The sequence below is a fragment of the Glycine soja genome, chromosome 13, assembly GCF_004193775.1.
Source record: "Glycine soja cultivar W05 chromosome 13, ASM419377v2, whole genome shotgun sequence".
NCBI lineage: Eukaryota > Viridiplantae > Streptophyta > Magnoliopsida > Fabales > Fabaceae > Glycine > Glycine soja.
Window position 1 is genome coordinate 2,002,032 of NC_041014.1, and position 72,089 is coordinate 2,074,120.

Below are 72,089 nucleotides of genomic sequence, written 5' to 3' on the forward strand. Positions count from 1 at the left end.
CCCGATGTTAACAAAATGATGTTAAGGTTAACATCGGTTAGAAAACCGATGTTAACATAACAAACGTTAACATCGGTTTTCTAAAAACCCGATGTTAATAAACATATGTTAACATCGGTTATTTAAAAACCGATGTTACTAATAAATGTTAACATCGGTTCTCCAATAACCGATGTTAATGAACTTCGTTAACATCGGTTTTTCACAAAATCGATGTTAACGTATACACGGTATTTACAATTATGCCACCGCGCATATGTTAACATCAGTTTTTTTAACAACCGATGTTAACACACCGATGTTGAATCCGCTTTTTGTAGTAGTGAAAAATTACTTAAAAAAAATTATCATACAAATTATTTTACTGGAAACTATGAAATAAAATATAAAATTAATTTAATTATAAAATTAATAAAAACTATACATTCAAACTGCTATAAAAAAATTACTTACATAAAATTATAACACAAATTATTAATTTCGAAACTAGATTCAAATATTTAAGCCTCAAATATGAAACCTTATGTATATAAATCCCTAAACACTCACAGTTTTGAAAAAAAAATATCACACAAATTATAGCAAATTCCATAACCTTATGCGGACAAATCTGAGCAAACAGCAACATACTTAAAAAAAAATAACACAAATTATTAATTTCGAAACTACGTACAAACCTGATTCAAATATTTTAGACTGAAGAAGGAAATATGAAACCTTATGCAGAATTCCTAAACACTCACAATTTTAAAAACTGGAATCTGAGTACACAAGCAACATTGAGATGAATTTCCCGTATATAAAGCCCTTAAATCGCCATTAGTAGTGGCTAATCCTTCTGCCCTAACTCGCTGATGGGAGTTGCAACTTGCCCTTAACTCGCCAATGGTAGTTGCAACTCCCCTTTCTCTGAAAAAGCAACCCTATCACAGCTGAAAAACGTGCCTACGCCTGAAAAAAGCAAACCTGCACTGCAAAGCAAGGTTGCACCTCCTGCAAAGTAAAACCGCCAGTCAAACCAGCGGTTTTCAAAACCATGACCAGACTTGCCAACAGAGGTGGCGAGTTCCACCTGACATCAACTCGCCAACACGAATGGTGGTTTCCCTGCCACGTGGGCGTTGCGCAGCGAACTCGCCATTGGCAATGGCGATTTGCTAAGAGCCCCATGCAGAACACGTAAAAAACAGCCCCCTTACGTAAATTCTTTCAAAACTACTCCATTTGGGGAAATAGTTTCTAAAAGTGTCCCATCTGAGGAAATTTGCCGTATTATTTGATGAATTGCACAATGAAAATTCTCCCTTTTACCTCCCAAAATAGATTAGGAGACTGAGTTAGAAAAAAGATGTTTCATGTGTGATAACGTAGGTTGTTCCAAAAATACAAATGTCCTGGTTGTGTTAAAAACGTAAGCTGGTAAAAAAAATGTTAATTTTGATAATATGTTGCATTGTTGGTAATTTTATTCTATTTGATGTTAACTCAATTTCTTTTTTTAGTTGAATTGAAGTTGTGGGTTAAATAAAAAAATATATAGAATTAAAATAAGAAAATGAAAAACAATAATTAAAATAGAAGGTTGAGAAAAGATATGCTTCGAAACATTAATTGAAAAATAGTCGTTGGAGAAAGGAGGGAAGAGGGAGGCGCGGAATGCGTTGTCGAAACAAAGATATAAGAAGAATGAAGGAATCGGCTTTGGCTGTGAAAGAAAGAGAAAGAGAGATTAAGGGTTTTGAAAGGAAAGAGAAAGAAATTAAGAATGTTAGGATTTGACGATGGTGATTCTGATTCCGACAACGAGCAGGCACTGTTTGGGAAGTACCCGGAGCTACAGATGTTTAAGTGGGAGAACAGTCTCATTCACCTTCCTTCCAATTTATCATCTTTGTTATTGCCGCAGACACCACTGTTTCACTGTGAGCGTGAAGAAACCCTCAGGGTTCACCCTCCTCCCTTTCTTCCGTTGCAAGAAACCCTCGATCATCTGTCAGCGAACACTGCCCCTACTCAGGACATCACCCATCTTCAACAGGCACGCCCAGCGAACCCACCCCCCACTTCATCACCATCTCCCAATCTCTGCAAGAGATGGACCAATGAAGAACACAGGTACTATATTCTATTTCATTGTTTTTCTTATTAGATGCTATTTGCTAATGTTTCATTCAAATATTTATTTTTGTCACTTTTTCCTTTTCATAACAGGCTGTTTCTTGAAGGGCTTGCCTACTTTGGCAAGGGTGATTGGAAGAACATCTCAAAACATGCTGTTAAGACAAGAACCAAGACTCAAGTTACTACTCATGCCCAAAAATATTTTCTTCACATAAAGGAAAAGGGAAAGGGAAAAAGAAAGAGCCTCTTTGACATGGCCTTGTAATTGTATTGAGTTTTTAATGTTAAGCTTCATAGATACAATTTATAATGTAAAGTTCCGAGTTACAATTCTCATGCTTCTGTTAATATTTGCTATTTAGTAAAAGTTTCACTTGCCATTTACATTCAATTTGACAGATTTCTTTTCCATCTAGTTACTCAGTTATCAATAAAACTTCTCGATTGCCATTTAACGATTCATTAAACTTTTAAACCGTTTAATATAAACCAATAATGTGCCTGCATTTGATGTGCAATTAGAAATTCAGCACATGGCCATTGGTGGTGATAATAGGGATTGACTAGGTCAATTCAGATCTTAGTTTCTCTGTTAAACTGGAATTGGATTTTTCACTATTCCCATTATATTACACGTTGTTCACACACACCAACTTTCCATTTTGTTTGCTGATAAGTGTCGTTCTGTTTAATAGCAGATTGCCCATTTCAATTGGAATGTGGTCTCTTGATTAGATTAGTTGTTTTCTCTCGTATATTATGAACTTTGCGTTAGTATCTATTTTTAAATGTCTGGTCAAAGGACAAACATTTGATTATGTGAGCCTGTCGTTTACCATCCTTATTTTGATGATTTTCTTGTAGTAAATATATCTATTTTTCACTTAAGTAGGCTAGCTTGGTCATCAGATTCTCAATGCACTTATATCTATTTTTCACTTAAGTAAGCTAGCTTGGTCATCACTTAACTGACAAAAGAAGTTAAGTGATGCAAAGTTTGTGCCGCTTATGTTTAATATCAAATGAGTGTATGGTTTAGTGCTCCTATTCACGTAACAAAGTGTGTTATTACTATTCGGTAGATTTATTTGCAGTGGTAACTTAGAATGCAGTTTGATAGTGTTTTCAAAGAAATACTGGATAATGGTTATCTATCTATTCTTCTCCACTTAGTGTGGTATATTCAATCTTTTTCTTTTTAATTTTTTAATCAAAAGAAGTTAAGTGATATAAAGTTTGTGCGGTTAATGTAAATATCAAAGTGTGGTAGAAAGGCTTGTGGTGGTGATGCAGTTTTCAAACATAAGACTATTTTAAGCTACCTTGCTTATTATATAGTCTTCTGATTCAAACCTTTTTTAGTGCTTCAAAATGTTTTTCGTATCATGTGTTAACATCGACTTTTAACAAGTATACAGTCTATATTATTGTGCAGAAAGCGTAACATGTATCGCCCCTGCTTTCTAATCCTCCTATTAGTGAAGCAATTGAGTCTCGTGATAGGTGAGTATATATAAGCATGTATACATTCATTTTGGACATTGTACTATTGATCTTTTTTGTATCCATGTGCTTTTGGTGAAATTGATGTATTATAGTTTAGCACATGATGGTCTTAAAGATTTGTTATTGCCTGGATTACTGTTGTGTTTTTTCTTTTAAGAGCATTAGTTTGTGGTGTTTTTTTTAATATATTTTTTATCCTTAATATATGTTTGTTTTTCACATCTTGTCTCTAATAAATTTTTCTTTTGAATCAGATCCTTAATATTTGAACACTTTTATCCGAGTTTTCTACCATTAGTCAAAATCCATTATTTTTTTACATGGTCATTAATCGGCCACACAAGCATGTCATATGTATTTGTTGTCTGAATGAGATTACACGTAAGATTTTTTTTTAATTTTTAAAAAATAATTATGACGTCATTCCTCTTGGTGTACTCTTGTCTAAGTGAAATTACACATAAGATTTTTTTACATCTTTAAAAAATAATACTTTCTCCTCGAGATTGACAGTTTCCTCGACCAAAAAGTTATCGTCATCACATGAGTTAGTGTGAACTCCGCTGTCCTCACAGCCTCACCAGACCCTTCGTGGCTCTACTCCTCAAAGGTCACAACATCGGACACCTCCCACCATCATGGCCATCAACAATATTCAAAATCAATAAATCCTGTATGTCTCAAATTGATGTTCAATTCCAATGAATTCACTAAATTGCAACAAGCATTTGAAAAAATTGGATAAATAATTTGTCAATGGGAATAAAATTCAGAAACTATCAGGAAAACTATTCAATTGGAAAGGGACATGTCGATGCTGCTGTCGTAACAAAATTCACAGTTGTCTCGAATGCCACATAGTCACAGGGAAACCCATGCACGTGACATTACTCTTCCAAATTTCGTTTTCATTTTCTTCTTGTTGTTGCATTATCAGGTGACTCTGGTGAGGATGGTTTGTTCACTGGAAGCAAAGTGCACGGCGTCTTGAAACTCACGTGCCTTTAATTTTTTTTTGTTTTTATTTTACTGAGGTGTCATTCTCTGAGTGGTTGTGTGCAAATGTGACATATTAGTCTTGTGTGTATACAAGTTAATGACCATGAGCACCGAGTACACGTGGAATCACACGTTGCATGTCAGATGCCAAAAAATAGTATATATAGGACCAAAAACATATTTAAGTCTTCTTTTTTTATTGTCGGTTGTGCTTTAGCTCTGCATAAGAGCAGTAACATTCCAGTAATCTGTGTGCTTGCAATTATAAAATTCCAGTCGTATATTTTCCTGCCTTTCCATATTTTCTCAGTTTGCTTTTGATTTGTTTTTCCATACAACTACATATGAGGTAAAAGTTTCTTTGACTCTTTGCAGGACTCATGGCCATGCAGTAGAATCAATGTTACTATCTCCATCAGTAGCTTTCAACAGTAGAAATTTCAAGCTGGTCGCCCCTTTCTCGGGTTAATTGTCTCACGACAGGTTGTGTTTTTAAAAATAAGTACTAATACTTTCACGTGATTACATTACACCTTATGTGCGAATTTCAGAATTGTCCATGACACTATACTTGATAAATCTCAGAAACGGGAAGTTCAATCCAATACTAAATGCTACACCTACTTGGAACATAAAATATACTAAATGTCACAGCTACTTGTAACATGGGCGACTCCATTCAATCTTCAATTTTGTTTATGATCTCCACTAAATTTATTTTCTTTTCAGCTTTCCAGAGAGTTCAGGTTGTACTCTTACTCCAGAATCATAGAAGATGATATCATGTCTGGCCCTGCAAATTAGTTAAATGAGATATAAAGCAAGGAAAAAGTGGATCAGACGGGGGAAGGTCACTGTTTTGGTAGTGATTATGATTAGTGAAAAAACGTGTGCATCTTCATCTGTCAACTAGATTTTCGCCTAACTCAAATTTGACATATTTCTTTTATATCTAGTTACTGAGTTATCAAAAAAAATTCTTGATTGCTTTGAAGAGAATCTCATTCATGACCTCCCAATTTGATGTTTGCATATTTCATTAGAAAAATTTGTTCAATGCAGGGATTGGTGGAGTTGTAATTGAATAATCCATTATCTTATTCAGAAGTTTTATCCTCCTTGCTTTTCCCTTTTACCTATAACATTGAATGTGGAGGTTTTGCTCAGAATGGATGACGCGGTGGCGCTGACAGCTAGAGGAGACGATGGTGGTTTGTGCAACGACAATTAGCTTGCATTGTTTATGCGTGATGGAAGCTTACCCAAGAGGGAGTATGAGGAAGGCATTGTGAAAATCTTTCTTTTTTTTCTCTTTAATTTTTAATATATAGGATTGCAAATCCAGTCACATTTGCAATTGCAGCAGAATGTGTTCATATCTCAGAATGCCCTGTCCTTGTTATATCTGGTGCTAAGGACGTGTGGCATCAAGTTAAGCATCTGCTTTCAAATTTCATACAGTATTTTGGTGAAAGATTTTTGTTAAATGTTATATTTTCCTTCATTTGCAAGTTTTTCTATTTTTTGGTGTGGTCACATTATTGCCTCTTCCATCTTGCTTGAGTAATTATTTTGAATTGCATATCACTGATAACAATCTGATGTGTGCTACCTTGATTTCACATGATGGTGTTACAAAGAAACTTGATAGTAGTTTATTTTCGGTGAACATGCAAATGGGATTTTAAATATGATGTGAAAAAAGGTTAGATTTCATCATTCAAATTAGTTTTTATTAGAGATTTAATTTTGTAATTTCATATTTATTTTTGTCATTTTTTTTCCTTTTCATAACAGGCATATTCTTGAAGGGATAGCATAATTTGGGAAGGGAGATTGGAAGAACATTTCAACACATGCTGTTAAGACAAGAACCAAGACTCAAGCTGCTAGTCACACCCAAAAATATTTTCTTCGTCTGCAAGCCTCAAATAGAAAGGAAAATGGAAAAAGCAAGAGCATCTATGACATGACCTTGTAATTGTATTGAGTTTCTAATGTTAAGCTTCATAGATAGAAATTATTATGTAAAGTTCCAAGTTACAATTCTGTTAATATTTGGTATTAAGTAAAAGCTTCACTTGCGATTTACATTCAATTTGACAGATTTCTTTTCCATCTAGTTATTGAGTTAGCAATAAAATTTCTTGATTGCTTTGAAGGGAATCTCATTCACGACCTCCAATTTTCAAAGAACAAGTCTCTATTCATTTCAGATCAATTTGTACACAAAAGGCCAAGGGTTTGAGTATAGAGACTATGGATTGCTGACAACACTTGATCTTTCATGTAACAACTTGTCAAGGGAAATTCCTCCACAAGTTTTCCGTCTTGTTCAATTGCAGACCTTGAACTTGTCCAGAAATCATTTCACAGGAAAGATATCAAGGGAGATTGGGAGAATGAAGAACTTGGGAGTCTCTTGATCTATCCAGCATCAAACTCAATGGAGAAATTCCTGTTTCCATTTCCTCTCTGTCTTTCTTGAAATTCTTGAACTGTCATACAATGATTTCATGGGACAAATCCCAATTGGGACTCAGCTTCAGGGCTTCAGTGCTTCTAGCTTTGCTGGGAATCCTAGGCTTTGTGGAGCTCCTTTACAAATTAACTGCACAGGACAAAGTGGTAATGTTCATGTGTCAAAGCAACATGGTGGAAGCAATGATGATGTCTTTGAAACTGAGTCACTCTACCTTGGGATGGTTGTTGGATTTGCTGCGGGATTATGGTGGCCTCGTGGTTCTCTATTCCTCAACAAGACATGGAGGCACGCGTATGGGTTCCTTAATTATGTTGCAGACGAAGTTCATGTGTTAGTGCCATTCAAGTTCAACAGCTTTATTGGCATGCAACCAAGTTCCTTATGAGGTAAGTAAAAAATTGATATCTACTTTAAGATCATTACTTAATCAAGATATTTATACTTCATTGTCTCTTCTGAAATTTTAAGTATGATATTTCAAATACAAGAAAATTCAGTATGTCTTTCTCATATTTAGTGTAGTATAAATTAGAGTAGAAAAGTTGCAAGCATGCCTAATTTGACATTGTTTTACACGCATAGAAAACAACAACATTTGTCTTATTCGTATTTAGTATTAAAAGTATGACGACCACAACAGGTTTGCAATAGCTGACTTAAAAGTTGACATGAGATGGGAGAAGCTACAAAAAGGTAGAACATTGGCATCCTTGCTTTTTCTAACTCTAAATTTCCAATTCTATTGTTGAACTCAAATGTTACATTTTCTGAACCCTTTAACCTTTGTGGGGCTCAAATAAAGGAATTGGATTAGAGATAGTTAAACAGTTAGCTTCAGCTGGAATCAAGATGGTGCTCACAACAAGAAATGAAGAGAGGGGTCTCCAAGCACGGGAAACACTCAAAGCCTCAGGTCTTTCTCACCTTGTACTGTTTCATCAGGTGGATGTGGCTGATTCAACAAGTGTAGTAGCTTCTCTAGTAGATTTTATCAAATCTAAATTTTGGAAACTTGATATTCACAACTTTGATTCTCCTTTCCTTGTTTTTTTTTTTTTTTTTTTTTTGGTTTTAAATGAAAGTCCGTCAGAGCAATCCTATAAGTCTGCATGTTTGAGCTTCACTTAAAAAAATGAGAGGCACTCTCCTTAACATGATGAAGTGCAGATATGCATGCAATTGATTTTCTGTTTGTATGATTCTGACTCTCAGTTTTTACTCATCTCTTAGTTCCCTTTAATTTGCATGTTGGTATGATCTTCATTTTACTGTTAGTATTAGTTGTTAGAATGTTAGTTTTAATTGGATAAAAATGATCGCATTGAGTTATTTTTAAAAAAATAAAGGACTTAATTGAACTTTTCAAAAAGGGAGGGATCTAATTCAACATAGATATCATGAAATTTAAATTTATTATAATTGAAATTTAAACTTTAACTTTTTTAAATAACTTAAATATTTAGTTTTAACTGAATTTGTCTCATTTAAACAATGCCATATAAATTTAATTTTAATATTATATATTTAGTTAAATAAATAAATTTATTAAATATTTGATGATCCCATTAGAATAACTTATTAATAATTTATTAATTTTATATTGTAAGTAACACTGTAACACTGACCAAATAACACAAGATTTGTTTGTAATTGCAAAAAAAAAATGATATGATATATTATTTTATGAGAAATGCTACTTCTATTTCCTTTTTTCTACAATATATTGTATAAATGAAGATATAAATGAAATAAATATGGAATAAAGTATATATTATAATTGAGAAATAGAGGAAAATTAATAATAAGTAGGGTAAATGATTATTTTTATCTTTAAATGTGTAAATTAATGATAATTTAGTCCCTAGAAAAACAAAAATGTTGGATTAGTTCATGGATATGCAAAAAGTATGGCAATTACATTCCTCCACTATGTTTCATGGGTTATTTTGTTATTAAGTTATATTTTTTAAGGACCAATTTAACATTAAGTTATATTTTTTATGAACCAATCATTAATTAGTTACATGATAGGATGCAATAGTCGCCTTTTTCACACATTCAAACATAAATCATTTTTTTTTGTTTTACAAAATTAAATTGTAACTTGTTTACACATTCATGTATCAAATCAGCCATTTACCAAAAAAAAAATATCATACGAACAAGAATGTAATTTTTTTATTGAAATGGTCCATTGTAATTGAGGGGAAAAATTATGATACTAAGAAGAAAAGACAAAAAAAAATCAATATAAACAATACTCAATCAAAACATTTCTTAAACATTTTTTTAAAATTATATTTTTAATTTAAAATGATAATAAATATAACACGGTTAAAAGGTGTCATTATTGATAAATCAAAACCATTTTCATAATTGGAAATATAGGTCACATTAGGAGTTTTTTTTTTTTTAAAAAAAAGGACTTGATTCAACTTTGCAAAACAAGAGCTGTGTATCACAAGTAGAAAATAAGCTTTTTATATCGGTTATTAAGGACTTTTAACATCGATTATTAATCAATGTTGAAACTACCAACGTTAAAGTATCAACGTTAATTTAAAAATCAATGTTGCTTTAGCAAAAAACAACATTATTTTTATAAAAATCAATGTTTTTTGCTAAAACAATATCAGTTTTTCAAAAAGTCGATGTTGTTGTTTACTGACAACATCGATTTTTCTTAAGACCGATATTGTTTTATGGTTTATTTTTAAATATCCTTTTTTTTATTAATTACCAACCTGTAATTAATTCATATCGCAACTTATCATTCAAAGTTGTAAAAAAACACATAAAATTAGTCATGCACCAAAAGTTATAAACAAAGTATATCAATATATCATGCACCAAGAGTAGTTGTAAACATTTATAAACAAAATATATCATAAATATGTTCAACATGTTCCAATATTTCTCTCAAAATAACTTATAAACAAAAATTTACAAATTGATATTATTAGAGTAGTAATGTATTTAATTACAAACAAAGATAAAATAAAATAAAGTCAGAAGTTGCATCTAAGAACTCAAATATAATTTGAGTTACAGGAAACAAATTCTATGATTATGCAAAATTCTTTTATCCATTTCCAATTTTTGCAGTCTTTCTATGATAATTATAAACTATCCTATACTTCGTAGTCCCTTCCAAGTTCATATGGGTGAATCTGTAGCTTTCATAAATGAGTGCATGGTACTCGGCACATCCTGAAATTAACATGAAATTTATATTAGATATGTATGTGATTTTAAAATTTTGACATAAGAGGAGTGCTTAATTACTCACCAAATTGTTGCAAGTCACTTTATACTTAGTCAAGAGGACTTTAAACGTGACTAAGAGTTAGGAACTTGGTGGTACAAAAGTTTCATTCATGGTAAATTTTTGGTTCATATGTGCTTTTGAAGATCATGAGGAGGAAAGCACCCTGTCCATAGTAGGTCAAGGTCACTTGATGATTTTCAATGAGTCCATAAAACTCTTTAAGTTTTGTGCATCTAACAAGTAGAGTTGGACTCATCAGATCTTGATTATATGTGACAAAGTGCATGTTGCCACTAAAGTGTAGCAGATGCCAAGTAGGCTCTAGTTCATCCTTTCATCTGATAGCAAATGACCTACTAACTTCACCCTAAGGCTACATTTAACAAGCAAAGTAATATAAGCAAAAGTGTTATATCGAGTCATGTTTATTTTAAAAGTCTTGAAATAATTTCTAACCTAATCAATAACATGAACAATGTTGAACATTTCCTCTGCTTTTTTGTTAATCTTCATCATTGTGTTAGTCATTTCCTTCCAGTTCTATTGATGTTCATCCATCGTTTATAAAATTCATTTACAATATAAACATAACAATAATGTGCATGATACATCTGACATAACAATATGATACCAATAAATTTGCACAACCAAGAATTCTCACACCAGTACAAAGTTTGTGGCAGAATGATATTTCTATTTTGAAAACCAACAATGATATTACTATTTGGGGGGGGGGGGGGGGGCTAAGGATGTTGCAGAATTCTCACACAAGCACAAAGTCCCATTAACAAGCACACACACACAGAAACAAGCATTACCATCACCATCAAAACCAAGAACAAGCCCTAGCTTCTCGCTTACCATCACCATCAAAACCAAACACAAAAACAAGCATTTATAGAATACTAACCTATCATGAGTGAGTGAATGCGAGAACGCACATACACACAGAAACAAGCATTACCAACACCATCAAAACCAAGAACGAGCCCTAGCTTCTCACTTACTATCACCATCAAAACCAAACACAAAAACAAGCATTTAAAGAAGACTAACCATTTGTGAGTGAGTGAGAGTGCGAGAGTGAGAGAACGAGAATGACACCACAAGAGTGATTGTCGTGATTGCGATACCGAGAATGAGAATGATGAGAAGGAGAATGCGACCACACCGCCACAAAGAGTAGGTGAGAGTGAGAATGAGAAGGATAACGTGAGAGTGAGAAAGAGAGCGAGCAAGAAAGAGAGATATGAGTGAGAGTGAGAGATGGCTCAGAATGAGTATGAGAAGAGGAAGAGACCGATGATTTAATTTAACTAACACAACATCAGTTTTCCATGAGTTGATTAACGTCGGTTTTTAGAAAAACCGATGTTGACGTGAGTTCGTTAATATCGGTTTTGTATAAACCAACATTAACACGAGTTCGTTGAAAAACCGATGTTAACAAACTCATGTTAACATCGATTCTTTCAAAAACCAATGTTAACCAACTCGCATTATTTATGAATATGCCAATGTGTTTTTGTTAACATAGGTTTTCTAAAACACCAAGGTTAAGGTAAAAATGTTATATCCATTCTTTCTAGTAGTGGTAATTTAACATTTTAAATAAAAGGACCAAATTAATAACTTAAACATTTAGTTATAATTGAATTCGTCACATTTAAACAATAAAGTGTAATATAAATTTTTTATATTTAGTAAAATAAATAACTTAATTAAATATTTGATAATCCACATTAGAACAATTTATTAATAATTTAACTTATTTATATTGTAAGTAATAGGCACGAAATAACATAATATTTGTTTATTATTTATAAGAAATGTTACTTCTATTTCATTTTTTACAATATATTATATAAAAGAATATAAATGGAAAATAGTATGGAATAAAATATGTAATATAATGGAGAAACAAAGGAAGAATTTCAAAAATAATAAATTAGGGTAAAGAATTATTTTTATCCCTCAATATGTTAATTGATGACCATTTAGTTTTTAAGAGAAGAAAAATTTTGATATAATCTTTGAATGTGTAAAAAGTATGATAATTACATCTTGCATTATGTTTTATGAGATTATTTTATCATTGAGATGTAATGTTCAATGATCAATTTGACATTAAATTATTTTTCAAAAATTAATTTGTCATTAAATTGTATGTTAGAACAAAGGAGAATGTGGATGAAAGTTTGAAAAAAAAAGAAAGAAAAAAAAAGGCTTCAAGTCCCACATCACTTAGGATAAACACTTGAATAGTGTTTCACTCCCTATATATAGAGAGTTCTTTTCTTCATTTTTTCTTGTCCCAGTTGAGAAGCATTTCCTCAACTTTTCTTTCTCCCTCCCATATTTCAACCGATGCATTTCTGGCAAACTTCTCCCTCTTTCTTTCTGTCGCTCTAAAATTTCGGTTGGCTATAAGACTAACTTTTTAAGTCATAATTTCGGTTGGCTATAAGAGTGACTTTTTAAGTCATATTTTTTGGTTGACTATAAGAGTGACTTTTTAAGTCATATTTTCGGTTGGCTATAATAGTGACTTTTCAAGTCATATTTTGGGGTGGCTTTAGAGTGACTTTTCAAGTCATACAAGAGGGTGTAATTCTAGAAAGGTTCCCTCAGTGCAGTGGGAATCTTATACAGTAATCTGGGCTGTTTTATCCTGGGGACTTCGTGGTTGATAGTTTGCTTGCACAATTTTTGACAGTGCCACGAAACGTCTAAAGGAAAGTGACATTGTCCGCGACTCAGCCAGTAATTTTTTCGGTTTGCCATAAACTATTGTAACAACAATTTTAAGACGTTTTCGGTTCAGCTATGGCTACCGTAGATATTACTGGCTTGAACAGCAATGACCTCAACAATCCTTTTAGGTTTGAAGGGTATCATTTCAAACGTTGGCAACAAAAGATGATGTTTTCTTTAACTATGAGAAAAGTTGTCTATGTTTTGAACATTGATATTCCGGTGGTACCTGAGGATGTTGAGAAGGAAGTGAAAGATAAAATGACTATGGAATTAGCTCTCTGGAATGAAAATGATTACCTATGCAAGAATTTCATTCTGAATGGGTTAGCTGATGATCTCTATGATTATTATAGCCCATATAAGTCTGCCAAATTAGTTTGGTTGGCTCTGGAAAAGAAGTATGATACTGAGGAAGCTGGGACTAAAAAGTATGTTGTTAGCCGCTACCTCAAGTATCAAATGACTGATGATAAATCAGTAGAGTCTCAATCCCATGAGATACAGAAAATTGCTCATGATATCATATCAGAGGGTATGGCATTGGATGAGCAATTTCAAGTTGCTGTCATCATAGACAAGCTGCCTCCTAGCTGGAAGGATTTCAAAAACCTTCTCAGACACAAGACCAAAGAATTCTCTTTGGAGTCTCTGATCACACGTCTGCGCATTGAGGAAGAGGCACACAGACAAGATTAGAAAGATGAAGTGTTGGTTGTGTCTCACAACAACTCTAAAAGGAAGAACACAGGTGCAGTTCTGAAGCCTATAGGCAAAAACTTTAAGAATCAGAACCGCAATGTGAGCAATACCTCCAACTGCAACAAGAACCCCCCAAGGGTCTAACATGCTAGACAACATCCACCTGCCAAGAATAATCCCGGTGAGCCATTCCTCTGCTACAATTGTGGCAAACCGGGACATATGGCACGTAAATGCAGAAATCCTTTAATGACAAGTGCTCCCCAGGCTAACATGACTCAAGAGCCATACATAGCTGTGATAACTGAGATCAATATGATTGGAGAATCAGATGGATGGTGGGTAGACACTGTCGCCTCCCGCCATGTCTGCCATGATCGTGCTATGTTTAAAACATACACGAATGTTGAAAATAAGAAAGTGTTGCTGGTAGACATGGCAATGGGGCGGGGCGGGAACGGGGATTGTTTCCCCAATCCCCGACCCCGACTCCCCGACCTGTCCCCATACCCGTACCCGATACCCGACGGGTTTAAAAATTTCATCCCATCCCCGTACCCGTCGGGTATCGAGTATCCCCGACCCCGACCCGTACCCGATTCCAATTAAAAAAATTAAAAATATTAAAAATTTGATTTTAAAAAAAATAAATTGATTGTTAAACATTTATTTTCAACTACTTATATATCATTAAATTTATTATAACATATGTTACTTCAAAATTCGTTAAGAAATGAATATTAAATTATGTAAAAATTCTAAAATAAAATTAACTACTAATAAATAAAATAAAGACTAACACATTTGTCTAGCATGATTCCATAATTTTTTAAGGTAAATAAAATACGTCAAATATAAAACAACATAATTCAAATGTTCATTAGTTCAAATTACACCAAATTAGAAATAAATAGAAAATGAAAACAATGTCCATCATCAAAATAACCACCAACTTCACCAAAGATGTCATCAACATTTCTTCTTCAGCGTTCAACCTGATATTTATAAAATCAAACATCATATTTTAGATGTTTCAAATCTTAAAATCACACATCACATTAGTAAATAAGTATAGTTATTACTTTACCGATCAACAATAATGTCTACTAATCTTGCAAACATTGAGTAATGTTACTGACCAAAGATCCACCTATATTTTAAAAAATTTGAAAAATTAGATATGTATAATGATATTAAAAAAAAATAGAACAACTAAAAGTGAATATACCTTCATCATCGGATTCAATCTCATCAGTAAAAGTTAATTCTTCAATTGATCTAGAACCTATAAATAATAATTATAAAATAATAAATAACAAGTTATAAGTTTTAAAAATATAAGCAATTCATAAAGTATCACATAAGCATTCAGAATTTTACCTGCATTCTCTGAATTCCATAACCAACTTTTAGAACACATCAAAGCTTCTAAAGTAGTATAATGAAGTCGGCTACGATGAGGAGTTAATATCTGGCCTCCAATACTAAATGTTGATTCAGAAGCTACAGTGGAGATCGGAATAGCTAACACATCCCTTGCAATTGCTTGTAGTGTTGGATACTTTAACTCATTCAATTTCCACCACATTAAGATATCAAAATCTGAACTTGGTAAAACTTCCTCCTCTAAGTAATGATCTAACTCCGTTTTCATAGTTGAGGTTCTTGCCCTTTTCTTTCTTTCAATGTATCTATCATAATCACACAATTTACTCTTTCCATCACTAACCACATCTTGTGATTCAAAAGAACTAGTAGAATCTTGATGCTTTTTGGCTTGATATTCTGAAACCAAATCATAACACAAGTTTCGGATCCTATTAACTTGTGAAAAAAAATCAATGGGATAAATGGATTCAAAGTAAAACTAAAGCAACTCCATTTTGTATCTTGGATCTAAAACAGTAGCAACTCCCATGATCACATGAATAACACTCCAATAAGAATCAAATTTTTGTAATATCTTTTCTGCCATATTTTGAATCACTTCATTAGGGGAATTGACCCATTCAGATAAAGCCATCTTGATCTCACAAATTTGAGGAAAATAAATGTTGGCAGTTGGATATTTTGTACCAGAAATCATTTCTGTAATATCATTAAATATGGCCAACCTCTTACACACTTCCTTTGCAAATTCCTATTGTGAATCACTTGGAAAACAAGAGTATTGAGTTTCACGCTGCTTTAATCGGGAAAACACATCCTTATATGATATTGCAACATCAAGCATCTTGTAAGTTGAATTCCATCTAGTTGGACAATCTAAACTCAACTTTTTGGTGCAGGGGATTCACAATTGTTTAGCAGTATCTTGAAATTTTTCCAACCTTTTAGGTGTTGCAATCCAATATGCTACACTATCTCGAATTTTTTCCACTCCATCCTTCACAACTCCTAAACCATCTTTTACTATCAAATTTAAGATATGTGCACAACAACGCATGTGAAGAAACGCTCATTCCTTAATTAAAGTGCCTAATTGCAACTTATTCTTAATTTTTTCAATCGTGCAATCATTTGTACTACAATTATCTAAAGTGATAGTGGACAGTTTTGTATCAATGTTCCAATCCAGCAAACACTCAACTAGTGCATTGAAAAGTCTTTCACTTGTGTGAGGTGAAGGAACATAAATGAACCTAGTATACTAGCACAAAAATAGCTTAATCACACTATCACAGAAAAAGATCTAACACAATATATCAACACAAAAATATCTAACACAAAAAAATTATAAAAAATATCCAACACAATATATTGGGAAGCTATAAAATTAAGGATGTTGCTAGTACCTCAAAATGCGACTTTGCAAAGTCCATGAGCTATCAATGTAATGAGTTGTGACAGCCATATACCCTTTCTTTTGGTTGCTTGCAGTCCACATATCTGATGTAATTGCCACCCTTCCTTCATTTGTATCCAACAGCTTCATAACAATTGATTTTTCAAAGTCATAAACATTAAATATCTCTTTCTTTATAGTGTTTCGTGAAGGACATTGAAATTGTGGTTGGAGTGTAGCTAAAAATCTTCTAAACCCAACATGATTCACTATTGAAAGTGGATATTCATGCATGATAATAGCACATGCAAGATCCTTCCTTGCATTTTCTTCATTATAACCTCCAGCAGTCAATTCTTGTCTACCTTGTGTAACCTTAGGAATAAGAAATGTTTGTCCCTTCCCTTTGTCATGTAACCTTTTCTGAATGCATTTCTCCATATGGGCATGCAAATGCTTTGTTCCATTCTTTGATGCTCCCCCGAGAAGCTTTTTGCAGTATTTACATTGGGCCTTGTCTTGCCCATCAACAGTTTTAATCTTATCAAAATGGTTCCACACAATACTTTTGAGCCTCCGTCCTCCAGTTTTTGTTGATGATACACCATGGTCATCCACCTCCATGCTAGGTGGTTGTTGCATAGGTTCATTATTAGGACCTTCAGCTGTACCGGTAGAACTTTCTACTAGAGTTGGTTGGTGTGAAGATAGCGGAGTAGGATGGTCTAAAGATTGTGAAGTTGGTTGGTGTGAACTAGGTTCTTCAATTTGCATATTTTCAGCCATGGACTTCAACAACAAGCTATTATTTTAAAAACCAAAGCAATTAATACAATACAGATTAAAAAACATGAATAAAATAGTAATCCATGGCAACTAGTGTAGAGAATAATACTTCAAAACCCTATATAGCAGTAAAAATGTGACAAGAAATAAATTTGATTGAGTTGTCATGTATGCTATCATGTATTTCTGTTGATCTGAATGAGCTACTATTAGTAATTATTACAATGGTTAATGGACTGGACTATTACATGCTGTAATTAGATTAAACTAGAAATACCAGATAAAAAAGGGAAAAAATAAATAAACATTAAATAGTAAATAAAAAGGTAGTTTGTCCTGCAGTTTGTTTTGAAGAACTAGAATAAAAACAAATTCTATGATGGGTAAAGTAATCCAAAAAGGTAGTCTGTCCTGCAGTTTGTTTCTTCAAGCAACTCAAGTCCCTCTGTTTTTAAAGTTAATGAATCTGGTCCCTCTCATCAATATTCTCATACCTAAAACCCTCAAAATCATATTTTCTATTCAAATAGTTGGGGATATATGATGAAATTGAAACATGAAATACTTTTAAAAACTCATGTTAGAAATTTAGTGAAAACTTGATAAAATTTGAAGGAAGTTGTGAGATTGGGGTTTGAAGAGGGAAATTTCTAACTTTTATTCTAAGTTAAGTTTGATATTTTGGTTGGTAAAATTTAAGTGAGACCAGGTTTAAGACGATGTAATTGGTTCAATTTTGATGGTTTTGAGTAGAAAAAGAAAATTAGAGTTTCATGTAGAAAGAAAATGCCAAAGAGGTGACGGTTGTTAAGGAGACAATTTCATACTAACGACTTGAGACATTAATTGGTAACTAGAACAGGCTGAATAGAGCAGCAAAAACAAAGCAAGCAACTTAAGGATAACTCGTGTAATCAGAATTAAATAAAACTCTAAATTGACAAACAATGCACAACTGCCCATTACCAACCTACATAACAAATAAGATGCATTTGTTTTCCCTTCCTTGTCACACCCACCAACCCATCAATCACAAATTTGCATGATTTAATACTGTCAAGAAAATGGTACAAAAATCTTAGCTTATTGGACAACTTAGATTTGGATTAACCAGGAATTCTGAAGTTCATAACTTGACAAGGTAGTCTTTCCAGGTGAAACTAAAAAAAGTAATAAGCACACTTTCATTATTTCTAGTGGAAGAAAGAACACTACAGTGAGAGATACCCTGACATAGCAACCACCTCAATCAATCTTTCAGTCCATTTAAAACTGAGGAACATATTGATAATATATTTCATCAAACTCTCTTTAAAATGTATGAAAGATGTTTAACTTTATTACAAATTGAGGGCATGTAGATCACAGATTCAAAGGTGCGGAAAATGAAAAGAACTATTAACATGAGGGAGAGAGAGAGAAAGAAGGTAATATTTTTCACAAACATCACCTTTCATATAAAACAAAAATAGACTGAAAAAGCATACAACGAGATAAATATATACCAGACCATAAAAAGCATAAAAGCAAACATTTTAAGAAGAAGAAGCTTTAGATGGAAAACCTGTGGTGATGCGGTTGGGCAACTACACAAAGCACATCGTCGTGTTCAACTCTTAGGGGAAATCCTCCTATATCCAAGAGACCACTAATGAAAATCCACATTCAATCCAAAGCAAGGAACATAAAATAAAACCAATGAAGAGGAAGAGGAAGCCATAACAACGCAAGAGCATAACAGCATAAGATCATCGATTTCCTTCCGACTTGTTCGCGTGAAATGTAAAGAAAACCATTAAAAGAAGAAGAGGAAGGAAGCCATACCTGATTACCTGAAGGAAGAAGAAGAGAAAGATTCAAGGTCTGAAGTTAGGGTTAGGGTTGGGGGTAGGAGGTAGGATGTTGTTTGGTGATATAATGCAGCTAATTAGCTTTTCTCTCTGAAATCTGAATGTGGCTTTAGCTTTTTTAATGTGCGGACCCTATTTATTTATTTTTATTTATGATATTTTCAGGGTCGGGGTCGGGGTCGGGGTCAGGGTTAGGGTGGATACAGGAATCCCATACCCGTACCCGTACCCGACTTTTGGTTATCGGGGAAAACCCAAACCTGAACCCATACCCGGTCAACTCGGGTATTACCCGTCAAAGTCGGGACGGGTTCGGGCGGGTACCCACGGGTACGGATTTTCTTGCCATTTCTAGTTGCTGGGTGATTCCCACACCACTACTGTTGCTGGAACTGGAGATGTTGAACTGAAATTTACCTCTGGAAAGACTTTGATTCTCAAAGATGTGATGCATACTCCAGAGATGAGAAAGAATCTGGTTTCTGGTTTTCTTTTAAACAAGGCTGGGTTTACTCAGACCATAGGTGCAAATTTATTTACTTTGACCAAGAATGGGGTATTTGTAGGGAAAGGGTACGCCACTGATGGCATGTCCAAATTGAATCTTGATATTAATAAAGTTTCTCTTTCTGCTTACATGCTGTGTGATTTTAATATCTAGCATTCTAGACTTTGTCATATAAATAGTCGTTGCATATCTAACATGAGTAACTTAGGTTTTATTCCAAAGCTATCTTCAAATCACTTTGAAAAATATGTTTTTTGCAGTCAATCTAAAATAACTAAGAAATCACATAAATCAGTAGTTAAAGAATCTGAGCCATTGGATTTAATACATTCTGATATATGTGAATTTGATGGAACATTGACCAGAGATGGAAAATGATATTTTATCACTTTTATTGATGACTGCTCTGATTATACATATGTAAATCTTATGAAAAATAAAAGTGAAGTGCTTGACATGTTTAAGTTATTTGTAACAGAAATTGAAAATCAATTCAATAAGAAAATTAAGAAACTTCGAAGTGATAGAGGCACAGAGTATGATTCCAGTTTGTTTAATGAGTTTTATAATTTGCATGGAATCATACATGAGACGACTGCTCCATATTCACCTGAAATGAACGGTAAAGCTGAAAGAAAGAACAGAACTTTTACAAAATTAGTTGTAGCTACTATGTTGAGTTCTAGTGCAACATCTTTTTGGTGGGGCGAAATTTTATTAACTGTTTGTTATATGCTAAATAGAATCCCCAAACCAAAAAGCAAGACATCTCTCTATGAGATATTAAAGAAAAGACAACCAAATTTGTCTTATTTAAGAACTTGGGGATGTCTGGCCTATGTAAGGATCCCAGACCCTAAGAGGGTTAAACTTGCAAGTAGAGCCTATGAATGAGTGTTCATTGGTTATGCTATTAATAGCCAAGCGTATAGGCTTTATGACCTAAACGCAAAAGTGATCATAGAGTCAAATGATGCTGATTTTTATGAAAATAAATTTCCTTTTAAATTAAGGAATAATGGGGGTACTTCATCCAATTATCTCCCTGCTATTAGTAGTGAAAATCTTGCACAACCAGAACCAGATATAGAGCCTCAAAGAGGTAAGAGAGCAATAATTGCTAAAGATTATGGGCCCGATTATATGGCCTATACATTAGAGGAGGATCCATCAAATCTCCAAGAAGCTTTGTCTTCTTTGGATGCTGACTTGTGGCAAGAAGCCATTAATGATGAGATGGATTCTTTAGAATCTAACAAGACCTGGCATTTAGTATACTTGCCTCCTGGTTGCAAACCAATTGGTTGTAAATGGATCTTGAAAAAGAAACTAAAACCTGGTGGTACTGTGGATAAATACAAGGCTCGCCTTGTAGCCAAGGGTTTTAGGCAAAGAGAGAATGTGGATTTCTTCGACACCTTTTCACCAGTTACTAGAATAACATCTATTCGGGTGCTAATATCTCTTGTTGCTATTCACAGTCTAGTGGTACACCAGATGGATGTTAAAACTGCTTTTTTAAATGGTGAATTGGAAAAGGAAATCTATATTGAGCAACCTGAAGGGTTTGTGATTCATGGACAAGAAGATAAAGTCTGCAAGTTAGATAAATCTTTGTATGGTCTAAAACAAGCACTTAAGCAGTGGCATGAAAAGTTTGATGACTTAATAGTCTCGAATGGGTTTAAGGTGAATGAAAGTGACAAATGCATATACTATAAATCTGTAAATAATATTTGCACTATAATATGTGTATATGTCGATGACCTTCTCATATTTGGTTCAAATATTCATGTAGTGAACGATGTGAAATCATTGTTGTGTAACAACTTTGATATAAAAGACCTCGAAGAAGCAAGTGTAATCCTTGGTATTAAGATTACTAGGTCAAAAAAGGGAATTTCTCTGGATCAATCTCACTACATTGAGAAGATCTTAAAGAAATATGATTACTTTGACTGTAAACCTGCTAGTACACCATATGATCCAAGTGTAAAGCTGTTTAAGAACACTGGTGAAGGTATACGACAAACTGAGTACGCAAGGATCATTGGCAGCCTTAGGTATGCCACTGATTATACTAGACCCGACATAGCCTATGTTGTGGGATTATTATGCAGGTTTACCAGTGACCTAGTATGGAGCGCTGGCACGCTATTGAAAGGGTAATGAGGTACCTTAAAAGAACCATAAACCTTGGATTACATTATAAAAGGTTTTCCGCTGTACTTGAAGGATACAACGATGCAGATTGGAACACTCTTTCAGATGATTCCAAAGCAACCAACGGCTATATATTTAGCATAGCTGGTGGGGCTATTTCTTGGAAGTCAAAGAAATAGACTATCTTAGCTCAGTCCACTATGGAGTCTGAGATGATAGCACTAGCAACTACTAGTGAGGAAGCAAGTTGGCTAAGAAGCTTACTTGCAGAGATTCCTTTATGGGAAAGACCGATACCAACTGTGTTGATCCATTGCGATAGTACCGCGACTATTGCAAAAATTGAGAACTGTTATTACAATGGTAAGAAACGACAGATACGTCGTAAGCACAGCACTGTTAGAGAATTACTCTCAATAGGAGCTGTTAGAGTGGATCACGTACGCACTGATGATAATTTAGCAGATTCTTTGACGAAAGGATTAGCTAGAGAGAAAGTCCATAACACTTCTAAAAGAATGGGACTATTGCCCTTACTGCGATGATCATTCATGATGGTAACCCGACCTAAATGATTGGAGATCCCAAGAACTAGGTTCAATGGGTAATAACAAGTTATGAAGTGATATGAGATGAACATGTTGTTATAAGTGAAAGCAGCATGATTCCTGAAGTAACAAGAGGATGAGTTATGAAAAAGAAATTGTAATTCTTAATGAGATCTATACTCTATGTTGAATGGAGTACCTAGGCTACAGGAGTACTCTTGATAGACTCACCTATGTGAATGTTGAAGTGGGGCCCGCTTCATATGAAATTTTGGGCAAAAATTTCTAGAGCGTTCACTATACCGGGATAGACGTGCATGGCCTTTAACGCACGGGCTTTATAGAATACACCTATGAAAAGTTTGTGTGTGGTTTGATGTCAGAGATAGAGTTCAAGACTTCGAGTCACTCTAGTAAAATCTGAATCTTACTCACTATGCAAAGGTTCAAGTTGTATGACACCTTTGTTTATGCACAATTTTATGAAATCGTCAAAAATCTTCTTTTCAAATTTCAAGTGGGGGATTGTTAGAACAAAGGAGAATGTGGATAAAAGTTTGAAAAAAAAGAAAGAAAAAAAGGCTTAAAGTCCCACATCGCTTAGGATAAACACTTGAATAATGTTTCACTCCCTATATATAGAGAGTTCCTTTCTTCATTTTCCTTGTCCCAGTTGAGAAGCATTTCCTCAACTTTTCTTTCTTCCTCCCATATTTCAGCCGATGCATTTCCGGCAAACTTCTCCCTCTTTCTTTCTGTCGCTCTAAAATTTCGATTGGCTATAAGAGTGACTTTTTAAGTCATAATTTCGGTTGGCTATAAGAGTGACTTTTTAAGTCATATTTTTCAGTTGGCTATAATAGTGACTTTTCAAGTCATATTTTGGGGTGGCTTTAGAGTGACTTTTCAAGTCATACAAGAGGGTGTAATTCTAGAAAGGTTCCCTCAGTGCAGTGGGAATCTTATACAGTGATCTGGGCTGTTTTATCCTAGGGACTTCGTGGTTGATAGTCTGCTTGCACAATTTTTGGCAGTGCCACGAAACGTCTTAAAGAAAGTGACATTGTCCGCGACTCAGCCAGTAATTTTTTCGGTTTGCCATAAACTATTGTAACAACATTGTATGACATGTTATTATTGTGTAACATTCCATTTTTCATAAATAAACTAAAAAGGTTTTTTTTAGTTAAAAAATATAATTTTAAAAAAATGTTGAGATTTTTTATATAATAAAATAAATGAGGAGAAATAATATTATTAATTAACCGTTGGATCGTCGTGATATTTCAGCACTAGGTTTGCAACTCAATTCTGAGAATTCTCACTGTTGGAAATTAAGAAAACATGTCTGAGCTGGGAGCTGAGAGAAATACCATTTGCATCGTAGCTTTTTCTTTTCCCGTAGAAACCCAAAACTGTCTCAGTAAAACTATGATCTTGGATTCGTTAACCGTTAGATTGTCATGAAGTTTTGATATGTTGTTTGCAATTCATTTCCACACATCTTCACCGTTAGGATTTGTAAAATAATTTCTAGAGAGGGAGAAATACTCATCGCACAGTAGAAAGAAGGCTTTAATCCCTTCTCTTCTCTCTAACGTTTGGGAACCCTATTAGAGCGGTCAGAGGAAAAACTTGAGGAATCTCAGGAAACTACTAGAGATTCCGCTACTGCTGTCACAATACACACGTGAGCCCGCTTAGAGGTAAGGGATGAATTTATTGCAATTGGGGTTAGAATGAAAATGTGTAGGGGTTTTTAAAGGATCAAATTGGAGTTTATTTTGGGATGTTTATTGTATTAAAATTCTTCTTGTATGATTATCTGAAATTGTTTGAGGGGTTTTACTCCCCGTGGATTGAGAAGTACTTTTGTATAATTTGTTTGTGTTTTGAATAAGATTAGCATAATAAATAGTTATATTGAGATTATGAAAATGTGATTGAAATTGTATATAAGTGATAAATTGAATATATGATGAATTGTAGAATAATATATTACTTTGAGATTATGATATTGCTTTGGAGATTGCGTATAAATGCAAAGTTGAATGTGTTAAATTGTGATATACACGTAAATATAAGATGGTTGATTGTGATATAATGAGATGTGAAGTTGTGAACATGAGTTTTAGTTGTGAATAAGTGTGTGGTTAACACTTGATGTGACATTACTTGTGTTGTGAGCTGTGAATTATACAATAACCCGACCAGTATTTATCTTGAGAAAAATGTTGATGTGCAGTGTTAAAGAAAAAGTGTAGGTTTCCTAATTAGGAACCAGTGTTAAACTGTAGCACAATGTGGTAAACGTGATAAGAGTGAGGTCATGGGTATTGTATAATTCATAAGCAGTGCCTGCTTATAATATTATTGTTGAAATCGAGTATAAGTACAAAGTTGAACATGTGTTAATTTGTGAGATACATGTAAACTTGTGATGGTGGATTGTGACATTATGAGATGTTAAATTGTGGACATGATATTTGGTTGTGAATAAGTGTGTGTGTTTAATACTTGATGTGACAATAATTGTGTTGTGAGCTATGAATTATACAATAACCCGACCAGTGTTTATATTGAGAAAAGTGTTTATGCGTAGTGTTAAAGAGAAAGTGCATGTTCCTAGTTAGGAACCAATGTTAAATTGTAGCGCAATGTGTTAAACGTGTTTGAAACACGAGTGTGAGATCATGGGTATTGTATAATTCATAAGCAGTGTCTGCTTGTAAAAATTGTTTTAGGGGTTGAACTTGAATTAGGAAGGTGAGACCCTAACAGATTCTTCGGAGTTTAGGCCTTGGGGGTAAATATACTCGGTTTGAGTGCGCCTTTAAGCCTATGTTGATCCCGTATGGTTGGAGCGTTCTCGCAAAACGAAGTGACCCTGACTTGTCACCTTATGATTTTACTTAGTGAGAGTGACTTGACATACTCATTGTGTGGTGTGTCTTGTTATATACTCCTAAGCGCCCTAGGGTGATTTTTCACTGACATGGTATCACATTGGATGTAGGTTTGAGTATTAGTATAATTGTTGCATAACGCTTGCCAACTGTTTATTATGAAATTGATGAGTGTTATTGCGTCTTGATTCAAGTGTGTGATTCATGTGTAATGTGATTAGTGATTGAAAAATGAATTTTAAAGATGAAGTGATGAAATAGTGAAGTGACGTGGATTGTATTAAGTTGATTTATGTTATAAATATTTTCATAATTAATTTCGATTATGTTTTGTTTATTTGTTGTGATATTTTTTTTGTGATAACTCACTCCATGTATGTTATTTGTGTTTGGATTATGTGATGATCTCTAACCTTGTGTTCATGGGAGCAGATGACTTTAAAGAGCCTCGTGTGAGAGGATGTTGGGACACAGTGCTCTGATAGGATGTGCCATTGGGGGTGAGTTTTTATTTTAATTGCATGATGTTATTTTATTTTAACTTACTGATTTAATTTGTAAACTTTGACGGACTTGTTTTGAGTCGAATATGTTTTTAATAAATCTTATTTAGTAATAGTGAAGTGAATCTGAATATTTTACTCAGTGTCACATATTGCACTTTTTATATATGAGGATTAAATCAAATTTTTTTTTTTCAAGGATTAAGTTGTAACATGTGTTTTGAGGAATCAAATTCGTTATTTACCAAAAAAAAGATATCATATACGAATACTGTAATTTTTTTAAATTCAACTAATCCATTGTAATTGAAGAACAAAATTACGATATTAAGAAGAAAATAGGAGAATAGAAAATAAATATTCAACAGAAACAATATTCAACCAAAATCTGATTGATTTTCATTTGACTAAATTATTAATTTCACTTTTCTATTCAGCCAAAAAAGAAGGAAAAAAGATGCGGGAAAATAGAGTGATTTTTATTTGGCTAAATTATTAATCTGCTCTTCCTTTCTCTCATTTTCACCCATTCCTCCTTCGTTCCTACCTTTCACAGATTTGCGGTAGCTGGTAAGTTACATGCCCTTTCATTATTTCTATTCTTTTGTTCTTTACCTTTCCCACTTTACTTCAAAAGCTTTCTATAATGTATCTCTCTCTAAATTGTGTGGCGTCTCATTTTATTTATGTAGAATTAGAATCATTCATGTGCCTCATGCTCTTTCATTGTTTGTAATTCTTTTCGTTTTGCTTCTTTTTGTTTCTTTTCTTACAAATTCTTTTGTTACCTACAACTTGATTATGAGATGAACTTCAGAACTTTGTTTAATTATGCCTTCAGTTAGAACTTTCACAAATGCATTTTCTTTATTAAATTTCTGAGACCACTGCTTCTTGCCTTCTTGTACTGATTTACAGTTCTATTTATCATAGCTTGTTTTTTCTTCTATCAAGCCCAACAATAGGTTTATAGCTTACATGATTAACCTCTATGGCATAAAGCATTGATTTCTGATATGTGTAATGTGTGTCCCATGGTGTAACCTACTCTCCTCAACCACTCTTTCATGGAGTTTCATGGTGTGGCTCATTGTGATATTGAGCACTATGTGTAGAGTATCGACTGTCTCAACCCCCAACTAAAGATCACAATTGATTGCTTTGATTTGGGAGGTCTGTGGTATATCACAATTGGGAGAGGCCCATCCAATCCGTTGTTTCTCGTTGTCATAAATCACCATCTTGTCTTGTAAAGAAATGTCTATTAAATGTTAAGAGTAAAAGAAAATGCATTACAATCAAGTCATCACTCATCAAATTAAATAAAAGAAAGGAAAATCATATTTTATACTTTTATTAGTAACGGACACTACTCACCTCCAATTATGTTAGTATTTCCTAGTCCTATTTCAGTGCCATCTAGGATCAATGAACTGAAGCTTTAGAATTTAGTACTAAGGAGAGCAATAGAAAAATAAGTATCTTCTTGGGCTAAAAAAAATTTATACAAGTATTCTAACTTTTACTCTGTGAATGGAGATGACTGAGGTATTTTCGGTGAGATGATTGTGGCACATGCTCCTCCGATACTCCAGCTGGGTTCTGCAGAGAGAATGCAACAAATGAAGCAATTAATGCTATAGCATATTGCACAGCATAATTATTAAAGAATGTTGATGTCATTCTTTTGCTTTGCTGCTCCTATTCTTTTCGCTCTGCTTTGCTTTGTAATTTGGAGGATGGAGGTTTTATAGTTGTATTAGGGGTTATGGACAAGAGACTTAGACACTTAAACTACAACAGTCTCACATTGCTTTCCCTAAAAAATATGGTGTACGGGCTGCCAACAATTGAGAAGAAAAAATGGAGTATGTGAAGGATGTATGCTTGGAAAACACCACCACCAACCATTTCCAAAGAAAGGAGCAAGGCAAGTCAAAGAAGTGCTGGAATTGGTGCACACAGACCTATGTGGTCCCATGAGTACCTTGTCTCATGCTCAAAATAGGTACTTTATTTTATTCATTGATGACTTGACTCGCATGACATGGGTCTATTTTGTGAGACAAAAATCTGAAGTATTTGTTATATTTAAGAAATTTAAAGTTTTAGTTGAGAAACAAAGTGGCAGGCTTATAAAAGCCTTGAGAAGTGACAAGGGGAAAGGAGTACACCTCCAAAGAATTTGATAAATTTTGTGAAAGTGTCGAGAGGCAGCTGACTGTTGGCTATACACCTCAACAAAACGGTATATCCGAAAGGAAATATCAAACCGTGATGTAGATGACTAAGTCCATGGTTTTTGAGAAAGGAATACCAAAAGAATTCTAGCTCAAGGTTGTTAATACAGTCGTGTACCTGCTGAATAGATGCCCAACAAATGTGGTATGAAATATGACACCATTTGAAGCATGAAGTGGAAGAAAGCCTTCAATGAACTACCTAAATTTTTTTGGGTGTGCTTGCTATGCTCAAGTTCCCAAAGAAAAGAGGACAAAGCTTGAAGAAGCAAGTGAGAGATGCATCTTTATTGGCTATAGTTTCATGTCAAAGGGCTATAGACTTTACAACTCGAAGACCAAGAAAGTGATCATTAGTCGAGATGTTGTTTTTGATGAAAAGGCCTTTTGGAATTGGCGAAATGATAAGGTTGAGGAGAAAACAGTTCCAACAGTAAATTAAAGCAAAGTTCAGCCTCATCAGAAAATAGGCAACAAATTCCAAGCACACCATCATCACCAGGCTCTAGTTCTTCATCTCCAAGCTCAACTCCAATAAAAATGAGGAGTTTGAGTGATATTTATACCAAGTGCAATTATTGTTTTGTGGAACCAACAAATTTTGAAGAAGCAATTAAGGAAGATGCTTGGCGAAAGACAATGCAAGAGGAAATAGATGATGCACTTAAAAAGTACAGGACATGGGAGCTGGTTAAGAAGCCAAAATACAAAGAAGCTATTAGAGTGAAATGGGTCTACAAGGTGAAGCATAATCCAAATAGTTCAATCCAAAAAAACAAAGCAAGACTTGTTGCAAAGGGCTATTCACAACAACCCGTTGTTGATTATGAAAAAACATTTGCACCCATGGATGTTTGGCTGCATTCCAATCGATACACCATTGGTTGCGAATGAAAAGTTAAAGAAAGAAGATGGTGGAAGAAAGGTAGATGCTAGCAACTATAGAAGCTTGATTGGTAATTTATTTTACCTCACAAGTACAAGACCCGATATCATGGATGATCTAAGCCACATTCATCTAGGTGCAACAAAAAGGGTGCTAAGATACATTCAAGACACTTTGAACTATGGAATCAAATGACAAGAAGGTGGAAACAAATGTAATTGAATTTGTTGACAGTGATTGGGCAAGCTGTATGGATGCAATGAAAAGTACTTCCGGATATGTTTTATCACTGGGTTCAAGATCATTTTCATGGTGCTCAAAGAAACAACAAACTGTTGTCCAATCTTCTGTAGAAGCCGAATATATTTCAGCTGGCTTAGCTACCCAACAAGCAATATGATTGAAGAGAATAGTTGAAGACTTTGGTGAAAAGCAAGGGGCAGTGACTATTTATTGTGATAACAAATATGTTATTGTTATCGCTAAAAATTAAGTCTTTCATAGAAGAACAAAACACATCGCCATCAAACATCACTTTATTCGAGAAGCAATTAAAGAAGAGAAGGTGCAGCTGAAGATATGCTAGTCGAATGATCAAGTTGCCGACATTTTCACAAAGGCTCTACCTAGAGAAAAATTCCTAAAATTGAGAGAAGCACTTGGAGTTCAAGAACAACACATTAAGGGGGACAATGTTGAATAATGTGCCGTAGTATTAATATTAGTCTTAGAAATTATGTTCATGTACCTAGAGAATTATTACATGTATCTAGAAAATGTATGCGTAGGTTATGAGAGTTCATGCACTAGTAAATTAATGCTTTCTAGGAAGTTTCATTGCTCACTATAAATATGTGGACTCACTAGTTGCATTTTCAAGTTAAGCCAAAATTAAAATAAAATCAGAGAATTATTCAACCCCAAATAATCTTTCTCTTATTTTATTTTCTTTGAGTTTTCACCTCTAGAATACCACCAACAGTTTGGACTCTTCAAGTACGGCTTTGCAGATACAATTCAAACTTTTAGTAGTTAAGACTTAAACCAATTGTCTTTTAGATGATGTTTCTCCAAAAGATTATGCCTTCTAAATTCACTCCTCAGTTTCCAGAAAACCATATATTTGATGCATATTTCTATTCTTTGACTCTGAAGGTTATGCAGGGTATTGAAAATGGATAAAAATTAGACTACTTTATCGTGAGCTTTAATTTAAATACAATTTAAGTGTAAAATTGATGAGTGTTGCATGAATATAAATAGAACTGTAAATCTGTACAAGAAGGCAAGAAGCAGTGGTCTCAGAAATCTAATAAAGAAAAAGCATTTGTGAAAGTTCTAACTGAAGGCATAATTAAACAAAGTTCTGAAGTTCATTTCATAATCAAGTTGTAGGTAACACATCAATTTGAAAGAAAAGAAACGAAAAGATGCAAACCGAAAAGAAATAGAAACAATGAAAGAGAATGAGGCACATGAATGATTTTAACTCTACTTAAATAAAATGAAACTGAAAATTTTGCTTCAACATCATATAGAACGCTAATTAGAGCTATTATTAACAATCATGAGTTCAGATTAGTGGAGATCCATTTCTTGTAACCAGGCTTATTTCCTACTGCCATAAATAACATTTGCTTTCATCTTTAAGTATATTATTGTGATTATTTCTTAACTAGTTGTAATAGAAAAGCAAAAAAATACATATCTGTACATCAATACCTATTATAAATTATAGTGCCTTCATGGAGATAGATTGAAGATGTTACTATTTTTGTTTAAACTCAAGGTTACATTACATATCATATGGAATGGCTATTTATCAACTATTCAGAACAGATGAATCTGGATTTAGCTGGTTATTAAAGTCAATTATAGCAAGAACTCACTCCCTTCACTCTTCTCAGTCAGAGTTTATGCAAAGAAAAAAGAAAAAAAGTATTGGCGCAAGAAGTAATAGCCTACCTCTAACTGCCCCAGAGTGGATGATACATTCACAATTCATGGTGAATCAGATAGTTGGAGGAGGGTCATAATGGATTATATAGTTATTTTAGCGCCAAAGTAATTTATTTGCAAGCATTCTTCAGCTAACTCATATGTCTGAGTCACTTCCTTTGTTCCATCATCTTCTGGGATAGCCTGAAAAATAATGACAACTCAATATTCATCACATAAGTTTTCAAATCCCTAATAATATCCACTGCCTCAAAATAAAACCTTCCAGATTTCTCACGTACTATAACATTGCAAAATATAAGAGCCAATTCCAAAAATATTTCTTCAGTTATAAGATAAGCATGATAAATTAGGTTGACATATAAACATTGTTAAAATGCTTTCACCATCCAGAATTTGAGTTAGGCTTAAGTCAATGGCAAAAGTTGTTGACAGGGTGAGGATGCACACGTATTTCACTATTCATAACCACTATCAAATAGACATGGCAATGGGTCCGAACCCGTAGGACCCGCCTCGGATCTGTCCCAATTTTGATGGGGAAAACCGAGTTGATCGGGTTTAGGGTCGGGTTCGGGTTTTCTCCGAGAGCCAAAGTCGAATTCGGAGTCGGGGATGAGATTATTAATATCTGACTCGAACCCGTCCTACTAATAATTAATTTACAAAAATATCATTACATATATATATAACACACTAAGACATGAAACTATTGGATTGAATTTTATGCTAGTGTTGGATTGAATTTTATGTTGTCATATATAATCTAAAAATATGTTATGGTTGCTATTTAAAATTATATTTTTCATTCTATGAAAAAATATATTTTTTTATAGAATTTTATAAGCATGTCGGGGGCGGGGCGGGACGGGAAAAACCTGACCCGTCAGGGGCAGGGATTGGATAAATCTACACCGTGTTAGGTTTCGGGGGTGGGGTAAGCAAAACTCAACCCCAACGCTTACTACCAAAAATGTGACCCCCATCTGATATATTTTTTCCTTCCTTTATGTCTCGTTTAACTAATTTGCAGGGCCAGACATGATATCATCTTCTATAGTTCAGGAGTGAGAGTACAACCTGAACTCTCTGGAAATCTGAAAGGAAAATAAATTTAGTGGAGATCATAAACAAAATGGAAGATTGAATGGAGTCACCTATGTTACAAGTAGCTGTGGCATTTAGCATATTTTATTGATCATGTGATTAGTATAACTATGTTCCAAGTAGGTATACCATTCGGTATTGGATTGAACTTCTTAAGAAAAGTCGCAAGTATAGTTCAGTTGGATGATTGAACTTCCTATTTCTGAGATTCATAAAGTATAGTGATGTAAAACCTTTCATTAAAAAAAACCATACTAAAAGAATATAAAACCTTAAAATTATAATAATTTAAAAATATCTCTTCTATAATATATAAAGATAAATAAATAAGTTTTTACATAAGTAAAAATATTATCTTCAAAATATGGGCATTTAAACTAAATGAACACTAAAAATATAACAAAAATGACTGCATCCGGTGTTGTCCAAAATACTAACCAAGCTAAAATAAATATAACTAAGAAAACTATATTTTCAAGTCTCCTTAAACTCAGAAACTTCTTCCTTGTGCTATGAAAACTTATAATGAGACGAAAATTTCAGTGAATAAAATAACTAACAGGAATTCGCAAGGAATTCGCAATAGTATTGTTCTCATTCGGTGGAGTAATCCAAAAAATCAACCATGATATCCACAATGAATTTAATATAAGTTTATATATGTATATATTTGCACACCAATAAAAATCATGTTAAACAATCACAATTTATGAAATTTTGAATAAATAAAATATTTAAATAAACGGAAACACTTCAATGCATCCAAATAACTACAACAGATATAATTTAGTAATTCTCATAATCACAAGACTCAATTCTGTTGCTCCCGGAACCAGTGTAGAATTCAAATTCTTCAAAGAGTCAATGAACTTATATTTCATACATTGACGTCTTATTATATTCCTCATCATAAATAAAGTTATTCAAAATCTCCTTCTCATCTCAAAAGGAGGTATCTATAATAATTTCATCCTCATCTCATGGAGATATCCATCATATAATCTCATAATAAAATGTATATCATCATCACTTTCGATTCACAAAATTACAAGAATACCATTCTAAAAAAACTACCAACAAACTCCCTAATTTCATGCATTTAATAATAATTCTCAAAATCACACAACAAGAATAATAGAATCAACTAATAATATGAAATCACATATAGGCATATAATATTTGCAATGGCTAGAACATAGCACACATACGTACAAATTGATTCTCATCCTAAAGGTTAAATTATATATTCATTAATTCAATGATAAAACCCTTTAGATAATGTGTGTATGTGTGTATATCAAGAAAACATATTTTAAAGAATTCATACCATAGAGGTTTAGAAAAAAGTATTTTACTCGCCTCTTAAAGCAATAAATTTGTGTTCTTTATTATTTTTTTTTCCTCCTCTACCAATTCTGTTGAAAGAATTTTTTTGTTTTTTTCTTGGTTCTTGAGTAACCCACTAATACCAAGGGAGATGGTTTATGTGTGTGATTCTAAGAGAAAGAATTATTTATCAAAAATGATATGTAATTTAAAATTTGTTTAACCGATATTTCTTTATCTATTATTTCTATTATTTTTAATTATAATTATCTTTAACCAATCCAATATATTATTATAGTAATATTTTTAAAAAAATAAAAATAACAATTTAATATTTTTAAATAATTTAATCTATTTTACTAAAAAAATATTTAAATATTCTTATTTAAATAATTATTGAATTATTTGTGAGAGATTAGATGTAGAATTTGTAATGTAATCAAGTATTAGTATTTATTTCACGAAACTCGATTGTTTCACTAATAGGAGGATTAAAAAGCAGGGCCGTTACATGCTACGCTTTCTGCACAATAATATAGACTGCATCATTGTTAAAGGACTAGAAAAGCTTTAAATTAGAAGAATATCTATTTCTATTCTATTAGTATTTTTATTAGTATTAAATTTATTTTATAATAAGAAGGGTATCTTTAAATATTTTTATTATGGAAAACTGCATTCTAAGTTGCCACTGCAAATAAATCTACCGAATAGTAATAACACACTTTGTTACGTGAATAGGAGCACTAAACCATACACTCATTTGATATTAAACATAAGCGGCACAAACTTTGCATCACTTAACTTCTTTTGTCAGTTAAGTGATGACCAAGCTAGCTTACTTAAGTGAAAAATAGATATATTTACTACACGGAAATCATAAAAATAAGGATGGTAAATGACAGACTCACATAATCAAAAGTTTGTCCTTTGACCAGACATTTAAAAACAGAAACTAACGTAAAGTTCATAATATACGAGAGAAAACAACTATTCTAATCAAGAGACCACATTCCAATTGAACAATCTGCTATTAAACAGAACGACACTTACCAGCAAACAAAATGGAAAGTTAGTGTGTGTGAACATCGTGCAATATGATGGGAATAGTGAAAAATCCAATTCCAGTTTAACAGAGAAACAAAGATCTGAATTGACATAGTCAATCCCTATTATCACCACCAATGGCCATGTGCTGAATTTCTAATTGCACATCAAATGCAGGCACATTATTGGTTTATATTAAACGGTTTAAAAGTTTAATGAATCGTTAAATGGCAATCGAGAAGTTTTATTGATAACTGAGTAACTAGATGGAAAAGAAATCTGTCAAATTGAATGTAAATGGCAAGTGAAACTTTTACTAAATAGCAAATATTAACAGAAGCATGAGAATTGTAACTCGGAACTTTACATTATAAATTGTATCTATGAAGCTTAACATTAAAAACTCAATACAATTACAAGGCCATGTCAAAGAGGCTCTTTCTTTTTCCCTTTCCCTTTTCCTTTATGTGAAGAAAATATTTTTGGGCATGAGTAGTAACTTGAGTCTTGGTTCTTGTCTTAACAGCATGTTTTGAGATGTTCTTCCAATCACCCTTGCCAAAGTAGGCAAGCCCTTCAAGAAACAGCCTGTTATGAAAAGGAAAAAGTGACAAAAATAAATATTTGAATGAAACATTAGCAAATAGCATCTAATAAGAAAAACAATGAAATAGAATATAGTACCTGTGTTCTTCATTGGTCCATCTCTTGCAGAGATTGGGAGATGGTGATGAAGTGGGGGGTGGGTTCGCTGGGCGTGCCTGTTGAAGATGGGTGATGTCCTGAGTAGGGGCAGTGTTCGCTGACAGATGATCGAGGGTTTCTTGCAACGGAAGAAAGGGAGGAGGGTGAACCCTGAGGGTTTCTTCACGCTCACAGTGAAACAGTGGTGTCTGCGGCAATAACAAAGATGATAAATTGGAAGGAAGGTGAATGAGACTGTTCTCCCACTTAAACATCTGTAGCTCCGGGTACTTCCCAAACAGTGCCTGCTCGTTGTCGGAATCAGAATCACCATCGTCAAATCCTAACATTCTTAATTTCTTTCTCTTTCCTTTCAAAACCCTTAATCTCTCTTTCTCTTTCTTTCACAGCCAAAGCCGATTCCTTCATTCTTCTTATATCTTTGTTTCGACAACGCATTCCGCGCCTCCCTCTTCCCTCCTTTCTCCAACGACTATTTTTCAATTAATGTTTCGAAGCATATCTTTTCTCAACCTTCTATTTTAATTATTGTTTTTCATTTTCTTATTTTAATTCTATATATTTTTTTATTTAACCCACAACTTCAATTCAACTAAAAAAAGAAATTGAGTTAACATCAAATAGAATAAAATTACCAACAATGCAACATATTATCAAAATTAACATTTTTTTTACCAGCTTACGTTTTTAACACAACCAGGACATTTGTATTTTTGGAACAACCTACGTTATCACACATGAAACATCTTTTTTCTAACTCAGTCTCCTAATCTATTTTGGGAGGTAAAAGGGATATCTTCATTGTGCAATTCATCAAATAATACTGTGTACATCTTTGGAACACATTCTATCATATAAACTGTATGTATGCAGTATAATCATGGTATGAACACATGCACAGATGATACACGAATAACAAACTCAAAAACAGGTAGTGAGAGTCGATTTTTTCTCTATGCATTATCTTTCATGACCTTGGTATTTTTCGAATGATGTCAACACAATTAATATATATATATATATATATATATATATATATATATATATATATATATATATATATATATATATTAAGGTAAAAAATATTTATTATAATTAAATAAAAAATAAAAATATAAAAACTTATTTTAATAATCATGAATAATAAATTATACATTTTAATGAAATATAATTTATACAAAAGTATATTAGTAAAATATTAAAGGACTATATTTTTTTTTTTTGCACCGGAATTTTGAGAAATAAAAACTTTACATAAAATCATATTAATATATAATTTTACTTAAAATAAAACATATATATTGTGATAGTACTACTTCAACTTTCATCCATTTGATATGGTTCAATGCGAATTTTAAATTGTTAAAAAAATATTTGGTCAGTTAATTATATTAATAAAAAAATGAATATATATATATATATATATATATATATATATATATATATATATATATATATAATTCTTATGTTTTAGGAAAAAAATTGTTCACAAGTGTTTCTTTCCCAAAAGAACAATTAGATCATTTACCTAATAAAATAACACAAAAAGTACACCATAATTTTTTGGTATGAATTTTGAAAATACCTTTTTAATAAAAAAAATAGTCTTTAATTTTATAAAAAAATCATTTACCATCCTCCCTACTTTGTATTTGTAAAAGTTAATAAAATTTCATTTATTTTAGTCTTTAGTTTTATTTTTAATTAAATTAAAAAGTACACTAAATTAAAAGTGAACAACACTTACCATAAGCAATATTGTTTGGCGGCAAGCAAGGTTTCTGTTTCAGTTTCAGAGGGAGAAATGGGTCGTTGCCGAGCTGCGTCGCGCCCCGGTGACGATGACCCCAAGTACAGGTTTGTTTCCGATTGCCAAAAGTGCTTTTCTTTCAATTTCCGCGTTTGGACTGTTCTGCTGTGACATTAATTGATTAAGCTTCGGGACAAATGAAATTAAATTAATTATGGGTTTAGAGTCTTTAGAATGATGTTCGAGTTTTTCACTCACTTGACTTCATTGGACTTAGTTAGGAGGTGCCATGTCTTTTTTCTTTTGTTTCAATTTTTGCGTTTGGACTTTGCTACTGAGAAATTAATTAAGATTGGGGGTCAAGGGAAATTAAGTTAATTAAGGATTTACAATGCTATACTCTTGCTGCGTTTTTTTTTCTTATATTATTGGAGACAATGGCATGGTTTGTTTTGTATATAAGATTAGTACTTATTGGTGGTTTGATATGGTCACATGAACCATTTTGTTTGATTGGAATGTTGTTGCTTTCAGATTCTTAGGGTTTGCTTGGATGATGGATTCGGAGATTGAAGTAGAGGAGGGGTTGGTTTTGGTTTTCATTTATGAATTGAGAGAATTATATGATGATGTTTATAAAAGTGAATAAGGAATGATTGGGAGGTTATGAGTTAGTCTCTATAACCAGAGTATGAAAAATGATTTCCTATGTGTAGAGAGATAATAAATAGGATATTCCTAGAATTAACTACGGATCCTAAAATTACAGCAACGGAATAAAAAAAGAGTAGTTGATTGTAATCCTTTCAATTAATGAGAGATGCTATGATTCTCCTAAAATTCAGGGGTTGATTAAATGCGTGGTAGAATAACCGAGGAATGTGTGTTTATGGGACCTAGGAGCCCCAACAGTGTTGGAACTTGAGGGGGTCCCTATTAATGTCACTATGGATAAGATGGAAAGATTTTGGTGCATGAAGGATGTGGTGGATAATTTTTTCTGTGATTGTATTAGCAAGGATACATTGTTCTCAACTAAAACAAGAAATATCTTTATTGATTAATAAATTTGGATACAAGTATTTCAGGTAACCAAAACTAAGATGACCAAGAGACTTGTGCCATATAAGGACATTGGAACTTTTAATTGTAGATAGGAGACATTTTTGTAAGGAAGTCTCATCTTGGTAAATCGCCTATTTCGATAGGCTCGCCTATTCTGACAAGCATTTATGAAGGGGCGGTGTTAGGAAGTCTCACATCGCCTGCTTCAATTTTCGGGGTACAACTTATATATTTATTATACAACCTCACTTGATGTCAATTGGTTTTAAGCTAAATTCTAACAATTTTGAGGAGGACCAAGTCTTGAGGGGGAATTAGAAAAGACCAGTGTGTTCCTTAGTGCAGCCAATCCATCATCCCAAAAGTCAAATCTTAAAATATGTACCAAGTGTGGTGAATAATGATTGAGAATTAAGGTCTTTTGTTAATTTATTGGCTGTCATGAGATTATACTTCAAGTCAGGTACACAAAGGATACAATTCTTATTTAAACCTGAAAAATTCAAGTTACTAGTAACAACTGTTAGATTTCATCTTAAAACCAATTGATATCAACTAAAGTTTCCCAATAGATATCTAAGCTTCATGTAACACTTCGACGAATCACATTGGAATGAGAGGGATATAGAGGCAATACTAACAAGATGCATCTACTTTTTGGTAGCCTATCACTCAAGAACTCCACAGTTAAACGTGCTTGACTTGGAATGGTTATAGAATGGGTGGCCTTGTGAGAAGTTTCCTAAAAAGCATGCGAGTGAGAATAAAGCACGTGAAAAAGTTTTGCGGGAAAAGTCAATGATGCTGAGAGCAGTCAAGCAGTATCAGAGCTAATTGTCAAGGTCTCGGAAAGGGCTACTTACAGAGGCTTCTGGCCCGTGGAGGGTTCTGACCAATAAGGATTTTGAGTGAAGTGTCACTGTGTAAAGTGTTGTAGTGTGAGAGTTGCCGAGAAGTTGACAATCAAGGGCATTATACTGCACCCCGAGAATTGAAGTAGGTGATGTGATACTTTCTAACACTAGCTACCAATGACAATTTACTGACAGTTTCAACAATCTTATGTCTTTCCAATTCTGTGGGTATGCCAAGAAATCAGCATATTTCCTGGTTAGATACTCTAGTCCTACACGGAGAAAAGCTTTTCCACAATAAACGCTGCTCACAAAGGTAATGAACACTTTCCTTTCTTGTCTTTTCTAAGCATAAAAGTACTGGAGAGTGGATCCTTGATTCTGCTGGCACAGACCATTTGTTAGGGGACAAGATGAGAGAGTATACTTCTAATTTAATACTCAATAGAGAAAAGGTGTTGAACAACAGCTTAATAGTCTGCTGCGTTGCAACTCAAACTCTCACGTCTCACCAAAGCTCTGTGATCAGTATGCCTTGAAGCTCTCATAATAAACTCATGTTCCTGAGTTTAGGGGGGGATACTAGAGATGAGATGTACCGTTGTACCAGAATATTAGAGATATACCATTGTGGCAAAGTATTATAGATATACTGTTGTACTTGTTTTCTGTTAATGTAACGCTGGTTGTACTTGTGCCTGTGTAGCCCAAACCCACTGGTTTAGATTGCCCAGTCAGGTTCAGATTAGTTCAACTGAATTGCAATTTCTACTGTTTTCTAACAGTATAAATACTGTATCTCATTAGTGTAATAGTTTTTTCTGGATATAGAAACATTTTTTTCTTGCAAAACTCTTTCTCAGATTTTGTCTCTCTTTCTCTCATTTTCTCTATGAATCTTAACAGGGAGATATGCGATGGGAGTGGAAGGACTTGGTTTATAAGTTTTAAAGTGTACAAAATATAAGTTATGAAAAGGACTTGGGTGTCCAGGGATTAGGGTTTGAGTGTGGAGTGACTACTTACAATCTTCATTGATCATAATGAATTTTCTCTTTGTTTTGTATGTGACTAAGGCCTCTACTTCACTATAATATGAAAGATGTTAAATTTTGGGCTTACATTTAGGTATTTAGTTGTGAAGAATATTCCATCAATGTATTTAAAGGCTCTTCTATAATTTCCATTTGTTAATATTTAAGCAAGAAAACATTTTGTGGGAAAATTTATTGGCAAGCATATATTTAATGAAGATATTTAGGAGAATCTACAATGGTAGTTGATGTTGAGGAAATATGCATTTTTGGAATGCTTTCTGTGCATATGCTGTGAGGCATTCACGGGCACAGGATCAACATTTTGGATGCAAGGGATTCTTAAAATGCTTTTGTCAATAAGGTGGTTGTTTTCAGATTTGAAGATGGAAATAAGGAAAAAACTCAAAAGTTCTACAGTTATCAGTTTTTTTTCCTCATATAAAAGAAATATGTATACTTTTCTTGTCCTAGAATGATTTTATTTTGTCGTAGACTGTTGTTTGTGGGCACGTCCTTGGATGCACTGAAATTCTTCTTGAATGCTTCCTGCTAGCTGCTACATATTTTTGTTTAATTACTCTTATGATGTAATGTTGTTTCTTTCATTGCTTTCTGTTTTAGATCAAAGAGAAAAAGGGCTGCTCTGAATGTAGAAAATTCAGAAACTTTACCTACTGGTGATTTTTTATCAACACATACTTCACTTCCATCCAAAAGGTTCATTAACATTTCCTATAACACCATTTTCTAAATGTGGTAGGCCAAGGAGTAACTAATAGCAAGGTATCTCCTTATCACTGCAATTATTGTAACAAAGATATTTCGGGGAAGATTCGCATCAAGTGTGCTGTTTGTCAAGATTTTGACCTCTGCATAGAGTGCTTCTCTGTCGGTGCTGAGGTAACACCTCACAAAAGCAATCATCCTTATCGGATTATGGTAAACCTTCTATGCATTATACCTTTTTATATTTATTGTATTACTTTCACAAATTTGCATCTTCATTTTTTCCAAAGATACAGTTGATTAATATATCATGAATGATTGACAAAAGCTTCTTCCTTCCTTCTTGTGCTTATTTTTTTTCCTCTAAGAATGAAGAACAAGCTAGCATTAAAATGCTAGAGAATGTACTAAGAAAGTTGGTTGTTATCAATTCCTTAATGGCAATACTTTGTTGCTTGATAAACTAGGTTGTTAATAATTTGTTGAATAATTACTTAATTAGTGCTTGCTTTAATTATCTGTAAATTTTGTGCTTTATTGCTTAATGATTACAGCAATTTCTTTCCTTCGAAATATTTTCCTAAATGGGTCAGAATTGGCTGTCGCTGACTTCTTGTCTGTGCACTATTCAGCTATTCTAATATATTGCTTTTCTCATGAAGGATGCTTTTCTTAACTTTGTTCTTAGAATGCATATGATCTTTCTTTCCTTTTTCTTCCATGCCCTTCCTAGAAGATAAAAGCTGAATGAGTTCTCAACTTTCTTGATATGCATGCTATCATCATATGTGTAACATTCTGAGATAAAAATAACAAAATTTTGTTATGAATGACGTTTCCAGCATATGTGCATACATGTTCATTATTAATATATTAATATGTTAATTGAAGTTTTAAAGTATTTTTTTTTTCTTGTACAGGATAATCTGTCTTTTCCACTTATATGTCCAGATTGGAATGCGGATGAAGAGATGTTACTTCTAGAGGTATGAGATTTGAGTACATGGAACACCTCTATTCTGTGTTTTTCTTTTGCATTATATGTTAAATTATGTATACTTTTCTTCCTTATTACTTGTTAACAAAATTCGTGTTTCTAAATGAATTTTTGTTATAGGGTATTGAAATGTATGGATTTGGGAATTGGAATGAAGTTGCAGAATATATTGGAACAAAAAGCAAATCTCAATGTATTGACCACTATAATGCTGTATATATGAATTCACCATGTTTTCCTCTCCCTGTAAGACTATTTAAGAACGATGTCATTAATATTATACATGCAACTATCATTTGAATGCACAGTGTAATTGTTCATGTGCACACCCAGGATTTGTCTCATGTTATGGGAAAGAGCAAAGAGGAACTCTTTGCCATGATGAAGGGGCATGAAGCCAAGAAAGGTTTGATTCTCAATGTCAACCAAAATCACAACTTTTGTAGATTTTGCATGTGAGACTTGATTAGTTTGTTCCATTCCATGAATTTGCATGCATAGTATGTAACCAACTGGTTGAATTGATAAGATTCAGGAAGTATTAGAGATAATTAGAATTACAAAGTACAATCAGTTACGTGATTTTAGTTGGAAAGGGAGGTGGGACTTAGCTTAAATAGTAGGAGGATGAGAAACCTTTTTGTGAAGGGGAAACCTTCAGAAGAGAATTCTCATTTTCTTTGTTGTAATGCCAACTTCATTGCCCATCACACGTGTTTGGTCATTTTTAAACCTAAAGTTCTTCTGCATTTTTAAACCCATTACATGTTATTCTTGCAGAATTTTCTCTAACTACAGAGCTTACTCTGAAAGAAGAACCTCCCTTTGTTGATGGAATAAAGTACGGTTACCCACTAACTGTGATTATTTGAATTGATCATTTATGACTATGCTAATTCTTTGCGTAACATCTCAGCTATGAAGAATCAAAGAAGGAAGAAATCAATGATCAAACCATGTCTAGGTTAACCTCAGGTACAATCATATAGAATGAGAAAAGTCTGCTTTTATCATTTTGTACCAAAATTTTTGTTGGGTATAATTTATATGCATGATATGGGTTCAGCATGTGGCAAAGCTTACTCAAGTACAGTTAAGAAGGCTTCCAGCGTGATCCAAAATAATGATGGAGTTAAGGTGGAAGGTATGTTTTCTGAAGAATGATGTGAAAGATACTGCCTCTTCTTCATTTTGTTTTTTGAGTTAACATTTCTTTTGGTATGTTAATTGCTCTTGACATAATGTAAACATTGGCTAGTTTAGACATTTTGAATGACTAAACCCCTAGTTTGGACTTCATGTTCAGAACATGAATTGTCTTAAAAGATTGTTATTGCATAATTTGTCTGTTGGGTGGTAATTTTTTAGATAAAAGTAATCAAGAGATTTTTTTTTCTAGGATAAATTAGACATTATTTGATGACTGAACATTTTCATTCCTGAACCAATTTGATATCACCAATCTTTCGACAATTAGGAAAATATTTCGCATTCCTAATTGGGTGTTTGACATAATTTCTCATCAAATTCAAACCTCACTAGACTATATGGGATAACAACATCTTATACACATATCAATGCTTTGGGCTTGAAAGTTTAAGTTGTAAGCTGAAGAAGCATTAACACTTCCATTCACACAATAACCCTTTGGCCTAGAGGCTCAGTGATGTAGCTCTGGAATTTATTTGAAATTAGGGTTGTACAGTGTCACAACCTACCTCACGGTAGGACGGTGAAAGCAAAATAGATAAGTCGAAGCGTTCGTCTCCAAGGGAGAAAACGAGCGGAGTCGCTACCAACGTTTATTCAAGGAAAACGTTAGAAAAACCTAAAAAAGGTCTGCGAATTTTTGAAAATAAGGGTTCGAGAGTTGTTTGCGCATGAGAAATGTATTAGCACCCCACGCGCCCGTCACAAGGGACGACAACCTTTAATTGAGTGTGCGCAACGTGACTTCAGAATTATTTACTTTTCCCTTTTTATATTTTTTTAATTTTTTTTGGGGTCGACAAGGGGGCCACCCTTGCTCCTACGTATCCTCAGGTGCGATGAGGAATTCAGACCTACGTAGTTCTTTAAGTCTGAATGTTTGTGTGCTAAATTGATTTTTATGTTTTTGAAAGATTCATTTTAATTGCGAACAAAAAGTCGTTTAAGGCATTGGACCTTAAAACGATGTTTTAAATTTTGAAAAGCGGAGAGAACATAGATCCCTAAGGGTACATAGATCACATTCAATCCCTAAGAATAAAAACTAATCGACGGTCGCATGAAGAACACAGAACAAGAAAACGATGTAGGGAATGATTGCGGTCGCGATTCAGTAGCGCCTCGGCTTCGTTTCCTCTTCTTTCTTCTTCTTCTTTCTTAGTTCTCTCAATTCCCTCCACTTCTGAACCTTGGAACCCTTAAAAACATCCCTAGGATGCCTATTTATAGGCAAAGGGTCACTTTGGGACAGTTGCAGCTCTCCCAAGCGAGCTGAAACTTAACCCTGAAGTAGTGAGCTCGCCCAGGCGAGCATGTTTCTTCACCATGAAGCTATTTGGTGTCCCAGGCAAGCTAGGGTCCAGGAAAACCAGGTAAAAGACTCTTTTGCCCCCTTTTTTTTTTTGGTATTTTTCGCATTCTTGATTAAAACACTGAATGGTCATCTGTTTCGCACTGTAACTGGCGTTCAACACCGTAAGTCGACTAGTAAGGATCAAAAGATCAACGAACGATAGTCCCCGAACGAAATTAGGGTATGACATACAGAAAGGGAAATATGGAGATGGGGATTAGGTAGGTAGATGTTTGAAATAAGGGTTTGTCTAGGAAGAGTTCACCTTGAGCAGAAATCTGATGTTAGAACAGAAAAGGATGAATGCTGCAATAGATTACACTCTCTTGGATGTTCGAGAGTCCTGTGGCTTATCTAACTCCTCTAATTAACCACTTTGTCTATCTGTTATATAGTTTAGACTTAGAGGGGTGGGATGGAAAAGCTAGAGAGAATTGACACTCAGCCCCACACACACACACAGCAACATTGAATAATGCAGTTTGTATTGCTAGTAAAGTGGGAACTTGTTCATGTGCGACACATAAAATGCATGATAAATTTAATGTGTTAACATGTTGAAAATTGTTTGTGTGCCAGCTAACAGTAATCCACGTACATCTTTACATGCATAATTCAGGTGCTCACGTCATATGATATTTAAATGCTCTCTATGGTTTCAAAAAAATAGTTTGTGTTGTCAGCTGCTTACTCAGATGGAAAGTTATACAATATAAATTTAATGTGTTAACATGTTGAAAATTGCATTTTATTTAGTAGAGTCTCATGCAGATCGGAGCATTGGAGAGAAGAAACTTAAATTATCAGGGGAAGATAGGCCTTCTATGACAAATTTGAGTGGATACAGTTTTAAGCGAGAGGAATTTGATGTTGAATACGACAACGATGCAGAGCAAGTGTTGGCTGATATGGAATTTAAGGACACTGATACTGAAGCTGAATATGAAATGAAACTGCAGGTGCTCCATATCTACTCAAAAAGGTATGAGTACCGTATTTTTTTTGTTAAAGAAAGAAAAATGTAGAGAAAGGAAACTGATATTATTGAATCTGAAAGTTAGTTACAAGGGAGTATTTATAGATTTCTAACCCTTCAAACTAAGTACAAAACAGAATTAACAAATAGGAGGGAAAATCTGTTAATAGACTAACAGCCTGATATTAGTGAGGTGCTGTTAGCATTTTGCTAACAGCCCTTGCAAACTGTTTTCACAGTTATTCTAACATATACTCTAATAGTCCAGGTCGCAAACTGTTTTCACAGTTATTCTAACATATACTCTAATAGTCCAGGTCGCTGGCTTCTACCAAAACCGGCCAGGTCACATCGGGTTAATCTGGGCTGATTATGTAACCAATATGATGACTAACCCAGACCGGACGAGGCACCGGGTCCCAGTCGAACCGGCTGGTCTGGTTCGGTTTTTATAACACTGGGTATATGATTAAAATCCAGTAATTACATTCCCAAAAATACTATGACTAGGAATGCTATTCCTTGGTAAATTAAAAAGCATGTTTGGTTAGTATTTCATATTTTTGGGAATTATTTTCAAAGTTTGAATAACGGGAGAGAAATTTGTAGAAAGAAGTGGAAATTAATGGTTGGGTTACATGGAAATTTTCATTCTCATACCATGGAAAAAGCAACATAGCTGCTCATAATGGGAGTTGGGAATAAAATCAAGCAAAATATAAAAATGTAACTTCTTTGGGAATTAAAAAATGCTAGAAATATATATAGATCAAGAGAGAGAAAGAGAGAGGAGGGATCAACTTATACAATTCTTACTCCACTGAAAACATAAAACTGATTTTGATTCATTAATTTCTAACTATAGACAGTTAGTTACAATTGACTATCAGTGTCTTTGGGAAGATGTCTGCTGTCTATTCTCTAGATTTAATGTGTAGCAGATAGAAGTCCTTGCTGAATCCTTTCTTGCTACTCACTCAAGCAGATTCCAAGTCATCTCTAAATCTTTTATCTCTTTTTCTCTAAATTTGTGTCTAACCTGATCAATATTTCTCTCCTTTTTCTGACTTGTATTCAGCCATCAATAAAGCTATTTCCTTTTTCTTTCTATCTTCCATACATTTTCCCTGTTCTTATTTGCAGATTCAAAACTAAATGAACCATGAAATTTTTAGTGTGGCAGTTGTTGGCATGTGTATATGTATTGTTCCCTCCGTCCCAAAATAAGTGTCACATTTGAAAAAAAGAAATTGTCCCAAAATTAGTGTCATGTTAACTTTTCAATGTAATATTAATTACTTTTTGTTCACCAATACCCTTGAGAAGTGTGACTTTAGTTTTTCAATGTAATATTAATAATAAGGTTAGTTTTGTAAAATCAATATTTGCTTTCATCTATTATCTTTTCTTGGTCTATGTAAAACTACTTAGGACGACACTTATTTTGAGACAGAGGGAGTATATTATTGGAGAGGAAACATTCTGTTTTTGTATGCTTAAATTTTAAATTATATTTTCAAACATGTTAAAATTCTAACTTTAAATGATAAAGTGAAACTGTGTGGAGTTCTATTGGCTCTGGGGTTGAAAATGGAATTTTCCCCCATATTCAGTCCCAGTTCTATGTATCGGATATAGAAGAAAATGAATAATAAAACTGAAAATTGCCCTCAATCTCTGGTTCTGCCCTCAATATGACTTTTCTATTCTGCACTGGCATTGTTAAAGTCAATTTCTCAAAATTGGCCTCAATCTCCCCCAATGTTGTTAATGGCGGATGGCGGTTCATGGCGGAAAGCCAAAAATTCGCTATAAAAATATGACGGATGGCATAGCGGAAAATGACGGATGTCATGACGGACAAAAAATAAAATACATATATATAAACTCATTGAAATTGAAAAAAATAATGGATTGCATTCAAATAAACTAAAAGTTTCATGAGTTCATACAATAATCAATTACCAACACCAAATAAACTCATTAAAGAGTTCAAAATAAGAAAATGATAAAAACATAATGTAAAGTGCAAAGTGAAGGTTGAGGCTCTAATCATCTTCTCCAATCCCAACATAATCATCTTCGTTGTTATCATATGGTAATGGAGCATCTCCCTCTTCCCCATCAGACTCCTCAAAATTGACCATGATTTCTTCTTCAGATTCAAGATCAATATTCTCCTCAATCTAGATCCTCATCATTTTCTTGGACTGTTTTTTGCTTTCTTGATGAAGATCCAACAACCATTGCCTGTTTTTTAGAAGTTTGGGCAGCAGTAACACTTGTTGTTTTTTGTTTTTTACGCCTAGTATACATCCTACACTCTCCAACCCCCGAAGCCTGATACACAGTTGCCCAATTTAGAGCATCATCATCTTCAAATACCAAATCATTTCCAGCATCATTATCACCATCTTGATCCATCTCTCCCACGAGCCATTCATTGCACACATCAATATCATTAAGAGAAATTGGATTAATTTCATCTCTTGCATTATATCTTTGCTTCAATTGTTGGTTGTTATTGCACACATCAATATCTTTTCTTGGAAGCTGCAACGTTACCCGACTTCCCAATCAGGTGTTGTTTGGATCTGGTTATTCCTCCCTTTGTGATTTTTTCACAGAAATTACAAACAATGGTGTTTCTATCTCCTTCCACCGGTGAATGACAATATTTTCAGCCTGGGTCTGTCTTATTTTTCCTCGCTGCACTTGTAGTAGCAGCATCGAATGATGGTTCAACCATTTAAAAGAGGACTGAACAGAAAAAAAAAATTGTGGTGTCAAATAAAATAAAAAATAAAAATGGGACTGTCAAAAGTAAAAAGAGGGTGTCAAATAGAAAAAGGGAAAAAAAAGCTGCAGACAAAGAAAAGGGGTGTCAAACAGCAAAAGCAAAACTAAAAAAAAAAAATAAAGCTTGCGCCCACCACTGAGTTGGATCGCGATGTTCACTGCCTTCGTGTGGGTCGTTGCTGTTGTTCGTGCCGGTGCTTGTCGCCGCCGTTCGTGCCATTCTCGTCGCCGCCGTGGGGTCGTCGCTGCTGGCTGTGTTCTGTGTGCAGCGGGTCGCACCTGGGTGTGGGGCATCGCGGCTGGTTGCGGGGGTCGCGGCTGGGTTCCGGGGTTGCGCTTTTAGTTGGAGCTTGGAGGAGGGCTGCGTTTTGATTCAACCTTGCTTGGGAGGGGAGGGCTGTGCTTTTGATTAAGTTACCGGGTAGGGTTGGGTCGGGTCAGCCCAACTCCTACAGTGGGAAAAAAAAACAAAAAAAAGATGCTATTTCCGCCATGCCGCCATATCCGCCATGACCGCCATGGCTATGGCGGCCGCCATTCGAAAGCCTCCATGCCACCACTATTCGATGGCATTTTTCCAAAAATCCACCACACTTTTCCGCCATTGCGCCGTCATGGCCGCCATTTGACAACACTGATCTCCCCCAATCCAGCCAACCATTCCATCCCTAACACCAAATCCACGCCACCCAATACAAACAAGTAACAATTATGTGTGAACTGAAAATCCTGCAATTCAATAGGCAAGGATCCACACACTCCTTGACACCTAACCCTATGTCCATCTCCTACTTCTACAGAATATGGGTTTGTAGGGGTTACCTCTAACCTTAGCTCCTTAACTAACTTCACCGATATGAGTTATGAGTGGCTCCATTGTCAATTAGCACAATCATCCTTTTATTCCTAATTTTTCCCCACAACTTAAGAGATTTCCGGGTGGTAAAGCCTTCAATAGGCAAGGATAGTTGATGAAACTCCCCCATCTCTTCTTCCCTATTCTCCCATTGCTGGCTCTTAGGATCTCCTTCCTCCTCTTCTTCCATAATCATCAATCTAAACTGTTTATTTTTGCACACATGTGTAGGATTATACTTCTCGCATGTGAAACACTCTCCCTTCCTCATTTCTCATTTACCTCCGTAGGAGACAAATTGTGGAATGTTCTTCTACCTTTCCAGCCACTTGTCCCTGTTTTTACAGCATTATGAAGGTCAGTCACCTTATTGTTTGCTGGCTGCCAACTTACCCATTTCTATCACGGACGAACATTTTTCTGAAAATTACTCCCTTTACCATTACTCATGGGTAAGTTTCCTAAAATTCTGTTCTTATCCTCCACTCTCCTAGCCTTAACCATGGCTTCCATCAAGTTCTTTGGTTCATGAAGCCTTACCTCGGTGCTAATCTCTTCCTTTAATCCCTTGAAGAACACTTCCACCAGAAATGGCTCCTCCAATCCCTTCACCATTCCAACGCACTTCTTAAATTGGCCTATGAATCCCTGCACTTTCTCTTCTTGTTCTAATACCAGCAATGCTTGAAAAGGATTTCCCAAGCTCGAAGCTTGAAACCTTTGGGTGACAGTAATCTTGAACCCATCCCAAGAATGGTTTGGATTCCAAGATTCCCACCATTGGAACCAACCAGAGTTTCCCCATTCATCGCGACCATAACAGCCTCCAATTTGTTCTTTTCCCTTATGGCACGCACCGGAAATATCGTTCGATCTTTGTCAACCAGCCCATAGAATCCTCACCATCGAATATGGACATTTCCAAATTCCTGCATTGATTGCTGTCATGTGCCGCAGTACCCTCATCTCCTCTGCTCGCGTCGATTGCGTGCATGTTCGTCATAGGAGATTTTTTCTCCTATACTGCCGCCAACCTTTGTATCATCCCTTCGATTGAACTCAACTGCCATTCCACTGCTTCGCGATTCTCTTCTATCACTTTCTCCATGGCTTTCATGCACGTCTCCATTCTTGCATATGCCCTTGTCACTATTAACGATTCTATGCTCCAAGATCGGAACTCTGATACCAGTTGATAGAACTGGACCAAAACAGAATAAAAAATCATGTATATTCCAATCGAATGCTATTGGCACAATGGTTACACACACTAATGAATTCGAGGTCTCATCACCCTCCTACTATTCTCGTTTTCTCTTTCTCTCTAACCTCTAACTAACCTCTCCCAATTCTATTCATAGCTTCTTAACTAACTAACAATTGGTTATAACCATGGTTATCAAACTCTCGAGTTAATTCGTAAACTTTTACGAATTTACGAGTCTACTTACTCTCTTTGAGTTAACTCTTGAGTAAATTCTTTTTTTAATAAATTCTATAAACTCTAAGTAAACTCGGTAAACTCTCGAGTTTACCACCGAGTCAATAAGTTAAAAAAATTAGACGAAAATGTAAGTCATTTTGGGTTATTTTTTGTCTGTTTAGTGTTCAACATACCTTCATTTAGTGTGTTATTCTCAAATACAAAAATTATCACCTTTAATAACATCAAACTCTTGTTCTCTAATAACATCAAATCCACGATGAGAATGATCTACCACTACTATAACATCTACAAGTTATCTAGTAGTGATGCGTTACTAGACTTGGTTATTTAAGTATTGTAAAATTTATTATTCACTATTTTGCTATATTATATTGTTGAAATGTTTAATTAGTATGTTATTTATAGATATTCTGTTATTATTTTTATATGAAGTGGACTCTTACGAGTCTACGAGTTGAGTCCACGAGTCAAGTCTATGGAACTCTCACGAGTCTACGTAAACTCTCGAGTTTGATAACCTTGGTTATAACTAATAGTTTGTTATCCTAGATGCCTAACAAACTGACAGCTCTCTAACTCTTCCAAGTGCATTTTCTAACATACACCTTTCCCCATCTATTTCCCAATCTATCAATAATTCACGGAATCGAGCTTTTCTGTGATGGAGTGATTGAAGTTTGTGTGCACTGAATTCTGATAAGGCGGCATGAGAACTCCGTTCGGCAGAGGATCGCCACCTCCATCAACTGTGGAAGCAGGCATAGTCATTTCTTCGTAGAACGATGAGAAGCTGGTGGTGGAGGAAAAAACGATCTAGGATCAAATAAGAGGAGGAGAAGGAATCGATTGAAGATAAAAAAAAAAAACTATGGTGCGGATCGCAACCTAGCTCTGTTATACCATAATAGAGTTTGATAAACTCTGATTTCTCATTGATCAAGAAAAAGAAAGACAAGTTACAAAAGGATAGTGTCATCTCTATATATAGAGAGACTAATTGTTAACTAACCCAATCTGTTACTAACTAACTATAGTTAGAACTGTAACTGACTGACAGCTCACTAACAGCTTAACTGTAACTAACTGGCAGCTCACTAACAACAGATAACAGAATACACAAAGTAAAAATACTAGGCAGAGTAAGTATATTATAATAAGGTCAATCCCTCCCCATCCCACCATGTTGACATCTTTTGCTGTAGCATGTCTGACTTTGTCAAAAAACTGTTATCCTTGGAAATACGGGTGTGCATAATTTGAATTTTATGAAAATCCCAACTAAAACCAAACAAAAGCAGGTTTTAAAAAACCAAACCACATTTTAATATTGGAGAGCTGGTTATTTTTGGTGAATCAATTACAAACTAGTTTTAAAACTGGCTTGGATTTTAAAGCAATTTGGTTCCAAAACCAGTTTTTGAATCCAAAACCAGAAACTGGTTTTGCACCAGTTTTGATCCTTTAAGCTGCTTTAAGTCCAAACTGGTTTTGAAGTCATTTTTAAAAAATAAAACTGGTTTACTATGTTAAAAATTAGCATAGTAATTAAAATTTGAATGCAATGCAAATGAATGATTACAAGTTTCACATTTAATGCAAGATCACCATGTTTTACCCTCATAAGATAAATAGTCATGACCAAGCAAAACACCGGGGCTAGAAGGCTCTTTGCTATCCGAAGGTATGAGGGAGAATGTACACAGTCTTACCCTTGCACAAGCATAGAGGCTGTTTTCGGATTCGAACCCACTAACCAAGGCGCAACTTTACCTCTATGTCCCCAAAATCCGTCCATGCACCAAACCACAAAATGTTTTTATTTCTTCTTTTTTCCCCTTCATTTGCATCCTTCAAGTTGTTTCAATTTCCTCCTTTACCACTATTAGAGTAGTAGAGTAGAATTACTCTTTTCTTTTATTTCAATCTAGCATAGTTAGCCTTTATAGTTAACTCAACTAACCTTGGGTTAGTTGACAGTTGTAATAACAGCTGGGTACAGCTGTCCTAGCTCTTGCATATATACTAGAGTTGTAACCATTTTTCAGTTGGGTAGAATATTATCAACTTCCTCATTTTCTGTTCAGAAGTTTTTCTTTCTTTCGTTTATAGAAAGCTTTTATGGTATCTCAGAGCTTTGTTCAATCTTAAGGATTAACAATGGCTTCCGCAATCAACAATTCTGATCCTCCTCCTCCACCACCAACTTCAACTCCGGTGGTTGATCCTTCTATTCCGGTGAATGCGACGGGGAATGTGATGGAGATTCCTGTTTCTGCAACACCGGTTCAAACAGCATTTCCAACAACAACATCGATTCATACAAATGGAATGCTGACACTGATTCCACAGCCGATTCCGACAGCTACTCCAACTAATGCGACCGGTGCAACACCATTGTTGCAATCCTGTAAGTGTATAAGAATAACTAACCTTAGTTTTTCTACTGTAGTTAGTTATCTGTTAGCCTAATGTCAGCAGTATAAATACTGCTCTTGTAAGAGATTTCAGTGGCTTTGTATTTTCTTCTTCAATAATACAAGTCCCGATTCTCTCTCTCTCTTTATATCTTCTCTACAAATCCTCTACTTCCTTCTCGCATTCGGTGACTGTGAAGTTGACAAATTCTAACTACTTGCTGTGGTGCCAGCAAGTAGAACTAGTGCTGAAAGTACATCGTCTTCATCATTTCCTTGCCAATCTGACAATTCCTCTGAGATTCCAAACCCTTGCTGTTCATGATCTTGGAATTTCTTCTCCAGAGTACCTTGCTTGGGAATCACAGGATCAACTCTTGTTATCTTCAATCTACAATTTATGTGGAGGTACTTCTGAGGTTGATTGGCTGTCAAACTGCATGGCATCTTTGGGATAGGATACTACTCTAATAACCACAAATTTCTCTTCTGCAACCCACCCATGTTCTTCTCCGCATGCCCCAATTCATGCTCTTCCAACAGCAGCTCCAATGTAACATTGCATGAATTCTAAGCACAACCACTTGTTCTGGAGTCATTTTTTGATTTGGAGGTTTGTGGTGTGAAAGTGGAAACATGTGTCTCAATGGTGGTGGAAGGAGGGCAAAGAGGCAACATTGATGATGGCACTGCCAAGTTCGTGGCTTGGCCCAGAACAGCCAGTAGCTCAGAAACTGGTTTTTTCTTCATCCAAACCTTTTAAATGGAGAAGTCCACTAAAAGATAGTTTGTAAAATAAAAAAAATTGGGATTCGAAAATCAGTTTCAATAATTTGGCTTTTTCTAAATAGTTTAGATTGGTTATTGGTATTTAATTAAACTGATTTTTCTGAACACCCCTACATAAATGTATGAAACTTCTGGGCAGGTTAGATGAACGGAAGCGCAGAAAGAATTTTATACTTGAAAGAGATTTACTTTATCCTGATCCTTTTGAGAAATCTCTCTTACCTGAAGAGCTTCAAATATGTCAGCGTTACAAGGTCTTCATGCGGTTTCACTCAAAAAAAGAGCATCAAGATTTGCTAAAAAATATTATTGAAGAACACAGGCTTGTCAAAAGAATACAAGATTTACAGGTATTACATTCTTCTACACACCCTGATGATGTCAACATGCGTTATCTAAAGACATTGTAGTTATTTTTTATAGATTATAAAGGGTAGGGGTATACTCCTAAAATGCATTTTGAATAAAAGCAAGTTATATGCATAAATATCCTTTTACTTAATCTGTAGTTTTTTCCATCAGCTTTATGTTAATTCCAGCCATACTACCTCGATGTTCAAAATGATGAGATTGGACATTTCTTCTACGATTAACAAGAACTGAAAATCTGCAAATAAATTAATAAAATTGTGGAAATTTTCCAATGATGGATTATCGTCTTAGAATTTGGGCTTAGGGTTTAACTCAACTCCAATTGACAAAATTAACTGGTAAAGTGAGGACTGCCCAAGCTTTATAAAGACTGCATTTGGCATATCTCTAGTCGATATGAGATCTCAACACACCCCTTCTTGCCTAAGACTAGTCTCGTCTGAAGTGTGGACAAATGCAGGTAGCTCAATAACACCACCTCCTCATGCCTAGGACTAGAGTGTGAACAAATTACATGTGACCCAATAACATATCTAAAATAGACTCTATTACCATGTAATTTTATAAGAAAATTATATTTCTTATTACTGATTGGTCATAATTACATGAGTTATATAGACAATGAAATACGTTAGTTTATGGAGCTGTGTTGGTGGAGTTCCGAAGAATGTGAGGTTTTCTGCACACCACTTATATTGGGAGAGGTTTCTTGATTTTTAGCCTTGATCAAATTATACTAATTTTGGCCACATCTGCCGATGCATTTGAAATTTTTTTTAGGAAGCTCGAATTGCGGGCTGTGTAACTGCTGCTGATGCTTATCGATTTATTGAACAAAAGAGGACAAAGGAAGCTGAACCAAGTGCCTGTAAAGAAAGTGGTCAGATTGGAACAAGTGCTAAGACATTACAGAGGCCAAATTCTCTCAAAGGAGAAGTTGATAGTAGCCCGCAGGGTCTTCAAAAGGGGACTGCAGCTTTATTTGCTGGTGCCAAGGATTCACCTCCTGCCATACAAGTCTTCACAAGGTCGCTAGAAGAGTGGGATATTAGTGGATTTGCAGGGGCTGAATTACTATCTGAATCTGTGAGATTTCTCTCCTTATAGCGCACTTCGTTTCTTTTTAAGTTGCTGTTCTCTTTCTTTCAGCTTTCATTCGCTTTTTATTTTTTATTTTAATTTTTTTTTGGAGGATAAGGCTATGTACATCTGACCTTTCCTAGACCCTAAAATAGTGGGAGTTGTGTATTGGTCTGCCTCTATTTATTATGATGGAGGGGTTGGGGGAGGAGTGTTCTAACTTCTATCTGATAGGTTCTTTGAAAATGATTATCTTGCAGGAGAAAAAGCTTTGTGATGAGATCAGAATACTACCCTCACACTATCTCAACATGCTGCAGACCTTGTCATTAGAGATTTCAAAGGGCAGTGTGACCAAGAAATCCGATGCACATGCACTGTTTAAGGTAGAGCCAAGCAAGGTTGATAGAGTCTACGATATGCTTGTGACAAAAGGAGTTGTGCAAACATAATAAAATGCTATGCAATGATTACAAGGCCATTTTTGTAAAAAAAAAAAAAAAATCTTCTCCTTTTCCCCCATTAAGAAAAATAACTAGATAAAGACCCATGTGATGTGGAGAAAAATAAATGAATATATTATAGTATTATTAAGAGTATTTGTCTGTAGATAACACGTCCAATTTCAAGTCATTTGTTCATTAGTAATCATTTGTCCTGTTATGTACCCTGCAAAAGATCGACCATCATACTAAGATAAATACTTATCTTAATAAAAGCAACTAAAATGTTTGGACATTTACAATTTAGCGTTGCAATTAATTTTGTATGGCACTTTGTTACAATAACAATCTATAATAAAAATATACTTTAAAACATTCATAAAATAAAAATTTAAAAATTGTAATGGTTTAAAATACTTTAAATATTATAAATAAGAGTATAAATAATTTTATTCTCAAATATGAGCATCTACAAAGTTTAACTAATAATGAACAAAGTCTTCAATTTTTTCATCTCAAAAGCTTCTTTCTTCAATTATGATAACATTTTTAATGAGATAATAATCTCAGTGGATAAAACAAGTTCTAAATGAGTTCAAAAATGGTGTTCTCGACCGGTAACTAGAAAAATTTGACCATAGTAGTATCCGCAAAATTAAATTAAAAATAGTATATACATACTTATAAACAATCACATATTATTCATACAATGAAATAACATTCCAATAAATAAATACCAATACTTATTCAATTTTTGAACAAACAAACAAATATCACAACACAACTCAATGATTTCCATAGTCACTAGACTTAACTTTTTGAGTTTATATTCATGCAATGACATCTCACTTCTCTTTCTCATCCCAAATGAAAATATTTCATGCATATTCAAAATTTTCAAAATAAAATATGTGCTACAACTTCCCAGAAGATAAACCATTCACACATAACTACAAAATATCATTCCAGATAACTATTAAATAAATACTCTAATTTCATACACACTAATAACTCATAAAGTCATACCCCAAATTATAGCATCTTATAAGTCAATTAATAATTAATTATGAAATAAAACACACATGTATCAAAATATATTTTAATTGATATATATGATAGCTAAACATAGAACTCACGCAAGCTGATTCATGAATTTTCAAATAAAGTTTAAGATTTAATATGCAACAGAGATGAAGATTTGTACATTGCAGTATCTTTTTTTTTTGTAAAATTAAATTAAATTCCACACATAGTAAAAAAAAAATACATGTTTGTATGATTATATCATGCACTTAAATAATTTCACGCAAAAATACCACAAAACCTATATTTTACAATCATCACATGGATTAATTTACGCAAGGATCAATGTTGCAGTTTATCAATTTATGACCAATAAACTCAAGAAGATGTGTTTCCAAAAATCTATACCATGGAAGTGTAGAAAAAAAGTTATTCTACTCACCTCTTAAAGCATATAGTAATTCAGGCTCTTTGTTAATTATTCATCTTCTCCATTTAGTGGATCAATAAGATTCTCTTTATTTTATTTTTATCAATCTTATATGATCTACTAATTTTTCTATTCTCTAATAGAGACCGTCTATAATATTCTAGAAAAGTATATGATTTAAGATTGGGTCATGAGATATATCCTCACTTGATTTTATTAATCAAATCTTTCTTTATCTATTTTTACTCTATTATCTATATTTATTTCATTATTAACATTATCTATTTTTTTCAATATATATTAAGATAAAATATGATAAGATAAAATCTTTTCAATGATCACAAATTCAAATATAACAATATCTTATCAAACTAAATACACAATGATATATTATTATTATAATAATAATCTTTACAATAATAATAATCTTTTAATCTTTTTAATTAGGATATAGAATTATCACATTTTCTTTTATAATTATAAAATAATTTCAACAATCTTATATTAACCACCTAATCCTTTTTATTGATTAAATCATTGTCTAACTCAATCAATTTTAAATAAAGTAATTAAAATAAACATAATTTTTTATTTAATTGTTTTAACGATATTTAACATATCATAATCCCATTCCATATATATATATATATATATATATATATATATATATATATAATCATATATATATAATCATATTTATTTTAATTCAAACAAATTCTCATACTACTACTAATAGTTATTATATTAAAATTTTGGGTATTACATATCCCACCCGTTAGTAGCACAAGGAGTTTATCAATTCTAACTCAAAAGCTCTTTTTGTAATTTTCATACATCATTATGATTTGAATACTCATTCTAATGGCAATCAAAAAGATGCAAAAATTTCCAGTACATGTAAGAATCTGTAGACTCATGACAGAAAAGTTGAGAAAATATTCATTCACACAACATCAAGGAGATAAAAAAATATTAGGCGGTGTCTAAGGTGAACAAGTTAAATATGTGATATATTGTGGACCAATTTGGTTAGCCTGTTGAAATTACAATTTCATCCTTAACAATAGTCTTTTTTTCCTTTTCCACTTGAACCTAAAACCATTGACCTTACAATTGAACCTTATATCTTGCTCTACCCATTTCAAGCTCGTCACCCGTGACTCCGTTCCGGACCCACCAAACCACCATCGCACAAAGACGCTATTAATTGATATGTTTGTGATTCAGTGGGTATTGTGGACAGAGAACAAACTGAAATTGAGCACAAGTTTTGGCCTCTGATATGCACATCACACGACCTTCTGATCGCAGAGACAAGAGGAGTGGGCGTTTTGTTGGTGCGTCCTCCTTTTGATTTTCCCTTCATTTGATGGTTGCTAAAGAAGAAAATCCAAGCTTGCTTCCATCAAATGGAATGTGCTCTTTTATAAACATTAAAATGATATATTTCAAAAAATTTACTACTTATATTAGGGTTTATCTATGAATTTCAAAGCGATTGAACTACAATAAGGGCAAAATTGGTTCCAAATTATGTTGATTTTGGTGTTTTGAGGTAAATGCACTTGTCCCACCAGCTTGTGGGCAATATTTTTGTCCGAAGGCAAAACATGAATGATTGGGCCTGATTTTTCTATTTCCCTTATTGATTTATCTTTTATTTTTATTGTATTCGTGCATTGCCTTTCTTTTTTTCCCTTGTTTTGCATTTTCTTCTTTTATTGCACACTTCTACATTTAGAAACAGAACAACAGTAATGTAATCAAAGAGCTCTCAGTCAAAACACTATTCAAATTCTCTGTTCTCTCTCCTAGGGCGCGCACGTTAACCTCTTTGTGGTTCAACATCTCTCCCTCCTTGGACGATTTCCAGTGGCCTGGCCATCGTTGGAGATGTGCATTTCCGAACTACTGTGGACGCTGGTGGTGCCTCAACCACTTCTTCGTCATACAAGAAATGGCTTCCATCATTTTCTGTCGGACCACTCAATAAGAGAGTTTCTGCCTACTCTCTTCTGGTCACCGAACAATCCTGTGTTCCTCCTTCTAATGCTATTTTCGGAACTAAGGTTAGCATCTAATGGGGAAAAGTAAGGGACAGAAAACAACTCCCAACCAACCTGCTCTGGTGGGGGGAGCTGTAGCTGCAGGAAATGCTTCGATTCCTTCTATTGCAGTTGTAACAGGGTCTGAGGGAGAAAGCCAGGGTGTGCGAGTTTCTTGTTCTAACACCAAGACAAACACTGCACACCAAGTGTTTGGAAAAATGTCTAAGCCAAGTTGCGCAGCAGTGGTAGGTTCGGGTAAGGAACCTATCTCTTCTACTACTGTTGTAGTTGGGGTTGCTGGTGAAGGTCAAGGAGCTCATGCTTCTAGCTCTACCACTGCACACCAAGTGTTCGACAATAGGCCAAAGTCAAATTCTGAAGTAGCAAAAGTGAATGCAGCCCAGGTGTTTGATATATTGTCTGACTGCAGGACAAAAGCTGTCCTTTCCCCAAAGGATTCCTATACTCTGGGGGAGGATGATACCTCTTCAGATGAGGAATCTTCTTCATCCAGTGACTCCGAATTGGTACCTCCAACTGCAAATACAGAGGCAGCAAAACCCTGGGTTAACCTGTTCAAGGATAACAGGAAACCCTCCAAGGGGTTTGGATTGCAATTTTCTCCTCCCTCAGCTGAAGAAGTACTGTTGGATGATTCAGACTTACAACCACTGGAGGAGGCTTGGGGCCATAGCCTTATTGGCTATGTAGATGGCAGATTTCCGGGGAAAAAGGCTCTTATGGAATGCTGCCAGAAATGGGGTGTGAATTTTTCATATTCAACCCATGAGAGTGGCTGGTTGGTATTCCGATTTCAGAATGAAGAGGATATGAACCAAGTCATATCTGCAGGACCATACTTCATTTTCTAAAGACCCCTGTTATTGAAGGTAATGCCTCCCTTTTTTGATTTTGGAAACGAGGAGCTCAGCAAGATCCCTGTGTGGGTAAAGCTCAGAAATCTGCCCCTTGAGCTGTGGAATCCCCAGGCTCTAGGAAAGATTCTTTCCAAAGTTGGTCTGCCCATCCGTACGGACCAGCTGACTGCCTCTAAAGGCTCTATATCATTTGCCCGCGCACTAGTGGAGGTGGATGCTTCTATGGACCTCATTGAAGAGGTCCGCTTTAGACTCCCAAATGGTAAGGTTTTCACTCAGAAAGTTGAATTTGAAAATAGGCCCACATTCTGCAAGCACTGCAAAATGATTGGGCACCGTTTAGCCAATTGTAAAGCTGTGCCTGGAGCTAAAGCTGACCCTGCCTTAGTTAGCACCCCTGTGGTTCAATCACAAGTGGTTGGCCCAACAGATCTCGATGTGACCAAAATCCTTAATAGCTCTGGAACTCAAAAGGTTGTTCAGCCTAACCAGCCTGCTGCCAGCATCCATATTAGCTCTGGAACTCAGAAGGATGATCAGCCTAACCAGCTGGCTGCCCCTCATGTCCAACAATCTCAAGGTGCTATTTTTGTTCCTATTCATAAGCACTCATCTGTGCTGAAAGGAGCAGGTGGTGCTAGATATGAGCCTGATGAGGAGGGTTTTATTCAGGTTAAAACCAAAACTCAAAAGAAAATAAAAAAGGTGCCTTCCCAGAAGCCAGCACGAGTTGATGAGATGCAATTAGATGCTAAGACTGGGAGACTACAAAAATCTGGCAGTAGGAAAGGGGAGGCTTCCTCCCATCCACAACTATGATTATTGCTTCCTGGAATATCAGGGGCTTTAACCTGCCTTTGAAGCATCAAGCGATGCAAAACTTTCTTCGTAGTAAGGAAGTGATTGTAATGGCTATCTTGGAAACGAAATTGAATTATGCTTCAGTTACTGAAATTATGCAAAGAAAATTTGGTGACTGGAATTTTATCCACAATTTCTCATCCCATCATGCGGGCATAATTCTCATCTTGTGGAACCGAGCGAAAGTTGATCTCTCAGTTACAGAATCAAATGCCCAATTGATTCATTGTGCAATCCACTGTAAAATTTCTGGTAAGCGGCTACAAGCTTCATTTATTTATGGGCTGCATTCTGTTGTGGCCAGAAGGTCCTTATGGGTAAGTCTGAACAAGATTAATGCCACCATGGATTTCCCCTGGCTCCTCACTGGAGATTTCAACACTATCCTTTCTCCCTCAGACAGATTCAATGGGGCAGAGCCAACTTCCTACGAGATTCAGGACTTTGTGGATTGCTACTCTGAACTTGGTCTAGGTAGCATGAACAGCCATGGTCCTATCTTTACTTGGACCAATGGCAGAGTCTGGAGCAAGCTAGACCGGGCCCTTTGCAACCAGTTATGGTTCAACTCCTTCAACAACTCTGCCTGTGAAGTTATGAAGTTTGAATCTATCTCTGACCATACCCCGCTAGTTGTTTCCACTGACTTGGCTATGCCCAGAGGTAACTCTCCATTCAAATTTAATAATGCCATTGTTGATCACACAGAATTTTAAAGTATTGTAGCAGAGGGCTGGAACAAGCCTGTTTATGGCTGCAACATGTTCAGAGTTTGCAAGAGATTAAAAGGCCTTAAGGGTCCCCTGAAGCGATTGTACAGGAGGGAATATAGCCACATTTCTAGCAGGGTGGAATCTGCTGAGGCCGAATACCACTCTGTTCTTAATTCACTCAGGCAGAGCCCTCATAATCCTTCTCTTTTATCCCAGGCTAACCGAATTAGAGCTCAGACAATCATGCTCAGGAAAGCGGAAACTATGATCAATGCTCAGCTTGTAAAAAACAAGTACCTTCTACAAGCTGACAGGGGCTCAAGATTTTTTCATGCTTTGATGAATCGTAATAGGCACAACCGGTTTATCGCAGCTATAAATCTGGAGGATGGCCAGAGCACTTCCTCCCAGCCTGAAATAGCCCGTGCATTTGTGAATCATTTTAAGGAGTTGTTCAGTGTTCAAGATGTACAGCAGGAGGCTCTTCCTACTATCTGTAATCTGGGCCCTCAAGTTCCGCCTAGCTGTTTCGATGCTCTACTTAATCCTATCTCTAAGGACGACGTTTGGCAGGTGATATCAGTCATGGACAACAACAAAGCCCCTGGGCCTGATGGCTTTAATGCTCTCTTTTTCAAAAAAGCCTGGAATATCATTGGGGATGATGTATTTGCAGCTATCAATGAATTTTTCAGGTCTGGAAAAATTCTAAAGCAAATAAATCATGCCATCATTGCCCTCATTCCAAAGTCTGAGCAAGCTTCACAGGTGAATCAGTTTAGGCCTATATCTTGTTGCAATCTGTTGTACAAGATAATTTCCAAGATTTTGGCCAATCGGATTGCACCTGTTCTTGAGACTATCATTGGTGAGCCCCAATCTGCTTTCCTGAAAAATCGAAAAATGCTAGATAATATCTTCCTCATCCAAGAGCTTTTGCGCAAGTATGCCCGTAAAAGGGTTTCTCCCAGATGTCTGTTGAAGATTGATTTGCACAAGGCTTACGACTCCATTTCCTGGGACTTCTTGGAATGGATGCTTAAGTCCACTGGTTTTCCACATCAATTCTGTGCTTGGATTATGGAGTGTGTCTCTACTACCTCATTCAGTATTGTGATCAATGGAGCTATTTTTGGCCACTTCAGAGGGCAGAGGGGCCTTAGACAATGGGATCCCCTTTCTCCTTATCTATTTGTCTTGTGCTTGGAGTACTTCTCCAGAGACATGCAAAGCCTCAAAGACGATGTAAACTTTCAGTTTCATCCACAGTGTGCAGCCTTACAGATCTCCCACTTAGCATTCGCGGATGACATTATGCTTCTTTCCAGAGGGGATGTGCATTCAGTATCTGCAATGCTTACCAAGCTGCAACACTTTTGCAGTGTATCTGGGCTCTCCATCAATGCAAACAAATCTGCCTTTTATTCAGCAGGTTTAAGTCCAGATACTTGTTCTGAAATTCAGCAGCTCACGGGTTTCAGTCCTGGCATTTTCCCCTTTAGATATTTGGGAGTTCCTCTCTTATCTTCTCGGCTCAATGTCTGCCACTATGCCCCTTTGATTGCCCAGATCACCTGCCTCATGCAAGGTTGGAACAGAAAATCGCTCTCTTGTGCTGGAAAAGTGGAGCTTATTAGAGCCGTTATCCAGGGCATTGCTAACTTTTGGGTTGCTAACTTTTGGGACTTGCACTCGAAGAAGGACTCCCTGTGGGTCCGTTGGGTTCATATCTATTATTTCAATGGAGGTGATGTTTGGGACTTTAACAGCTCTCCATCTGACTCTGTTTTAATTAAGAAGATTATTCACATCAGGGGCATCATTACCAACAGAGAAGGTAATATTGAGGCTGCAAAGCAGATGTTGCACTCCTGGAGCAATAATGATATTTTACTTGTAGGTAAAGCATATGACTACTTTAGAGAAATCAGACCTGCAGTTAACTGGAGTTCTGTCATCTGGAATCCAGCTATACCTCCGAAGATGTCATTTATCCTTTGGCTGGCTAAGAAGAATCGCTTACTGACTCTTGATAGGGCTCCCTTCCTCAACAAAGGAGTCCTCTACCCACTCTGCTCACAGGAGGCTGAGTCCCATGCTCACTTATTTTTTTCTTGCTGCAGGGCAATCCGAGTTTGGAAGCACATTAGAGATTGCTTTCCTTTTCCCAGGCAAACCACTTCCCTACAAAGCACCATCAGTCAACTCATCCGGGGCAGAAGCACCTCTGGTATTCAAGGTGGACTTCGCTATTTGGCATTGGCTACAACCGTGTATAGTATCTGGATGTCCAGAAACAAGTTACTTTTTGAGAATTGTCATTTTTCAGTTAACGATGTAATCAGTAAAACTATGTTTCTTGTTTATAGGCAGTCGCATATTCTGCAGCTGTTTTAAGGCTTGACTAGGGTCTGCTTCATTTAGTGGATCCTGTATTTTGTCTGCGGGGTATGCCCCGTTCATTGATGTATTATTTTGGGTTAATATAATTTACATTTTTCCCAAAAAAAAAAATTTGTCTTGCCCGTCATGCTTATGAAGTGTAATGCACCCAAGTGCAATCAATTTCTTCTTTTCCTTTTTCTTTCTTTTTTTACTTTGTTTGCTTTCACTGTAGTTCCAGTTGAGTTTTTAGGTTTATAAATTAGGTTATTATTTGTTCTATTCAAACTGGATAGGGTATTGTATCCGGCATTAGTTAGAGTCAATAACTTAGGAATATACTAAGGTTTTAAATAAGGAAAGATGAAAAACTTTATCTAGGTAAAAAGATAATGGATAATCTCTAAATCTAATAGATATACATTATCATTATTATCCAAGGAAAAATAAAATAAAGATATTATCTTTGTCTTTATCATTAAAAAAAATTGAGATATGTGTATCCAATTTTTCCTTTATAAAATGGAGATGATCAAAGCTCAGGTATTAAATCCTCACTCTAACCCATACACTTACCTATCTGTTTATCTTTATGCTTCTAATTTGAGCGTCGAAGTATCTTTGTAGGTACCTCCACCCTTGTCCATGGAGGAGCTCGGGAAGGATTGCCATTGTGAGAAGATTCTTCCAAACTTAGTAAAAATATTTGGCGTCCAACATGAGGTGAGAGAAAATTTCTACTTCGACCACCATCAATGGCCATAAACGGCAATAGAACACTAATAATCCAGCCAAAAAAACCACCACAGGGACGAGCATCCTGTAACATCCCAAAGATAATCCAATAATTATTTAGATAAAGATATTTAAATATTTTTTTAGTAAAATAAAAGATAGATTAAATTGTTTAATATATTAGGTTGTTATTTTTATTTTGAAAAGATGTTAGTATCATAATATATTAGATTGATTAAAGATAATAATAAATAAAGATGATAAAAATAAGAGATAAAGAAAGGTTGGTTAAACACATCTCAAAAGATATAATTTCAAATTACACAATGCTTGTATAAGGATAGAGAGTTTCGTTTCCTAGAAATTAAACACACAAATAAATTGGTACTAGTGGGTTGCTCAAGAACCGAAAAAAGGAAGCGAGAAAATTCCGTCAATGCAATTGGTAGTAGAGAAGAAGGATAACGAAAGACACGAAATACTTCTTTAAGAGAAGAGTTAAATAACCTTCTTCCAAACTTTCATGGTATAATTCTTTTATGAACAATTTCTTCTACATTGTTCTTGATATTAAAGAATTCTTGAATTAACAGTGTTTTAGACGTTCACATAGTATCAAATATATTTTAAAATATGTATAATTTCTTTAACAAATTGATTTTCATTGTAGTGTGTTGTGCTAATTTTTCCTCTCAAGACAACAAATGTAACATCCCATTTTTTTCGTAAATAAAATTTTAGAGAATAATGATGTTTTATAATTAAATAAATAAAAAAATAAATATAATAAAATAATGGTTTGAGAGAAAATAAAAAGGATATTTCATTATTCATTTGATGGAGAATAAAATAGAGTTTCTTTTTTTATAAAATAATAAAAATAAATAAATAAAGTAAATAACAGATCGTGAATACCTCTAGCTATAAATAGCAACATGCTAGGTCAGTTTTGAGACTGACTCCTCAGCCTCTTCTACCTCTTAATTTCGTTTTTTCTTTCTTCCTATCCCAAAACCCTCTCTTTTTCCCGCAGGCCACCAAACCTGTCCCAGGATGATCTCGAACTCATTCACCGTTGGACCATCGTGAAATTTAAACAGAATGTTCGCAACCCAATTTCGAGCATTCTCACCGTTGGGAATTGCGATATCATATCTAAGCTAAGAGAAATACCCCTCGCATTGTAGCATTTTCCTTTCTCGCAGAAATCCAGAGCTGTCTCGGTAAAACTACGATCCCGGTTTCGTTGACCGTTGGATTATCGTGAAATTTTGATATGTTGTGTGAAATTCAATTGTGCACACCTTCACCGTTGTTATTTGCGAAATAGTATTCGAGGAGGGAGAAAAAGGAATCGCACGATGACAGTACAAATAGAGGCTTCAATCTCTTCTCATTCTCTTTAACGTTTGGGAACCCTATCAGAGCAACCACAGGAAGAAATTGAGAAATCTTAGGAACTTGCTAGAGATGCCGCTATCGCTTTCGGAAGACACGTGAGTCTTCTTAGAGGTAAGGGATGAGTTTATCGCAATTGGGGGTTAGAATGAACATGTGTAGGGATCCTTAGAGAACTAAATTTGGGTTTATTTTGGGATGTTTATTGAATTATAATTTTCCCTTTATGATTATAAATACAATATTATTGTGTTCTATGTACCAATTGATGTCTTGATGAGAATTGATTGATAAATTTGAGTGCTCTTGGTGTCTTTGTATTTAACCCATGATTTTGATTAATTGATTTTGATATAATTGTGAGAAACTATTTCAGGGGTTTTACACCCCATGTTGTGATAAAATCTCTTTGTATAAATTGTTATGTTGAGGTTATGAAATGATAATTCAAATTGTGAGTATGTGATAAATTGAACATGTGACGGATGATGAAATACATGTGTATTGAGATGAGATGTGTGTATTAAGTTGTGAACTATGAACTGTGTAATCACACAATTGTAAGACCCTTTAAGGGCGACGAGTATTGTGATGGGATCCACTGTGGGAACCCGACGAGTTAAAATGATTTTGAAAACAATTGAGTAGTTGTGTGTATTGCATAGTTCATTGGTAAAGTGAATATAATCCATGAGGTGTGATAACATGCCATTTTGAGATTATACCATTGTGATTGAGATCGAGTGTATGTGATAAATTATGTATGTATTGTGATTGAGATGTTGTGTGCATTAAGTATGAACTATGAATTGTATAATCACACGACTATAAGTCCCTTTAAGGGCGACGAGTTAATGCTAAATCCCTTTAAGGGCGACGAGTTAATGTTAAGTCTCTTTTGGGCGACGAGTTAATGTTAAGTCCCTTTAAGGGCGATGAGTTAATGTTAAGTCCCTTTTAGGGCAACGAGTTAAAACTATTTTTGAGAACAATTGAGGAGTCGTGTGTTTTGTACAGTTCATAGATAGAGTCTGTGTGTTAAAATGTTTTCTGGGTTGGACCTGAATCAGGAGGGAGAGGCCCTGACATACTCTTCGGAGTGTAGGCCTTGGGGGTCACACGGTTTGAGTGCTCCTTTAAGCCTATGTTGATCCCATATGGTTGGAGCATTCTTGCAAAACACTGTGACCCTGACTGGTCTCCCTATGATATTACCTAGTGAGAGTGACTTGACTTGCTAGTGTGTGGTTTGTCTTGTCATGTACTCCTAGGCGCCCAGCGAGATTTTTCACTGACATGGTACCACATTGCATTCAAAGTGTGGGATTCTTGTGTAATGTGATTGATGATTGAAAAGTGAATTTTGAATGACAAAGTGGTGAAATTACGTGAGCTATGTTTAAGCAAGTGGTATCTCATTTATATAATATGTATATTTAATTGTCTTGTTTCTTTAATAGCTAGGAATGTGATAACTCACTCCCCGTGTGTTATTTGTGTTTGGATCCTGTGATGATCTTGAACTTTGTGTTCAGGGGAGCAGATGACTAGATGAATTGCTTTAAGGAACCTTGTGCTGAAGGATGTCGAGACACAATGCTCTGATAGGATGTGGCATTGAGGTATAGGGGTTTATATTAATTATATGAAGTCTTAGACAGTCTTGTTTGAACCGAGATAACTTTATTATTTATTTGGACAAGTTTGAATATGATGTAGAAGAAAGTGAATGTGAGCCTTTTATCCCTTTAAAAGGCTTGTATTTAAAAATGTAAAAAAAAAATACTTTTAATTAATATTTGAATTTTATTCCTTTGTTAGTATATATGTGAGGAGTAGAGGGTCTCACAACAAACTTCAATAATATTTTAATTTGTTATATGGGGATGTGTGGGAGTTCTTTCCCATTCAAATATTTATATTGTTGAATATAAATATAAGTCTAATTGCTTTTGATTTATGTTGGACTATATTATATTTAATTTATGAATAATAGTGGTAAAGGAAAATTTGGGATACGAATATATACTCTAATAAAAATTAGATTAAAACAATCACAATGCATGACATTCTGAATAAATAAAATATTTAGATAAATGACAACACCTCATTGCATTCAAATAAATATAACATACACAACTTAGTGATTCCCAGAAATATAAGACTTAATTCTTTGGTTCCCAAAACCAGAGCGGATCTCAAATTCTTCAAAGGGTCGATGAGTATTCCATGCAATGGTGTCCCATAGTCTTCCCCATCATAGATGAAGTATCCAAAATCTCTTCTCCATCCCAGATGGAGGTATCTATCATATAATTCAAATTTATGAATTTATGATATGAACAATGCTTCATTCATGGTTATAATTTCATTTATAAATACCAATATTTTCATTTATATATGTGTGTACCCCAAACTTGCAATATTTTCATTTATAAATACCAATATTTTCATTTATACACAAGGCACATGCACACTTGCAAGAAAATACCACAAAGTAACATCAACGTTTATATATGTGTGTACCCCAAACTTTCCTTTACCACTATTTTTCAAAAATTAAATATAATATTGTACTATCCAGTGTCTACAAAATACACGTGGCACGTTACCTAGCACTTAAATGAACACGTCAACCCTCCATGTCAATCCTCGCATGGGAGCACTGACATCTGGCCCTTAGCAACCGAGCTCCCAACTAACAAGTTATCTCTAACCTCTTATTATTTGAATATATTATCATTTCTTTATCTCTTGGCAGGTATTCAATTTTCTGCAAAGCTACACATTATCTGTAAGTAACTATTATCTATTAGCTTTTATTTCTAAGCTATATATTATCTCTAACTTTATCTATAAGTCACCATTATCTACCAGCTATTATCTAGCCGGTAAGTATTTGTAAGGGTTGTTATGTTTGTAATAGCGCCTATCAACAAGGACCCATAGCTCCCTTTTCACACTATATGATATGAACCCTCATGGCACAAGGGCTGACTTAGGATCGTCTAGGATTAAACCTTGATGGAAAATGCGGAAATTGATTAAGGAAATGATGGAAAATAAGGTGGTTAATTTCGTGGGTCTTAATAAGGTGGTTCTTGGCATAAAATGGATTAATGGGATGGTAAAACGTAGGTTAAGTGGTGGCTGGACAGAAATATATAAATGGAAATAACTCAAGCTACATGGCTCTAAATGAGGTGATTCCAAAACGAGGTGAAAGGTCTCGTTTTGAAATTTAATTTAGGCTCAAGAATCACTTAATTTGAGTGCGTAAAATGGGAGTTATGGCCACGAGATAATTTTGGGCAGAAGTGGATTTTCTGAAATTGTGGTTTGAAAGAACAAGGTTGAAGATGAAAGGAAGGAAAGAATCACTCTTTCCGGCGAGGGCAACACACAAAGGTTGTGAAAGTCCTTTGATACAGCCAGGGTGTTCTTGAATTACTCAAGAATTTAGGAGAATCACTCTCACTAAGATAAAAGAGATAAACTCTAATTTTCTGAATAAAACTCAACTTGTGTTTATTGATAAAATGGTTCAGCTTATATAGAAGCTTTACAGCAAATTTTAGTAATGACCCACTAACCTAGAATTAAAATAACTTAATGCCATTAACCTAGGGAATTAAAAAAAACTTAATGGCTGAGTGTAACTGAAATTGTGGCAACCAAAAGTCACCCCCAACAACCAACAATTCAGCCACTATTTGGTCTCCCAAAAGGCTGATGCCTAGGTTGCCAATTGGGCCCTTATTACAACTTGAACTAAACCTAACTAAAGCCCTTTTAGTTGATTAACCCAAAACATATTTTTGGTCAGCCAACTTTACAAGGATTGGGCCATTATTTAGACAAACTAAACACTCTAAAATTGAGACAAAGTGGTGCCATTTAGTCCTCCTCCATCTGGGCCATGATACAACTCACAACCTTGGACTTTTCTCCTTGAAACTTGGGCTTGTATTCAAATAGTATGGACAACACTTGTTGAAGAGCTTCCTTGGCTTTCCTTGCTCTAGCCCTTGTCATAGGCCCTCCAAGTCCTTCAAGTGGATCCTTGCCCTTGCTCTTGGTCATGTCCTCATCACTATAAGTACTAGGTTCTCTCGAAATTTTTCCACAAACACACATCTGCTCACATACGTATACATTCACTCATTAATACTCTCCTAACTCACATACTTACTTGAGCATCAAAGTCCTTTATTTTGTAGGTTTCCCTTCTTGTCCTCTTAACAAAGGCCACTCATCGTTTGACATGTGAAGTCTAGGATCCCACCTTGGCCACGTCCACCCTAACATGTCCCTACTCTGGATTTTGGTAAGTACAAATATAGTCCAGCATAAATCAAAAGCAGTTAGACTTATATTTATATTCAACGACACAAATATATGAATGGGAAAAGAACTCTTGTACATCCCCGTATAACAAATTAAAATATCATTGAAGTTTGATGTCTTGAGAGGAAATATTAGCACAACACACTACAATACAAAAATAGTTAAAGAAATTATACTCGTTCTAAAATATATGTGATACTACGCGAACATCTAAAACACCGTTAATTCATGAATTATTTAATATCAAGAACATTGTAGAAGAAATTGTCATAAAAGAATTATACCATGAAAGTTTAGAAGAATGTTGTTTTACTCACCTCTTGAAGCAAGTAATTTGTGTCCTTTGTTATCCTTCTTCTATTCTACCAATTGCATTGACAAAAAATTTTGGTTTTTTTTTTCTCAATCCTTGAGCAACCCACTAATACCAATAGAGATTGTTTATTTGTGTGTTTCTAGGAAAAAGAACTGTCTATCCTTATACAAACATTGTACATAATTTGAAATTATATCTTTTGAGATTTGTTTAAGTAACCTTTCTTTATCTCTTATTTTTATTATCTTTATTTATTATTATCTATAACCAATCTAATATATTATTATAATAACATCTTTTCAAAATAAAAATAACAATATAATATATTAAAACAATTTTATCTATCTTTTACTTTACTAAAATATATATTTAGATATCTTTATCTAAATAAATGTTGGATTATCTTTGGAGAAAAGATAAAGAAGGTAAAGCTTCAGACATTGAGAAGACAGTATGAGCTTCTTGCAATGGAGGAGACTGAATCAGTAGCTGAGTATTTCACCAAGATTCTCACACTCACCAATCAGATGAAGTGCTGTGGAGAACAGATTAAGGAACAACTGGTGATTGAGAAGGTGCTCAGAACACTGACATCAAAGTTTGATCACATTGTGGTGGCCATTGAAGAATCAAAGAATCTTACATCCTTCAAGCTTGAAGAACTACAAAGTTCACTTGAAGCGCATGAGCAGAGATTAAGAGAAAGGAATCCTGAGAAGCACAATGATCAAGCCTTACAAGCTCAAACAAGCAGAAAGTTTGACAAGCAAGGAGATAAATCCAAAAAGAACAAAGGAAAGTGGCGTGATGAGAAGTGGAGAAAGACTGAAGATTCAAAATGTGGTGATTCTGGATCATCTTCACAAAAAGCTGTGTCAAATCCAAGAAGCCAATTCTCAGGGAAAAAGAAATGGGTCGACAAGAAGAAGGTGCAGTGTTACAACTGCAAGAACTTTGGCCATTTTGCAGCTGATTGTAGATTCAGTAAAGGCTCTCATGTGAAAGGTGAAGAAGCAAGGTTGGCACAAGAGGAGAATACAGAAGATGATCATTATTTGCTGATGGTTACCACCAAAAATGATCTTCAGTGTGCTAATTTCTGGTACCTAGACACTGGTTGCTCAAACCATATGTCAGGGAGAAGAGAGTGGTTCACAACACTTGATGAGACTTCCAAAAGCACAGTGAAATTCACAGATCACAGCTCAATTACAGCAGAAGGGATAGGGAGCGTGATGATTCAAAGAAAAGATGGAAAGAAAGCCTGCATCTCAAATGTCTTGTATGTTCCCAAGATGAAAAGCAATTTACTCAGCCTTGGACAATTGCTTGAAAAGGGTTATACAATGGAGATGAAGGACAACATGCTGAAAGTTTTTGATAAAGACAAGAAGAGTGTCCTAAAAGCTCCACTCTCGGCTAACAAAACATTTAGAATTGAAATTCAGATTAGTGATCAGAAGTGTATGCAGTCCACCACAGAAATTGAAACTTGGCTATGGCACAAGAGGTATGGCCATCTAAATTTCAAAAGCTTAGAGCTACTAAATAGAAAAGGTTTAGTAACAGGCCTACCAAACATTAGAGTTCCTGAGAAGCTATGTGATGAATGCCTAATAGGCAAGCAAGCTAGAAA

At 34.7% G+C, this 72,089-nt stretch overlaps 4 protein-coding genes and 2 long non-coding RNA genes across 11 annotated transcripts; 5 read left to right on the top strand and 1 right to left on the bottom strand.

Annotated features, from left to right (window-relative positions):
* The first annotated feature begins 1,765 nt into the window (after window positions 1-1,765).
* LOC114382676 lies at window positions 1,766-4,618 on the top strand. The gene is made up of 3 exons (XM_028342245.1): window positions 1,766-2,115; window positions 2,212-2,299; window positions 4,565-4,618. Exons 1-3 carry the CDS (start codon window positions 1,766-1,768, stop codon window positions 4,616-4,618), a joined length of 492 nt encoding a protein of 163 aa, XP_028198046.1.
* Window positions 4,619-4,812: 194 nt separating this feature from the next.
* LOC114382110 lies at window positions 4,813-8,133 on the top strand. Its single transcript, XR_003660183.1, has 4 exons — window positions 4,813-6,331; window positions 6,424-7,497; window positions 7,752-7,804; window positions 7,914-8,133. It is a non-coding gene; the product is annotated as an uncharacterized LOC114382110 (long non-coding RNA).
* Window positions 8,134-13,205: 5,072 nt separating this feature from the next.
* Window positions 13,206-13,832, top strand: LOC114382677. The gene has a single exon (XM_028342246.1). The coding sequence runs from the start codon at window positions 13,206-13,208 to the stop codon at window positions 13,830-13,832; it is 627 nt and encodes a 208-aa protein (XP_028198047.1).
* A 12,521-nt stretch (window positions 13,833-26,353) lies between these two features.
* On the top strand, window positions 26,354-32,277 carry LOC114382066. The gene is made up of 2 exons (XR_003660163.1): window positions 26,354-26,454; window positions 32,003-32,277. It is a non-coding gene; the product is annotated as an uncharacterized LOC114382066 (long non-coding RNA).
* A 2,287-nt stretch (window positions 32,278-34,564) lies between these two features.
* Window positions 34,565-35,483, bottom strand: LOC114382678. Its single transcript, XM_028342248.1, has 3 exons — window positions 35,134-35,483; window positions 34,950-35,037; window positions 34,565-34,597 (listed from the first exon to the last, which is right to left on the bottom strand). Exons 1-3 carry the CDS (start codon window positions 35,481-35,483, stop codon window positions 34,565-34,567), a joined length of 471 nt encoding a protein of 156 aa, XP_028198049.1.
* A 1,427-nt stretch (window positions 35,484-36,910) lies between these two features.
* On the top strand, window positions 36,911-55,615 carry LOC114382751 (transcriptional adapter ADA2a-like). Of its 6 annotated transcripts, none has more exons than XM_028342346.1 (14): window positions 36,911-37,011; window positions 37,439-37,489; window positions 40,482-40,537; window positions 40,621-40,799; window positions 41,507-41,572; window positions 41,704-41,829; window positions 41,917-41,989; window positions 42,364-42,424; window positions 42,500-42,558; window positions 42,650-42,727; window positions 44,903-45,128; window positions 53,567-53,777; window positions 54,580-54,885; window positions 55,140-55,615. In XM_028342346.1, the coding sequence occupies exons 1-14, from the start codon at window positions 36,959-36,961 to the stop codon at window positions 55,329-55,331; spliced, it is 1,737 nt and encodes a 578-aa protein (XP_028198147.1). In that variant the 5' UTR covers window positions 36,911-36,958; the 3' UTR covers window positions 55,332-55,615. The 6 variants fall into 6 exon arrangements, with proteins under 6 accessions (XP_028198147.1, XP_028198152.1, XP_028198148.1 ...); XM_028342351.1 differs by having other exon boundaries at window positions 54,640-54,885; XM_028342347.1 differs by having other exon boundaries at window positions 44,906-45,128.
* The last annotated feature ends 16,474 nt before the right edge of the window (window positions 55,616-72,089 follow it).

What these genes read in the sequence shown, in the direction of transcription:
- LOC114382751 (XM_028342346.1), top strand. Translation starts at nt 36,959, where the DNA reads ATGGGTCGTTGCCGAGCTGCGTCGCGCCCCGGTGACGATGACCCCAAG. An exon ending in GAGATTGAAGTAGAGGAGGG is followed by an intron (nt 37,490 to 40,481) that starts GTTGGTTTTGGT and finishes TTTCTGTTTTAG; the next exon opens with ATCAAAGAGAAAAAGGGCTG. An exon ending in ATCATCCTTATCGGATTATG is followed by an intron (nt 40,800 to 41,506) that starts GTAAACCTTCTA and finishes TTTCTTGTACAG; the next exon opens with GATAATCTGTCTTTTCCACT.
- LOC114382676 (XM_028342245.1), top strand. Translation starts at nt 1,766, where the DNA reads ATGTTAGGATTTGACGATGGTGATTCTGATTCCGACAACGAGCAGGCA. An exon ending in TGGACCAATGAAGAACACAG is followed by an intron (nt 2,116 to 2,211) that starts GTACTATATTCT and finishes TTTTCATAACAG; the next exon opens with GCTGTTTCTTGAAGGGCTTG. An exon ending in AGACAAGAACCAAGACTCAA is followed by an intron (nt 2,300 to 4,564) that starts GTTACTACTCAT and finishes TTGCATTATCAG; the next exon opens with GTGACTCTGGTGAGGATGGT.
- LOC114382678 (XM_028342248.1), bottom strand. Translation starts at nt 35,483, where the DNA reads ATGTTAGGATTTGACGATGGTGATTCTGATTCCGACAACGAGCAGGCA. An exon ending in TGGACCAATGAAGAACACAG is followed by an intron (nt 35,038 to 35,133) that starts GTACTATATTCT and finishes TTTTCATAACAG; the next exon opens with GCTGTTTCTTGAAGGGCTTG. An exon ending in AGACAAGAACCAAGACTCAA is followed by an intron (nt 34,598 to 34,949) that starts GTTACTACTCAT and finishes TTAGAAATTCAG; the next exon opens with CACATGGCCATTGGTGGTGA.
- LOC114382677 (XM_028342246.1), top strand. Translation starts at nt 13,206, where the DNA reads ATGGCTACCGTAGATATTACTGGCTTGAACAGCAATGACCTCAACAAT.